The following is a 72089-nucleotide window of genomic DNA, read 5'->3' as shown; positions in this document are numbered from 1 at the left end:
AAAATCTTAAAAAAACTAAATTGTAGTGATGCACAACTTTGTAAATTTACTAAAACGCATTGAATTGTATAAACTAGGTGAATTTTATGATATGTAAACTATACTTCAATAAAGCTGCTTTTGAAGATCAAAAAAAAAAAAAAGAAGCAACAGGGCTGGTACTGAAGTTCTTAGGGGAAAAGACACCTATTGAGAAGATCAAGTGATATGATGCCTAAAGGATTATTAAATAACAGTAACTTATAATCAATTTTTAGTCTTTTTTTTTTTTTTCTTTTTTGTGGTATGTGGGCCTCTCACTGTTGTGGCCTCTCCCGTTGCGGAGCACAGGCTCCAGACGCGCAGGCTCAGCGGCCATGGCTCACGGGCCCACTCGCTCCGCGGCATGTGGGATCTTCCCAGACCGGGGCACGAACCCGTGTCCCCTGCATCGATAGGCGGACTCTCAACCACTGCGCCACCAGGGAAGCCCTTGAATCATTTTTATTGTCTTAGTTTAAATATTTTCCATTACCCTAGACTAAGATAAGGTCTGGCATACACACAAATGCTTGTGTTTTAGGAAACTCAAATAAAGTGACTTTTTTTTTTTTTTTCCTACATATTTACTGGTATGGAGCAAAGAGAAGACAGCAGTCCCAGGAAGTAAGACATGAGTGAAACTGAACATTCAATAGAACTAGACATCGGGATCCAGAGAAACCATAAAAAAAAAAGCCCTAGGAATGCACAGCAATCTAAGGAAAACACTAAAATACTGCACCCCTCCCCCACTTTACACATACAGAAACAGAATATAGATATGGGGGCTTGAGCCAAGTTTATTCAAATATCATGTAGATTTAAATGGTTGACTTCATTTAATATGGGTTTTTTATTCCAATGGGAAAGACTTCCTAAACCAATAAGCAGAAGTGCAGAGGTAAAAAGCATGATGCAAATTGTGGAGATCTACAGATACCTTGACGTAGTTAGACCATAAATTCCAACCCCAGAGTAGTAAATGATGAGGCTAATTGGAGAGGAGAACCCATTTCATGGAGATGGAAAACTTTATATGGATTGAGAAGGAGCATGGATCACCCCATAGCAATAGAGAGCCTTAGAGCTGTAAGCAGGGAAGTGATGTATCAGATTTATAACTTAGCAAACCATGAGACACTGAGGATAACACGGCTACGAAGGGGACAGGTATATAATTTAAAAAGACCACTCAAGAATCAGTTTAGTAACAGGATTAGCAGCCCTCTGGTTACCTAATACCTGAGCAGTTTCATTCAAAATTTTCTTTAGAGGCCTAGCATCCTGGCCAGTGTAAAGTACCAAGGAGCGAGGAACTGCTGCCTGGAAAAGTGGAAACCCAGATTCAAATCAGAAAAGACAGAACCACAGAAGGATGACTTTGGTATTTTCTTTTAACTAATGAAAACATCAGAAATTGCTAATACCCCCAGTTTTCCAGGAAGAAAGAATTGGGGCTTTCCTGCCAGTTTTCTTCTCCCTTACTTTTTAAAAGAGAGTCTTTGGGCCACCATGTATGCTATAAATTCAGTATTTGAATAGTTATTTGTTTTAGTTTTATAAATTTTGTACAGAAATTGAATTTTCTTTGTAAAAATAATATGACTGTAAATTGACAATTCAGAGAGCCAAAAAATTAAGATAAATAAAAAAGTAGTTCAGTGTATTCAAAAGACAGAAAGGAAAATCTCTCAACTATGATAAACTGGGGGGAAAGTCATAAACACATAAGAATATTGTGAATAAACTTAAACACAGAAGCACCTAAGATTACTTTTTAAAATTTCCTACCCAAAAGAGAGCTTTTACATCATGTTTTAAGAAATAAAGCAAACAAGACGAGGAAATGTCCAATGGTTGAAAATCAAAAAGAAGGCAGATCTGTTTAAACACTTTTTTTTTCAATTTCTCGATCAGGGTAGCTAGAAAAAATTATTAAGAGGAAATTGCTTATTCTAATCCATGAACACAGGCTATCTTTCCATTTATTTGTGTCTTCTTCAATTTCTTTCAACAATGTTTTATAGTTTCCAGTGTACAGATCTTTTACTTCAATGGCTAAATCTACTCCTAAGTATTTTTTTTATGCTATTGCAAAGGGGATTGTTTTCTTAATTGCTTTTTCAGATAGTTCGTAGGTAGTGTATAGAAACATGAGTAATTTCTGTGTGATCTTGTATCCTGTAACTTTACTGAATTTGCATATTGGTTCTCACAGTTTTTCAGTGGAGTCTTTAGGGTGCTCTACATGTAAGATTATGTCAACTGTAAATAGAGACGATTTCACTTCTTCCTTTCTGATTTGAATGACTGTAATTTTGTTTCTTGCCTGATTGCTCCAGCCAGGACTTCTAGTACTATATTGAATAGAAGTGGTGAGAGGGGGCATCCTTGTCTTGTTCCTAATCTTAGAGAAAAAGCTTTCAGCTTTTCACCATTGAGTATGATATGTTAGCTATGGTTTTGTTATATATGGACTTTATTACATTGAGGTACATTCCTTCTATATACCTGATAGTTTTCAATTTATTGAGTTTTTATCATGAAAGAGTGTTGAGAATATTTATCATGAAAGGGTACTGAATTTTGTCAAATGTTTCTTCTGCATCTCTTGAGATGATCATATGATTTTTATCCTTCACTATAGCCAAAGCAATCCTGAGCAAAAAGAACAATGCTGGAGTCATTGCACTATCTGATTTCAAAAAACACTACAAAGCTATGGTAATCAACACAGCATGGTACTGGCATAAGAACAGACATATGGATCAATGGAAGTGAATAAAGATCCCAAAAATAAATCCACACATTTACAGTCAATTGATCTTTGACAATGGTGACAAGAACACAATGGGGAAAGGATAGTATCTTCAATAATAAATGGTGATGAGAAAACTGAATATCCATATTCAGAAAAATGAAATTGTATCCTTATCTCACACCATCTACAAAAATCAACTCAAAATGGATTAAAGACTTAAATATAAGACCTAAAACTGTAAAACTACTAGGAAAAAACATAGGAAAAACGCTTCTTGATACTGGCCTTGGCAATAATTTTTAGATATTACCCCAAAAGCACAGGCAACAAAAGTAAAATTAGACAAATTGTTTATACCAAACTTAAAAGCTCTTGCATATCAAAGGAAATAATCAAGAGAGTAAAGGAACAACCTATGGAATGGGAGAAAATATTTGCAAATCATATATGTAATAAGGGGTCAATATCCAAAATATATAAGGAACTCAAACAACTCAATAGCAATAATAATAATAACCTGATTAAAAAATGTGCCAAGACTGAATAAGCATTGTTCAAAAGAAAATGCTTTTGAATGCTTTTCATTGTTCAAAAGAAAAAGGTGTATCGAAAGATGCTCAATATTAATAATCTTCAGGGAAATGCAAATCAAAACCACAGTGAGACATTACCTCACACCAGCGAGAATGTCTATTATCAAAAAGACAAGATATAAGTGTTGGTGAGGATATGGAAAAAAAGGAATCCTTGTGCACTGTTGGTAGGAATGTAAATTCGTTCAGCCATTATGGAAAACAGTATGGAGATTCCTCAACAAACTAAAAACAGAACTACCATATGATCCAGCAATCCCATTTGTGGGTGTATGTCCAAAGGAAATGAAATCAGTATCAGGAAGAAATATTTGCACTCCCATGTTCATTGTATCATGATTCACAATAGTCAAGATATGGAGAAAAACCTAAGTGTCCAATGAGGAATGAATGAAGAAAGAAAATGTGACTATCTATCTATCTATCATACACACAATATTTTTCAGTCTTAAAAAAGAAGGAAATTCTATATTTGTGACAACATGGATGAACCTGGAAGACATAATGCTAAATGAAATAAGCCAGGCACTGAAGGACAAATACTGCATGATCCCACTTGTATGTGGAATCGTAAAAACTTGAACTCAGAGAAACAGAGATTAGAATGGTAGTTGTCAAGGACTGGGGGTATGGTGGGGTTTTAGTCCCCATTTAAAATGAGGAGATTTTAGTCAAGTGGTACAAAATTTCAGTAGTATAGGATGAATAATTTCTGGAGATCTAATGTACAGCATATTGACTATAGTTAATACTACTATACAGTATACTTGAAATTTGCTAAGAGCGTAGTTCTTACATGTTCTCACCACACACAAAAAAATTGATAACTGCATGAGGAGGTGAGTATGTTAATTAGCTTAACTGTGGTAATCATTTCACAATGTATGTATACACATATGTACATACATCTATACATACATATATATACATACGTATCACATTGTACACTGAAAATATATACAACTTCTATTTGTCAATATCACCTCAATAAAGCCGGGAAAAAAAACTGAAGCTCAAGAATAGAAAAAATATTCTAATAGAAGACCTAATAGTTTTACATTAGTTCAAGTGGGCCCAGAAAATTTGATTTTAAGGAAATAAAAGAATATTTAGAGGTGATCATGAAACAATCATGAGTAATGTTTATGTAACTGTGCCAGCTGCAAGTGTATATATTTTTTTCATTTATTTAATTTTTTGGCTGCGTTGGATCTTCATTGTGGCGCGTTAGCTTTCTCTAGTTGCAGCGAGTGGGGGCCACTCCCTGTTGCGGCACGCGGGCTTCTCATTGCAGTGGCTCCTCTTGTTGCAGAGCACGGGCTCTAGGTGCGCAGGCTTCAGTAGTTGTGGCACACGGGCTTAGTTGCTCCGCAGCACGTGAGATCTTCCCAGACCAGGGATTAAACCAGTGTCCCCTGCACTGGCAGGCGGATTCTTAACCACTGCACCACCAGGGAAGTCCCTGAAAATGGTTTTGACTGCAAGAAATACAATGCTCAAAGAAGGTGATTTATGAAATAAAGATGTTTAACAACTTTGCAGATAGGAAGTTTTAGGCCTGATGTCATAACTCAACAAAATTATTAATGTCCTAGGTTCTCACTGTTTTTCTATTTTGCCATCCTCAGCATATTAGCTTTTATTAAAATAAATGCTTGTCACTTCTTAGCTACATAATGAAAAGCACAACTCCAAGCTGTCATATCACCACAGGGCTTTGTTCAAGGTAGGAGTGTGTTTATCTTGCTCTCTTTATAACCATGGAGCAAAATCCTTACTAGAGCCACCTTGACCCCAAGCAGATGTCTCCTTAAATATCTTCTTCTGTAACTCAATCACCTCATCATCTCTATAAAAATCTGTGACAGAGTAAATGTGGTGACCAAGCTTCGTTTAGATATTCATGCTTTATCCCCTGGGGAGTAGGGAAGGATACACTTTCCTTGAGCATTTTAGCTCCTGAGAATATTGGGGTTCTATAAACAAATGAGGAAAGAGTATTAGGTAGTCCCAACAGTATCATTTTCCAGAGTATTCATGAAAGATTTGTCAGAACACAAAGATAAACAGTGTGTGTTTTTTTTCTTAATTCTTTTTGTAAAGTTTCATTAGGGAAAATTCAAACATATTAAAGCAAAGTGAATAAATAAACGAAACCACCCCCTGTACCAATCTAACAGCTTTGATAATTTTCTATATTCTGCCAGTTTTTTTTCACCTATACACTTATCTATTTTGTGGAAGTATTTAAAGGAAATCCAAAAACTGAAATGTTCCATCCTTAAATACTTGTTTTTTTAATGACTATCAGATGAGGATGTTCAAGAAGTCTAACAAGACTTTTATCACACTAAAAACACATACTAAAGTATATAATTAAGGTTGTACAAAACTTCCTAATGGTCACAAAAATGCCTTTAACTTTTTATTTCAAAATAATTTTAGACCTACAGAAAAGTTGCAAAGATAGGACAGAAAAGTTCCTGTCTTTTATTCAGCTTCCCTTAATGTTAACATCTTACATAACCATCATGCAATTATCAAAATTGAGAAATTAACATTAGTAAAATACTATGAACTCAACTTCAGACTTCATTCGGAATTCCTCAATTTTTCTACCTATTTCCATTTTCTGTTCCAGGATACCACATGCATTTATTTGTTACATCTCATTAGTCTCCTCCAATCTATGACATTTTATACAAGTTAGTATCTTCTTTTAGAACAAAAAAAGAGATTTTCTATAAAAGGCAGTATAATTTGAAAGATAGTTTGAAAAACCCTATAATAAGATCATTATTTAAACTTGTTGCAATCATTTACTTCTTATAATTTTATTCATTCCACAAATATTTATTGAACTATAATATAGTATCTTTCACATATTGGGGATACGGCAACAGACAGACAAAACTCCCTGCCCTCATGGAGCTTACATTCTAAGATCACTAGTAATAAAACCCTAAACTAAAATAAATGTGCGCATATTTGGGGACAGCAAGGAACCAAAGAACCAAGAAAAGTCATTCTATACCATAGAGATTTTCAGATGAGAAGAATCCTTGCATAACTGGAAAGGTGGAAGTAACTCAAGTGAGTATAAAGCTGATGGATATCTGGTGATCCACAGGAAAAATGAAGGAACTCCTTGAAAACAGCCCCAATTTATGAAATGACCTCTGCATCTTTATTAAGATAAGAATTTTATATGACTGTACTACATTTAACGTTAACCTAGAGGTGTCTCCCAAAATGAAAACACGGTTTACTAGTTTCCATTGCCAAAACTCCAAACCTTAAATCCCAGAGCAATTTCCCCTTTTTAATCAATAACTTGGATGGTAAGATAGACTGTATTATTGTTCAACAATATCTGGTGCCCCTTCCTGGGGAAAGATTATATTTCCTTGCATCCTTTAAAATAAACTTGGCCAGTGGCTTTGGCTAATAAAATGTGAGCAGAAGTAACATGAGCCACTTTGTAGGTAGAAACATTAAGGAAGATTTTAAAAGTTAAGAGCATCTCACTTTTTTTTTTCTTTTAAACTTGCAACGTTTGTTTTTATTTTGTTCTTTATATTTTGAAAGTGAAAAGAAATACTATTAAGTCAATTTCTTTTTGTTTTTTAAAATATTTGTTCTATGTATTTACAAGCCTTAAAGTTGCTCTAAAGTCTTCTTCTTTCTTTTTAACAGAGTCAGCAGGTATGTTCTAGATACTGCTCTGGCACCCTGGGTCCCAGAGTATGGACCACAAAGATGTAGGAGAACGGGTTCATCTCTCCATTTACTTAGGTCTTTGATACACCTCAGCAATATTGGGGGGAGTTTTTAGTGTGCATGTGATTAATAAGCTTATCCACTATATTTGCTTTTTTGCTTTTTTGTAGAGTCCTTATGATATATTTTTTAACACAGAAGATCATGACTCCTGTTAAAAGAGATGGCTTTACTTCTTCCTTTCCAAATAGGATGACTTCTATATCTTTTCCCTGCCCTATTTTATTCTAAGATGGCATGCATAAGAATGAAATCGAACATTTCACACCACATATAAAAATCAACACAAAATGGATAAAAGACTTAAACCTAAGATCTGAAATTGTAAAACTGCTAGAAGAAAACATAGGGGAAAATCTTCTTTACATTGGTCTGGGCCAATATGGATATGGCCCTTTTTGGATATGAACCCAACAGCATTAACCAATACAATGTTTAATGGAAGTGGTGAGAGCAGATATAATCACCTTGCTTCTGATTATAAGGAGAAAGGGTACATTTTTTAACCAAATATAATTTAAAATTTCTGTATTTTTCTTTGAATTTAGATCAGTTTTGGTTTCACGTATTTTGAAGCTGTGTTATTAGGTGAATACATATTTAGGAGTTCTATATCCTTTTCATTAATTGACCCTTTTATCAGTATGAAATGTCTATTCCTTGTTATAAAGCTTACTTTATCTGACACTAATATAGCCATTCTGGCTACCTTTTGATTAGTCTTACATGACATATCATTTTCCATTATTTTTCCTTTAATATATTAGTGTATTTACATTTAGAGTGGTTTTCTTGTAGCTGGTTGGAACTTGCTTTTATATCGAATCTGACAATGAATAACGGAGGGCATTTCAGACTACTAGTTGCCCCACATCTACAATGTTTTTCCCTTTTCCACAGTGAACTAATAAAGGTTACCAAAAAATGGGTTTGCTGAGTAGCTAGCCAGTCTCTGCCATGCTTAATAACAGAGATCTAGGCAGGTTATGGCCATGCAGATAAGAATTACATTTCCCAGTTTCCATGAAACTAGGGGTGACCATATGAGAACGTTCAGACTAATGTGAACAAAAGTAATGGGAAAAATGTCCTGTTATCATCATTTGAAAGATAGAGAGCTTATCCTCATCTTTGCTCCTTCTCCTTCAGATAAGCTGAAACGTGTTCATAGCAGTGGCACAGGTTTAACCATACAGATGGGGGAAACATCCAAGAAGAGAGCAACAGGAACACAAACAGGAACCCCGGTCCTTAAATGACGTAGGGGGAGCAGAGCTACTTTCCTGCCCTAGACTGCCACCCACCTCTACACTATTAGTGAAAGGGGACTAATACTCAACATCAGTATTGCCTGAGGCACTGCATTTTTCTCTCATTTAAAAACCATATGATTTCTAGTTATAGTGACTATCAATGAGATGATGCAAGAATCTAAAAACTTAATCTACCCTGTTCCTTTAGACTCACTTGTCGAAACAAAATACACAACCTCTACAGTTTTAGTGCCCCGACCTCCAGACAGGGATAGCAAATAGTTCCAAACCTTATCACTGAATCAAAAGAAAAACTGAGATCTTTGTGGACTCTCTCATTTTGGAAATAGTTTCCATATCATTTAAATTACCTTTACAACAACTTTTGTTCATCTGAAACCAAGTAACAAGGTTATGTTACCACTGACCAGGTTTTTTCTATACCACACACTTAATATTCTTCTAACAAATATTTAAAATTAATTTTCCATTAAAGCAAAATAAATGAATGTAGCAGTTGTATGTCTTATTGAGGTGAGGCACAGTGGAAAAAGAAGCAGGAAAAAAAACAGAAAAAAGGAGGTGACTGAACTCACAACGATAACGATAAACATGCAACTTCATTCATAAGTTGTACCAAATTAGGACAACCAACATTCCAACTATAAATGGGCAAGTAAATCTGTCAGGGAGGATGTATAGGTAGGGTATATGTATACAGACTTTGACTAAGTACTGCCAGATTGCTCTAAGAATGGTTGCAATAGTCAGACTTTGCACCAGCAGAGGTCCTATATCCCCCCACTCCTGCCCACACCCGCCATTCTCCAGTTTTCTACTTTTTTTCCAGTCCAATAGGTGTAAAGTGATACCTCAGTATTGTTGTAACATGTATTTCCCACTTATGAGTTAGAGTGTGTCTTCATATTTTTGTGAGCTTTTTGGATTTCTTCTTTGACAAATAAATTTGTCTGTTTTTTCCACTGGGGTCATATTTTATATAATTTTTAAGAGATTTTTGTATATTTTAGATCTTAATCCCTTATTGATTCTAGACATTAAAAATATTTTCTCTCATTCTGATAGTTATCAATTTCTTTACTATGGTATTCTTTGTTAAATAGAAATTTTAGTTTTGGTATGATTAAAAGAATCAATTTGGTTTGTGATCTTGAAGAAGTTGTTTTTCCCTTCTAGGTCACAGAGATATGCGCCCTCCCTTAGTTTTATTATGTTTAGTATTTTACCTTTCCTAATTAAGACATCTGACATTAATTCATTGGACATTCACCTGTGAGTACTGGGTTAGGTTGGAATCCATTTTTAATCTTCTTCATATCATAAACCAGTTCTCCCAAAACTTTCTACTAAACAATATATTTTTTTTCTCATTGATTTGTTAGCACTGAATGATATTGCATTGTCTGGATGTATCACAGTTTATCTGTCCAATCATCTGCTTAAAAACATCTTGGTTGTTTCCAAGTTTTGGCAATTATAAACAAATCTGCTATAAACATCCATGTGAAGGTTTTATGTGGAGATAAGATTTGATCTCATTTGTTTAAATACCAAGGAGTGCAACTGCTGGATCGTATGGCAAGAGTATGCTTAGTTTTGTAGGAAAAAAAAGAAGGAAAAAAGAAATTGTCTTCCAAAGTGGCTGTACTGTTCTGCATTCCAACCAGCAGTGAATAAGAGTTCCTGTTGCTCCACGTCCTCCCTAGGATTTGATGATCTCAGCATTTTGGATTTTCTCCAGTTCTAATAGTTGTGTAGTAATATCTCATGGCCATTTTAATTTGCAATTTCTTAACGATATATGATATTGAGCATCTTTTCATAATTTGCCATTTGTGTATCCGCTTTGGTCTATTCAGATCTTTTGCCCATTTTTATTTTTATTTTATTTTTATTTATTATTATTTTTTTTTGCGGTACGCGGGCCTCTCACTGTTGTGGCCTCTCCCATCATGGAGCACAGGCTCCGGACGCGCAGGCTCAGCGGCCATGGCTCACGGGCCCAGGCGCTCCGCGGCATGTGGGATCTTCCCGGACCGGGGCACAAACCCGTGTCCCCTGCATCAGCAGGCGGACTCTCAACCACTGTGCCACCAGGGAAGCCCTTTTGCCCATTTTTAAATTGGATTTCTTATTGTTGAGTTTTAAGAGTTGTTTATTTTGGATAATTTTCCTTTATCAAAATGTGTTTTGCAAATATTTTCTCCTAGGCTGTAACTTGTCTTCTTGTTCTGACAGTGTCTTTTGCAGAGGAGAGTCATTATTTTTAGTCTTACTCTTTTTCTCCTTTCATTCTGGGACTCCAATGATATGAATGGTAGCTATTTAGTTTTTGTCCCACAGTCCCAGACTCCACTAACTTTCTTTATTCCATTTTCTCTGTTACTTAAATCAGGTAAATCTTATCGAATATGTCCGTAAGTTCACTTATTTTATCCTCTGACATCTCCACTCCACTACTGAACCCATCCAGAGAATTACGTATTAAGTTATTGTATTATTCAGTTCAATAATTTCCATTTAGTTCCTTTTTGATATTTTCTTTGCTGAGATTTTGTTTTTTTTTTTCATTCATTACAAGAGAACTCTTAATTGCTTGTTTAAGTGCTTTTATCACGGCTACTTTAAGATCTTTGTCAGGTAATTCCAACGTTTGATTTGTTTCTTTTTTGACATCTGTTGACTGTCTTTTCTCATCCATAGTATGATATTCCCCTGGCTCTTGATATGGTTTTTATTGCATTCTAGACTTTCAGACATTATAAGACACTGGAATAAATAAGTATATGTGTATATATTGTACTCATATTTATAGCAGACCTTTTCCATGTTGAAACATACACAAGGACCAAGCAGGCATTTGGGATCAGCTTCTTGCTTGGCCTCACCATCTTACCTCACACAAGTAGGGTGTCTACTAGTGCAGCATTACCATCTCCAACCAGGGGTACAAACTCAACTCCCCGCTGGGCTCCCTGCCACTAGGGGAAGAGAGAGGGAGAGGCTGAATACAGACTAGCCTTACTTCTTACCATTTCTTTTTGCCTCATTGATCCTGGGTGAAGGTAGATACTCACCCTCCCCACTGAGACCTACTGATCTGGAGGAGAGGAGTGAGTAGCCGGCTTTGCACCACCTTGTTCGGGGTCTTTGATGCCAGGTTGCAGTAGAGGCTTACTTCACCACTGGATCACACTGACACTACCTGGCTGGAGTGCTGGAGGGATTGCTGCCTGCTTCTGCTGGGTGTGGAATAGACATCAGTGCTCTGCTCAGCCCCACTGCCATCACCCCAGCGAAGGAATGGAAACACCTCCTGCTTCAGCTGGTTGAGGAGGGAAGATCAGCTGCCTACTTGATCCTGTCAGCACTCGGTGGGGTGGGGTGGGGGCATTCAGAGCATCACTGGATTCTGTGAGGCAGGTGTGGGTTGAAAGATCAAGCTCACCTTCCACTTATCTGGAACCATGGGGGCAGGGGCAGTTGTTCTGTTGATGTTTGAGTAGATATTGCCAAAAACGTTTTCTTTTTTAGGCTACCCTTTTCTTGGAAATTTTTTAAAATATCTGTATCCTTAGATGGCTCCAGGTTGGAGGTTTCTGCAACACCCTAACCAGATGTCAGGATGAAGCAATAAAGAAACCCAGGGAATTCACCCCCAAGGAGTCTCTCAAGTCCTGAGTTTCCTAAGCAACCTGTTTGAATAGAAAATTCTAAGTTCTTTATTTTGAAAACTTAAGAAATATTACCCCTTTGAAATTTTGTACCCAGTGGTGTTAATGAAATGCTTGATGTTCATCTGAAACTTATTCCTTTGTAGGTCTTTTCATTCTCCCTGAAAATATTTAGAATTTTCCCTTTGACTTTGATATTCTTAAAATTCACTATACTAGGTGTGAATTTTCCTTTCTCCTGTTTTGTACTCTCTGAATACTTGCAATCACAAGTCTTTCACATGTATTTTTCAATCCTGGGAAATTTTATGTAAATTGTTTCTTCAAAATTCTTTTTTTACTTTTCTCTTTTTCTGAAGCTTCTGTGTGGATTTATGTATTTCTATTTCTGGCCTCACTCTCTCTTAGCAATTGTTGTATGTTTTCTATAATTTTATACGATCATGCTGCTTTTTGGGAGAGTTTCTTAATTTGATCTCTCAACTCATTCATTCACCAGCTACATCTATCTTACTATTAGTGTTCAGGGATACCTTTATTTTCCAGCTACCCTATCTCAGACCATGATCTTTAACCCCCTGATACCCGCTCCATTATTCTCATTTGCTTTCTATGTCTGTCCTGGCTTCAACGTAACTCACCCACATCATGTGCATCCTTTTATTTTATGCCTTATTATTCTATTAGTCCTAATTTCTTTATGTAATATTTTGTTGTTTTAATCCTTTATATGACACATCCAGCTCTTCCAAGATATCTAAACCTCTCCTTGAACAATTGATGCTTATGAAAATTTACATATCTATCTTCTCCTGTCTAGTATCTTTATAGACAAATCTGATGGAAGGGTTGCTATTAGCCAGTTTTTCATACATTTTCCATTCATGGATGTTTAGGCACCACTGATACTGTAAGACAGTGGTTTGTTGTTCTATTCCTCACACAAATTCAATCACCTGTATACATTTTACTTATGGAAATGGTTTGCTTAAAAATGGCTGTAGAAAAAAAAGAATGGCTGTAGGATAGGAAGCATGGGGCATTAAGACTCCTAAATATTTTAATCTATACTTGTAGTTATTTTCAATAATGCTCTTGAAAAGATATTTGTCTTTCAAAGACTTATTTGTGCTTGATCCTCACTGTCATCTTTCCAAAAATGAAACCTTTTAAGTTTTATCCACTTCATTATATAAGGTGTAGGATAAATTATATGCATCCAAAACATAACAGACACTCAATAAATATTATTACAATGTTTATGTTAGTTATGGTTATATTATTCTCAGGAATTCAATTATGCTTTACTTAGGTTATTACCCTACAATTAAATATTTTCAATATTTAAATTATCTAAATAATAATATATATGCTAAATTTTTGCTCATAAATAATTAGAACAAAGACAGTACTTCCTTGTTTATTATGGAGGCATGTTTCCCTGGAAGTAAACCTTCATCCTACTCTTGCTAGAACTGTGTTTCGTCTAAGTGTAAATAACCTGTAAAAAAGTCAATACTGTTGATACTTCTATCTAAAGACTGTTTTCATTGTATTGCTTTGCTTTTAAAATCCATGGAAGCAATCGTTATGTGGCTATGAATTACACAAGAACATTTCTCGCTTTGATTCATTATTCTAAAATTTTTTAACTTTTTTATTTTTATGGAAAATAATTCTCAAATCCTTTCCCCTTGTTTTTTCCTGAACTTTTCCATTTCTCCTCTTTCACCCTGCCCAAGTTTTCACATCTATATCTGTTTCTCCTTTCCAGTCAAGTGCTCCAACCAGCGGGCAAGGCTGCCAGTAAGCAAAGATTTACTCAGCGTGCGACGACGTGGAAGAATATTTGGCTGCTGCACGCCCAGGCTAGCTTTCTCTGGCAGTGCTACACTGAAGGCTACTGTCAAACAGAATGTCCTATTAACCAAAAGAGCTGGGTAAGAGCCATTAGAACCAGCAGAAATTATCTGTGGGTTGGTCTAATTTTTTTTTTTTTCACTGTGGAGGAACATTCCTTCTTTCCTTTCGGAATTGTTATATTTCTTCAATTGCCAAAAGGAAAAATGTTTAAATGGTTTAAACAAGATGACTCGTATAAAGCAGAAAAGACAATTTAACACATGCAATAAAGTTTATATTTAGTAATACCTGTTAATAAAGAGGACATGAATGATTTCCTAATTTATATTCTTATTTTCAAATGTTTGCAAAGTTTCACATTTACTGTATTACATGTGAGATGCTATAATTTCAACACTTTTCATCTGTGGTATTGTAAGGAAATAGAGTGTGTGCAGATAAAAAGAAAAAATGCATACATAAAAAATAAATTATTGGTCTTGTGATCAGACATAAATTGTTCTTAATATGCATATACTATGTGTGTGTATTCTTGTACATAAATCAAAATGTACAAGTATTTATAAACTCTATCCTATGAATAAAAAAATTAATGATTAAAATATGGCAGTATTCAATGAAATCCTGATTTATAATGTAACAAGTCTCTTAAAGGCAGTAAAATCAATACATCAAAGTAGAACTTACATTGTAATGGACTAATATCCTCTTAAATAATCTTAGTTGGGTTCACACCAGATCACATGCATCACTACTTCTTTTTTACACAAAGCAGTTAGAAGGTCAAGCATTTTGGTTAATAACACTATTTCAACAAGGAAAGGTATAGTGATAAATTCTCCTAGAGTAATGTACACAAGACACACATGACACACTTACCTTTGTTGCATCTATCCTACACAAGCCTTCAGGGCAGCTGAACCATACATTTCTCTTTGACATCACAGACAAATAAACCTGTCCAGACTATTATTCTCTTCTGTATTCTCACTGTTTTTATTTTTCTATTGTTTATTCTACATTATCAACTTCAGGTATTCCAGACTCTGGCCTAATTTATCAACCACCTAGTTTCCCACCATTTTTTGATCTTCCAGATCTTGGGTTCCCCCAATGACCTGACACTATCAAAGCTCTCAACTCTTAACTTCTTGTCAGCAAAATGACTCATTGACTTTTGATCCTAAGTGTCTGCCCTACTTATGTGACTGCACTAGCCCTGTATTTCAATATAGCATCAACCAAATGAATGAAGGATTATCTCCAAGCACTGAGGATATTTAAAACAGTCTCTAATCTGTACCTGTTAACTCTGTGAAAAAACCCAAATATACCAAGGGTCATTTGTCTTCCAATCATTTATATAAGTAGCCTCTTCTAATTCTCTGCCCTTCTAATTCTTTTCTCCAAACTTACCTTCTGCTCAATTTTTATCTACACTATTTCATTTAACCATTTCTGGGTGAAATATTTCTAATGATTTTAGACTATATGATAAGCATAAAATAAAATCTGAACTAAGATCCAATATAAATCCTTAAACTACATAATGCTTTTTTTGGTACATGAGTCAAGACCAGAAATCTTCTCAAAGACTCAACATCAGTTTCAAAAATTATGTGGTAGAAACGTCTCCTTATTAAGTTGATAGATATTTCAAATAAAGTAGTAAATGACAGAAATATTTAGTTTCCCCTTTTGGAATGTATGATTGTAACACTTTTCTATGTCTTTGTGATTATCGATGGTTTGGTTTTTTTGATGTAAAAAATTTCACAGGCTCTAGATTGAGAAAAAAGTGATATTTTTGAACCTTCTGTGACAATATAATATTCTGATATAAGTAACAGTTAAAATGTGTATGCCACTCTACTATTTCAATAATTTCACTATTTCAGTAAATGCATGGAAAATTTCAGAATCACCTCCATAGGTTAATAATTATTTTAATAAACAAAATTAATAGCAACCATATTTAAAGCAGAAGTGTCTTATTTTATTTTCAAATCATTTTGGAGTTCACTAAAATTATTTAACATCTCTGCTTTTGCTTTCCCCATTTGTAAAATGGAAAAATAAACATCTATTTCATGGACTTTTTGTCAAACTCAAATTAAATATTATATGTGAAAAAAGCTTGTAAATTTTAAGACACTACTGGAATTTGAGGAATTATTATTTGACATGTTCATCAGACTAACACAAATCAAATTAAGATCATTTTCCTCTACTAAAGGATGTAAAAGAAAAATGTTAATATTAAATGAGTTTTATGGTATTTATTGCTTTCATAAAATGTAGGTTGGAATCATAACTTAAAAGGTACAAGCTGCAATGTTTTAGAATTTGTGTATATTCCAGTGCAATGCATATTTATAGCAGATAGAATGAGAACCAGGAACTAAGTGAAAATATTCTCTAAATTCAGCGCACAGCTCAATGTTGAAAAGTACTGGTTATGTTATTCTTTTTTGGTGGAGACTACAACTTGCTGCCTATTTATATCAAATATTTCTTTGTGATATGTTTTATACATTTATGTCTACTAAATCCTACTTAGAAGGATTAGAGTTATTTTGTAACAAGACAGAAAGAGAAAAGGATGATCTCTCCCAGAAGCATTCTGCTGGGCAGTGAGGATGTGTACAGTGGGAGCAGGAATGTCACCACATCACGAAGTGCGTATGACATATGACCTCACATTATAGGCTCTGGGGATATCATTGATCCGGTTTAATAAAAAGAAGAAAAATTATGGTAGCAGGAACTGTAATTATAACCAAAAGCATAAGGCATCCAATATTATACCTGTGTCTCAAACTGGACTATTAACTGACAAAAAAAAACTTTTACACTTCCTATGAAAATATAAACATGTGAGACTAGCTGGCAATTTTTAAAAAACACAAGTAGTAAGCCATAAGCCATACCAAACATTAAAATATGTTACAAAGCAAATTAACAAGACATGTTAGTATTGGCTGATAGATAGCTAGATCAATAGATCAGAAGATACAGCCAATAATTATAGCAATATTTATGGAAGTTTAGTTCAAATGAGACAGCATTTTCAAATTTATGTGGGAAAGATGAATTATTCAAACAACAGTGCTAGGAAAAATGGATAGCCATTTGGAAAAATATACTTGGATTTCTCCTTCCTCAGTCCTTATACCAAAATAAATGTTAGATTTATCCAATATTTAAACATAATAAATAAAAACTTTAAAGTACTTGAAGAAAACACTGAAGTTTTTTTTTTTAATGTATGCTTGAAGTAAGAATGGCTCCTCTAAGCAGAATGACATCTGAAATCATTAAGGAAAAGATTTTAAAAATTTAACAACAGGGGCTTCCCTGGTGGCGCAGTGGTTGAGAATCTGCCTGCTAATGCAGGGGACATGGGTTTGAGACCTGGTCTGGGAAGATCCCACATGCTGCGGAGCAACTAGGCCCGTGAGCCACAACTACTGAGCCTGCGCGTCTGGAGCCTGTGCTCCGCAACGAGAGAGGCCGCAATAGTGAGAGGCCCGCGCACTGCGATGAAGAGTGGCCCCTGCTTGCCACAACTAGAGAAAGCCCTCGCACAGAAACGAAGACCCAACACAGCCAAAAATAAATTAATTAATTTTTTTAAAAATTTAACAACATACACATACAAGTTTAAAAATGAAAAGAAAAATTACTGGTCAAAATATTTTAAATTAATAAGGAGGTGTTAATTTCTTAATTAGACAGAATAGCATAATGGTTAAGAGTTCACATGCATGTATGCACAAATCCATAAATACAAAGACGTGCAGATCTGTGACTATAAATCCATATGAGGCTTGGTTGAATTTATAAAGGGAAACTTTATAAATTTAAAGTAATATACTTTTCATGATATATCTTTAGAATATCTGAATTTTTTTATTGTTGCCATGGGCTTCATTACCTCTTCCAAATAAAATACAGCTTATAAAAACAAACATTTGTAGCTTTTTGGTTCCAGCCAGTGTAGAATAGCCTGTTTTGGACTAGCCTTCCAGCACAGAACAACTATAAAAGCTGAAAAAAATCTATAAAACATGGATTTGGAAAGCATCAAATATAGGCAGGGCTTGAAGGGGTAAAACCCTTGTGAGAAGGGAATTGTATAATGAAATATCAGACAAGGGAGATGATAGAGCAGAAGCAGAAAGTGTAAGTCTTACTGTGTTGAAAAGACTGAGGCCAGATGTTGGTGCTGCCATACTGGCTGGGATTTAATAGGCAAACACCAGTGGAGAAGGAAACCTCAGAGAGAGGGCTTAAAAATTAGTATACACATCTCCCCTAAATCATTGTCTGACCTGCTGTGCGCTCACAGGGTAACACTCAAAAATGTTTTTAAAACTTACTAGAAGTAGCATCTGGGAGGTTAAAATGCTAAAGCAGACATGGCAGTAGCCACATGATTTAGGGAGAAAAGCTGGAGTTCAAACCCAGTCAAAGTTAGGGGTGGCTTTCGTTACTACCCAGTGCTTTAATCTGAGACCCCAGAAAGGCTATGCTCTAATAGTGAGGGCTTTGGGAATGAAGACAAAAATAAAATAACTAGCCCTAACAAAGACGAAAACCAAGCCTTAATAGGACCAAGGTGATCCAATAGTGCTGTGGTTGTTTTGCAAAAGAAAATTTAGCCCGCCTGGAGGAAGATAACATCATTTAGAATTTCTACAATTTTCCTCCAATTCAAACATATGAAGCATGCAAAAAGAAAAGAAACAAATGACCCTAAATCAAAGAAAAATAAAAAAGGAAAGAGAAATCTAGAGGTGATTTAGGTATTTTAGTTACCAATTGGTTATCAGTCTGATTGCCAAAATATAAAGATAAAATTTTAAGAGTAGCCAAAGAAAATCACACTTTGCATTCAAAAGGACAAAAATTAAACTTAAAGCTTAATGGTCATCATTACTATAGAAGGCAGAAGACCATGGAATATCTTTAAAGTGATCAAAAGGAAAAAGACAAGTTACTCAGAAATCTCTCTCTAGCAAAAATGTCCTCCAAAACTGAAGATGGAGTAAAGATGTATCAGATAAATAAAAGCTGAGCAAATACATGAGCAGTTGGCCTACACTACAGTATATTATGTTTTCTCATATTAAATAAAATATGACAATATATGGAAACACAGAACTTCTGAAGTAAACAAACCCTGGAAAAAGTAAATGTAAACAAATACTGACTACTTCAATGAACAACAACATCTTATAAGGCAGATCACAAATGTAGAAGTAAAAATTATGATAACACGAGCACAAAAGGCAGGAGTGGTGGTAAATGAATTAAACTGTTTGAAGGCACTTGCATTTAGAAGTGACAAATGTGCTAATTTAAGATAGACAGTAATATAATAAAAAATGCATATTACAGTCCCTATAAATTACTACTATGAGAAAAATAAATGAATATAGAGCTAAAAAGGTTAATGGAAGAGTAAAAAAAAAAATGGAATAATTAAATATACCTGACTCATCCAAAAGAAGACAGGAAAGGAGGAACAAAGGAATAAAAAACAGATGACCAAAATGGAAAATATATATCAAGTGTAGGGGATTTCAGAGCTGACCAAGGAACAATATACAACCACAAGGTGGCAGGAGCACACACAAACTTTACTGGTCAAAGCTCTGACAGGTTTTCACGGGGTTGGGGAGTCCCTCACAACACGAGGCCAATTAGAGGCTAAAACGTGGGGCAGAAAAACAGGAAACTTACTTGTCTAGGTGATGTCGCTTACCCCAGTGGGGAGCTTGTTGGCCTGGTTATTGAAGCCTTCTCTGCAGTAGATGACTTTATAGGGCATTTGCTTATGACAAAAGTATCTTCATACCTTGTACCCATTCTGAAAAGTATATTTGCATAAAGAGATTAGGCTACGTATACAGCTAATAAAAGATGCTGGCTGTGGGAGAGAAATAACTAATAAGAGGCCCAGAATCTAGAGCCATATTTTAGGAGTTCAAATCCTGGCTCCAATATTTACTTTATGGGTGATTTTGAGGAAGTTATTGAACTCTTATCATCTATAAATGAACATGATAATAATGGCCCTCTCCTCACTGGACTGTAGTGTGGACTGTGTGAGTTTCCATATAAACTGTTTAGGACAATGCCTGGCACGTAATAAGCACTCTATGAAAATGGTTACTAGTACTATTTATAAAAGCATTTGATAGGCCTCTTAGTATTTCACACAGCAATACCAGTTGTCTGGTAGTTTTTTAATGTCTTACAGACTTAGTGTATATGTTGTGAATTTTTTTTTTTTTTTTTACTTTTTAAAAAAGAGATTCTGATGCAACAAACAAATATGCTTCTAAATTGATACATTAAATTACCGAATTAGGTTTATTCTTTATTAGTGTGGTACTCACCCTTACTGGTAGAGTGTTTGTAGTATAATCACTGACTGTTGATACTTTCTGAAGTGTACAAGGATGTATTCAAAGCATTTAGGCATCGGGACTTTAACATTGGGTTGGTGTGCTTGTTCCTGGCTTTATCTCAGGGAAATATAGAAAATATGACTGGAAGTCTGAAGAACTTACTTAAAATTATTCACAGCTCTATAAGACTTAGGCCAAGTCAGTGCATATTCAGTTTTTCCACCTGCAAACTGAGATGATGAATGGTAGTTAGATGAACACTAAGACATTTATCTAACACACCATCATTCTATAAATAATGTAAATTTACACACACATAAATTCATATACAACATAGAGGTTGTCCACCTATAGTTCTCAAAGGAAGCTAAGATTTTTTTTTTGTCGATTAAAACTGTATCAAAGTTATAGAACAATTTCCAGCACATCTGCTCTGGATACATTATCATAATTATTTCCTTACATTGCACATCTCAGCAGTGCCAGAGCAATGAGCCAAGTAGGAGCAAAAATCTTATTATTAAGCAGTGACAACAGTTCCCAATTCTTTTCTTCTCTGATGTTTGATAACTGAAGTCAATTAAAGACTTCCAGTGTAATTCTTTAAGTTAAAATAAAAGGGGATTCCCTGGTGGCGCAGTGGTTGGGAGTCCGCCTGCCGATGCGGGGGACGTGGGTTCGTGCCCCAGTCCGGGAGGGTCCCGCATGCAGTGGAGCGGCTGGGCCCGTGAGCCATGGCCGCTGGGCCTGCGCGTCCGGAGCCTGTGCTCCGCGGCGGGAGAGGCCGCAGCGGTGAGAGGCCCGCGTACCAAAAAAAAAAAAAAAAAAAGGTTATTTGTATTTAACAGCTATAAATGAACACTCACCTCCCAGCTAAGTGCAAATACAGGATTTGTCTTATTTTTATGACTGCAAGGTCGGGCCAAGGTCCAGCCCGCTGCGCAGCCGGGTCTGGGCAGTGGCGGGAGAGGCTAGGCCGCAGGCTGGGAGTTCCGGAGCAGCAAGGCGCTGCCAAGGTCCAGCCCGCCCCAAAACAGAGACGCCTGTTCCCCTGAAGCCGATCTAAGGAACTCCTCAGTCTTATTGTGCAGGGCCCCGTGGGAAACTCTGCTGCTGCTGAGAGATGCCTCGGAGGCCTGACTCCCACAGCGGCAGCCCTGTGTACCTTTCCGGCACAGGGCCACCGAACGTCTAGCTCCAAGGACCTTACCTGCTCCACGTCAGGAGTGCAGTGGGGGAAACAGCTGACCCCAGGAAGATGGGCTGCGAGGCTGGACCGGCCCTGTTCACACAGACCTTCAGCTCCTGGACGCTTGAGAGCAGGAACTCCGTGAGGATGTGGGAGGGGGGGCGGGGCGAGCGAACTGCCAAACTGCGCATGCGCATCCTGCGACTCGGCATCCGGGCTCTTTCGGATTGGTCCCAGGTCGACGCCTTGCAGGGATGGGCCAGGCCCATCTGGCCGGGGACTCCGGGCAAGATCTCAGGGGAACTCCTTAGTCTTGCCATCCCAGGCAGTACCGGGAAGTCGGCTGGTGAGAGACACGTGGGAGGCCTGACTCTGGGTCTGTGTACCTTCACGGCGCAGAGCCTTGAGTCTGGCTGCAAGGAAGTTCCTCCCTCCTCTTCTAGAGTGCAGTTGGGGGAGCCGCTAGCCCTAGGAAGATGGCCGCTGGGCAAGGTCGGCCCAGGTTCACAAATGTTCATAGGATCCCCTGGAATGTTTGCTTAATACCAGCCTGACTCAAAAAAGAGCAATGAGAGAAGAATAAATGGAACCTTTTCCAGAGCTCACCAGGACCCAGGAAACAAGTTCTGAGCATCCGGAGTGGCTATTCCTTGCGTAACAGTGGGAGCACTTCATAGAGACCCCAAAAAGATTAGACCTCAGTATGAGACTAAACAATCTCGACATAGTGATAAAGAGAAAATCTTGAAAGCTGCCAGAGGAAAAAGAACCATTATGTAGAGACGGATACAAATAGAATGATTGCAAAGCTCTCTTCAGAAAATACATAAGCCAGAAGGCAATGACGTGACATCTTTAAGATGCTAAAAGCAAACAACTGTCAACACAGAATCTTATATCCAGTGAAAATAGTTTTTAAAAATTAAAGCAAAATTAGGACTTTTGAAGAACACTTGTAATAAAACACAAAACAGAACAAAAATTAATCTGCACTCCATCAAATTTAAATTTTCTGCTCTCCAAAAAACATCATTAAAGTAGCAAATACATATTTACATATATACTGCTTAAAATACATATCATTATATGTATATGGATGTATATGACAAAAGCCTTATATCCAGGATATATAAAAAACTTACTATTATAATTCAATAATAAAAAGACAACCAATCATTTAAAAATGGGCAAAGGGTTTGAATAGACACTTCACAGAGTAGATATATAAATGGCACATGAAAAAATGCTCAACATTATTATTCATGAGGTAAATGCAAAGTAAAACCACCATAAATGAGAGAGGATTACACATGTATTGAACAGCTAAAATTAGAAAGATTAAATGTAATCAAGTTTGCCAAACATGTAGCGCAACCAAGAGCTCTCCTACATTACTTGCGGGACTATAAGATGGTACAACCACTTTGAAAAAAAGGTGAGCAAAAATATTTTAAACACATATTTGCTATATAACCCAGCAATTCTTCTACCTATGTATCTAAAAGAAATGAAAATATGTGTATAGGCAAAGCCTTGTACATGAATATTCATAGCAGCTTTATTCAATATTACCTAAAACATGGAACATTCATCTGCAATAGATGAATGGATGAGTAAATTGATGGAAATTCATAAAACAGAATACTATTCAATGTTTAAAAAAGAAAAATTACTAATAAATATAACAACATGAGTAAATCGTAAAAACATTAAACATTATGCAGAGCAAAAGAAGCAAGGCACAAAGCAGTACATACTATACAGATAATTATATTTATATGAACCCCTAGAGGTGTTCAATCTAATACTGATAAAAAGCACAACAGTGATAGCCAAATCTGAGGGCATTTGGAGGATTGACTGGAAATAAGCAACACAAAATTGGGGGGGAAAAAAAATTGGGGGGGTTTATGGAAATGTTTTATATCTCCTTATAATGGTAGTAAATACAAATGTATAAATTTGTCAACACTAATGTAGTTGAATTGTGTTCTCCAAAATTCACATGTTTAAATCCCAATCCCCAGTACCTCAGAATGTGACCTTATTTGGAAATAGAGTCATTGCTGATGTAATCAGTTAAGATGAGGTCATATTGGATGACTTGTGTACTTATACAAAAGGAAAATTTGGACTCAGGCACACACATAAAGAGGATAACATGTGTATATTGGGTTTATGCCACATGCCAAGGGAATACATAAAAATGTCAGCAAACCAACAGAAGATAGAAGAGGCATGGAACACATCATTCCCTAGAGCATTCAGAGGGAGCCTGGCTGTGCCAACACCTTGATCTGGGACTTCTAGCCTCCAGAACTGTGAGACAATAAATTCCTGTTGTTTAAACCACTCATTTTGTGCTACTTCATTAGAGCAGGACTAGGAAACTAATACAACTCATCGAAGTATATAATAAATGCATACATATTCTTGAATGTAAATTATACCTTAATAAATTTGATTTAAAGTGATTGAATCTAGTTCATTAATATCTGAAATAAAGTCTGTAACTTTATTTAAATAACTTCTGAGAGTTCACATGGAGATAAGTTACTTAATCTTTTAGAATCTACACTCTAATACATAAATTTGGGAAAATAATCTTGCCTCACAAGTTGTGAGAAATCAAATAATATACATGAAATCTAAAGCAGTGTTTCTAACACATTGTTGGTGCTCAATACATGTCATCCTTTCTCCTAGAATAAATGAAAGCAGAAAGCTTCAGGAGGGGCTATTATCTGCTCATTTATTCATGTTTTTCATTGTATTGTTCCTAACCAAGTTGTTCCCATACGGCTTTAAAAAAAAAAAATCTTGGTTTTAGCATAAGTTAAGAGCTCAGTCAGGCTGGGATTTTAACACTCCTAATGTTATTTTAAATCAATCCATACACTTTTAAATATTTATTCCTGATTTCTATTTCATCTTACATACACATCCCTTTTTAAAAGTGAGCTTATCAGATACAGCCCTGTGTAGGCCCTCTGTTTTCATCTTCATCAGCATAGTCATAAATATAGTCGACAATTAGAGTTTTAATTAGAAGATATTTTTTAGTAGTCGCTGAAAAATTAGTTTTCACAATTTAATGATCTAGTACAAAGATATTTGCTTATCAGCATTGTTTTACACTCATTATTTTGCAGAACATGACAGGGATCGGACAACGAGAATATCTAACTGGTAGGCATAATAGTAGAGTTCTAAAAAGTTTGTCTTTTAAAAATCTCAAAAGTATAATTTAGCCTTTAATTCCAGCAGATTAGTGAAAGAGGTTCAGGTAATTTGACTAAACTATTTCTTCAACTCCTAAATATTATGGTGCCAGGGTTGAAATACCACATCACATAAGTGTTTTAAATCCACCTAAACAATGTAATTCTTTGTGCAATAAATTAGCTTAAACCCTAAATCTTGAAGTTTGGTATGTTTGCAAAAATCATTGCTTTGTTTCTTTGCTTAGCTCACCATGTTCTTCAAGTGAGTTTATATTTAAGGACATAGTAGAAATGCTAGAGAAAAGTCAAGACTTCAAGTTACAATATTGAATAGAAAAATAGACACTATAGCATGTAAATTATCAACAGATTTAGGAAAGAAAAAAATTTTGATTACTCTGCTTTACTTGAAATGCCCACATTATTTTTATTAGATGCATAACATTAAAATAATAGTTAACATGTGGTCCGTTAACCTTTGAAAGCTAAAATAATGATGTTAATATTGATACTATTATATAAGCATTGAACTCTGTTTTAAGTCCACAGTTAGAATGTTTATCAATAAACTATTTTAACTAGCTATAATATTTTATTTCTGCTGTGACAACATGCACAATGTTTACTTATGTCATCAAGAATAAAATTAGGAATTGTTGGACTATTCATTCAACAATACTGACCCACTATTTATAGAGGATAAAAATTACTGTGTCTCTGGGGTACAGAGATAGATAAGAGTATTACCATTATCCAGGAGCTTATCCTTAAATTTAAAGAACTAAATATAAGGCAAAATTTAAAAATTAATATGGTTAAGTTAAAAAGGCATATTAGAGAGCATTATTTTATTCTTACCAGGAGAGTTGCAGAAAAATTCCTGGAGGATTTCACATTTAGTTAAATGCTGAAGGATCAGTAGTGTATTATGACAGATGCATAGTTTCCCCATGGTAAATAACAACAAAAATGATTATAAAGATATTAGTAATAAAAACTAACGTATATTGACCATATATTGTGTGTTTAATGTTCTTTTAAGTAGGTTATACATAATATCTCAATTAATTCTTAGAGCAATCCCTATGAGGTATTATTTGTCCCATTTTTCAGGTGAGGTAATTGAAGCATAGAAAGTTATGTAACTTACTCCAGGCCACACCCTGTAGAACAGCAGAGATAAGTAATATGGAGCAAGACTATGCAGGGTCTTAAATGCTTTTATAAGATGATTTGGTTTTCTTAAATAACGGACTTATGGAAGAGAGTAATTCCAGTAAAAATTAATGATGCACTGAAAAAGAATGGAGAGGAACAAAATGAAAAGGCTCCACTTGGAGACATGGCAATAGTACAGAAAACTGATGATGAATAGCTAAACGAGAGACAAATATAACAATTCTTATACTGACAGAATTAATGGGGCGTCCCTACTCGGGGTGGGGGGGAGGAGTGAGGAACAGAAGATGAATCTCACTATATGTGTTTACATTTCAATCACAGTATTTAAGAAGGTGTCTGTGTCTTTTGGAAAAAACTATGATCCCACAAAATTTGCTTTAAGTTTTGACATTTTTAATATATAAATGGTTACTTTTTGATTACCTACATTTTGAACCAATTCCCAGCCAATACTTGATAACTGATCATGATGTTAGTTTCTTCACCAATTGCCTCTCCAGCAGCTGTTTATGTGAGCCCCTCTTTTCTTTCCTTTTTTGGTATGATCCAGATCTCTTGCTTTCTCTGATCCCTCCTGTAATTTATCTCTCTTTTATCTGTTCCTAAACACCTACTCATTTCGTTTCTAAAAATATTTGAAGTATTTGTTGCCAATTTTTCATAATCACTCTGTATCTTTCAGATTCCTTCCTTCTAGTTTATAAATAAATCTTTTTCGAAATTTCCCTTAATATAATGTTTCTAAATATATATTGTCTGTCTCGTCTTTCACAAACAAATAACTAAATAATCAGGGTGACTCTGAAACATCTGATATAAGGGGTGTTGTTTAGATTAATGTCAAAACCCAAATTCAAAAGGCTTACAATAATTTTGTTAACTGAAAATGATTTCTAAATCAAAATAAGGATACAAAGGGGACTAAAAAAAATACTTTGAAACATGATTAATTTTAATATGTTTACAAGGAAAGAGTAAATTCACCAGCAGAAAAAAAATTACCAAAATTAACATTTTACAGTTTTTTAGTCTTAAAAGCACAATACGTTTTTCATACAAACAAATATATCACCATTATAGATACCATAATATGGCAACATTTATACACAAGGCCATTTACCATTAAGAAAATCAGTGGCAATGGTGATGCAATATATCAGTTCATGTTTGTTAAACTTTTTGCTATTATACTTCCTGGCCCGCAGGAGTATTTGCCAGGATACAATATAAATGTGTGACCCCAGTTTGAACAATACATAGAAAGCTCTGGTTGCCCATGCTTAATCCTACATTTATTATATGATCACTACAAATGTTTTCGTACCACTACTCTGACGTAATTCCATTTACTGTTAAGACCGTTCCCAAGAAATCAAACATTTTAACAGATTCACTTGGATATTAAGGAATTATTTTATACAAAATAAGTGCAATATCAGGACTTAATATTCTATATGCCTAAACTTAATAAAAGAGAAAAACTATACAGGTATTATGTGGAAAATAATTTGATATTATATGGAGTAGGTAATCATAGCATTGAACTTGGGAAAATGCAGTATGTGTTTTTTTCATTTTTAGAGTTACTATTTTTATTATTGTTTTTAAATGCACCAGATGATTTTCTGAGGAACATTCACATTCAATGTTTAGTTTCATTTTACTAGTGGCATATACAAAGCACCATATAATATAACATATGAAATGTAGAACAATTATGACTATGTAATACTGTAGAAATAACTGCTAAGAAAATATAGCAATATTTAACACAGGATTTCTAAAACCATTACATATTCATTACTTTTCCCTAAACTAATAATGTCCCATGTTTTATTTTATAGACGTAGTCTATCACAATTTATATGCATTTGACACTCATGGGGGGTTGAAAATAGTTGATATCTTCTGTACAGTAATGTTACAGTTTTATACAAACTTCAGAAATATGGCATTTGGAATAGTGTTCCTCCTCCAAGTGTTCCATTTCACACAACAGCAAATACTCTGAATGCCTTTCCTCCTGGAGGATTCTGTAAACTGCAAAAAATACACAGAGTGTATTGATGTCATCTCCATATATAATCCTTCAAACAAATCATGCTTTCTTATGACAGTCAAGAAAGCAGCTCTATGAATCCAGATGGTCAACTTTCTTAGACTACTATAATTTATAGTTATTGGAAAGCTTGAGTGAGAATGACATAATTCTTAAAATCTTGGCTGTACACAAGTTTGCTAAAAAAATGTAAGGTGCATAGTGGTAATAATAGTACTTTATATAGAACGTTATAGATTCCAGGTCATGTTTTCATATATTACCACCTTTAGTTCCAATAAAGTACAGTTAAGTGGCTCTTATGCCATTTTACTGGGGAAATTCTAAGATACAGGTTTACAACTGACCGGCATGGTTAAAAGCTAACTGCAAGTTAAAGAGACGGAGATACTTAAGAGATACTCTGGAATACTAACTTATTATTCCCTAAGTCTGACAAAATTTAAATTATATAGCTAGCATACTTATTAATATTTTAACATCTGTGGTTTCAAAAAAATCTTAGTGAGGAAATTTAATGGTCAAATCTGGAAGGTCCTAAGTATTTCTTCACTGAAATGGAAACATACACACACACAGAGCACTCAATCTCATTTCAGAAGTATTTTAAAACAGGACTTTAAAGCAATGCAAAACCATTCCTTTTACTCTTAATTAAATTATTTATATTTTATTTGACAATATTAATCAAGGTATGTTTTGCTTAAATGCCTCAAGTTAAAACTGGTTGATAATGGCATTAATCATTATTTATTCTAATCAAATGTAAGCTTTTGAAGTCCATATTTTTTCCATAAAGTATTATTCTCTTAATAATACAAAAAAGCTTTTAGAGATACACACAAATGCTAAGAGAGAGACAAAGTGCAATTTCTTTTACATATTTATTCATGTGTAAGGAAAGGGGAGAATTTTAGAAGAAGAGATGAGAATGTCACAAGTGTGCACACACAACATTACACAATAAACACACACACATACACAAGCCAGGTTTTTCATACAAGTAGACGGCTAATTGAAAGCCATTTTTATTTGTAGGAAACAAACTGACAAAGTGCCCTGGAAAGTGTCTTTTTACACAGTGATACACCGGAAAAATACACATATTTGAACTTAACAGAACTAGTTCTGAATCTGAGCTCTGAGACTGACTAGTTATATGACGTTGGGCGTATCATTTAACCTTTCTGAGCCTCAGTTAACATGTCTGTAAATTAGGGTTTAGAGAACCGACTTTGTAAGGCTACTGGTAGAGCTGAGTCAATATACTTAAAGGGCCCTCAAGCATCTGGAAAATTCATAGTAGATGTTCATAAATAATTATTATTCTCAGTTTTCTTAGGATATCATCTACCTTATAGGTTTACAATAAATTTAAGAAATATGACAGGTAAATGAAGCCACATTACTCAGTTTAGCTTATAAAACTGCATATCATACTCTATAACTCCATCTACTTTATATATTGTGTCTTTCATATATATAGACAGAGAGAGAGAAGGAGAGAGATGGGGGAAGGGTGTGGGGAGTGAGCTCTGTGTGTTTGTTTACATTTCAGTGAAGAAATTCTTAGGATCTTACAGGTTTGACCATTAAATTTCCTCACTAAATTTTTTTTAGATGTTAAAAATATGACTAAGTATGATGGCAATACAATTTAAATTTTTTCAGACTTAAGAAACGGTAAGTTAGTACTCTAGGGCATTGATATGAGCCAGCTAAGTCAGGTTGTGGAGAAGCCACCTCCTTAACAATGGCCTCCTGATACAGTCTCATCTGAAAATAGATGCTAAATACAAAGCTGTCATTTTATGAGGATGACACCCAGATGCTTATGTGGAAGGCAATCTAGGTATCCTGCATGGCACATCCTTTTGTGTCCTTTACAGAAACTTTACCATATGTGCAAACCCTCCACTGGCAATTTTGAAGAACCTAGTAAATGTTTAAAAGTTAGGGATTTAGCTGTATCTATACAAAATACATGGGACTTAATATTACTTCCCCAAGTACGAATGATTTAAAAAAAATCACTACAGGGTTTTTTTCTCTTAACTTTTATTATTACTCAATAAAGTAAGTCACATGAATTTTCTCAAACCACTGAAATATATAATACTAATGAGCCAAATACCAGATGACCTGAAAGAGTTCATTTACATCATACTAGGCATCGAACTTCCAATCAAAAAGAGAATTTGGTTCCGGGGAAAATCAGACTCATTGTTTTGGTCAAATACTTTGTCAGATAACTGGAGTAGAGAAATATTCAGTGCCTCGCTCACCTAGAAAGAGTTACATGTAAAAACTAACCTAGAAAATCCAAAAGAGGATGGAAGAAATTTCCTTATTATAAGATCAATTAACAAAAGAGTGGTTCTGACTCATAATCCGATTTTCATGTTGATTTTTATAAGCCTGCAGGAGACAGGCATCTCTGGTACTGCAGCTTCTCCCATCCCCGGAAGATCTACTATTACACAGCGTGCAAAGGAAGCACCCTGGCTCAGTCACGAAACCTCAAAGCCATGCTAAGGAGAGTTGGTTGTAAAGCCAGCATAATGGGAAAGATGATATATCTAAATACATATATGTTTATAAACATATATATCAATTTATTTACCTTTCTGAGAAGATTCCATTTTGAAAAGAAGCAGTGTAAGTCTTTCTTTTGTCCACAGGCATCACGTCAACATAACCCCCGTGATTTTGAACCACGCCAGCATGTACAGCTGCTCTGCAGATACTGGACAGCTGAAGAAGAAAGGAAAAAACCACCATCATTAGAAAACGTCTGCTGAACTTGTCCAGCCTACTCTCCTATTGGACACAAGGTCGCTGACATCTGTCTCTGTGTGGATACCCAGTGAGCAGTTACAGGATGATGTTTTGTGCATAAAGGAATGTTTTAAAAGACAAAGTTAGACGGAAGCAAGTCGCACCTGAAGGTAGATCTTAAGGGTGGCTGCAAGGATAAGATCTTTCACCAGCTAATCTGTCCAAACAGCAAGCTTTTACTACTGTCCAAGCAATAAAATGCAAATTAGCTCCTTTTATCTCTTCAAGGGCCTACTTATCACTCTTAAATTTCAGGCTTTGCTAGTTCCTACTCAGGTCACTCTGACCAAACATTCACAGGGGGGATTATCTGGACCTCATTTATATTCAGTTTTGACTTTGAGCAACTCAAACAGTTCTGTACATCTCTACAGTCCCTTTTCCAAAATACAGGCATACATTAAATGAGGAGGTTTTTCCTATTAGATAATATAACCTATGTAGAGAAAACTTGCCCAAAAGAATAAGCCGATGAAGAATAACCATCGCTTCTACCTAGATTTGCAATGTACATCACTCTGGTTTGAATGATCTGACATGAGGTACTAAGGAAGTTCTATTTTTGCATTGTACCAGTTATATAATCTGAATTGAATGGAATTTCTATAAAGGAGAAAATTGTTTCAGGTCCAACAAACGCTTTCCATTTTTTTAACACGACTGAGTTCTAGAAGTCAACGCTTTTCTTGTGGCCAATTAAAGTCTTCTGTAGATTTTGACAATTGCTTTCATCCAAATGTTCTACCAAAATTTGTCAATAGCTGAGCATAGCCTGACAAAATCCTACAAAATGAAACGCTTGAACTGTTTCAGTATAAAGCAATCTACCCCATATCCCGATGGGTCTTTTCTGAACCCACTGGTGTATTCTTTTCTTATCTCTGTGCACACGTGAGTGACCTAATGTGCTTTTCTAAGTTCACATAAGCATGTGCATCTTACGTGACCTTGCTTTATTACTGTGCTCTGAACTCTGTGGCATCAGTCAGTATTTATTAGATCAGAGAGACCGAATGCCAAGCTGTCTAATACTTTTCATGTTTTTGCTATATCACAAAATACCACACATCCAAAACCCCATATCCTTACTCTGAGGACACATTTTATTCACCATTTAAAGTCCCTCACTGAATTAATATTTGTGTCCGATATGGTTCATAACAGATGGAATTAAAAATAACTGTACACTTTTCAGTATTTATCCTGTTCTGTTAAAAGGTTATCATCAGCACTTTTCCCAAGGCAATAAAAGTGCTTAGATATAACATTCACTAAATCCAAGCACTTAATATGGTTTGAAACTATTGTTTTGCCCATAACTATGCAGTCAGCAGGCATTACGATTTGAGTTCAAAGGTCAGAAGAGATTTTCTTTTCCTACGCACACATTATAAGAACTAATATACCACGAAAAGAAAAAACTATATCTGTGAAAACAGTGGAACATTTTTAATGAATGCAGAAATTAATTTCATCTGTCATCAATGAGAAATAAACGCTCAAAGCAATAGAATGTACAAGTTGTAACTCTATAAATGGAAAGAGAGAAAGAGAGAAAGGTGGGGGAGAGAGGGAGATTGATAGATTGTTTCTCATTTTTCCATATCTTGTATTTAAATGGATAATGTATTTTGTAAGGGATGGGAAGATTGCTTAATTAATGGCTGAATCTCTGATTCTGTACTTAGCACATAAAAAATATACATTTCCAACTTGTTCTGCATAGTAATACAAAATTTCTTACCCCATTTCACTGAGATAGAAAGATAAAATGATCTCAGGATATAAGTTCAAATAAAAACCTGAACTCTAGCAAAGAGATGGCTTATAGGTACAGAAGTGTATAGGGTATTTTGAAAGATTTTCACCAGACATGAGTAAAATTAAAGGTTTTTTTACTTAAGGGGACAACCTGGGAAGAATGATTTCTTTGGAAATCTCTGATGATTCTAGATTTCCTCATTCATATATATTTATTAATTTTTTAAAAACAAATATTTATGTTTCAAGGTGTTTGCCAAATGTCTGATATCACTGCGTACTCTAAGTTCTGTTAAAGCAGGAACTAGGCCTGTCTTGTTCACAGCTTGGCACATGTAAAATTGTTGATGAAAAAATAATGCATAATTTGCCCAGCTGCTGCCTTCAAGAAACTTAAAAATTAATAAAAGAGGTGGGGAAACAATCATAATGCCTAACAGAATCAGTTAAGGGCTAAATAAAAGGAAAAAACAAAGTAATAGGGTTAAAGAAAAGCAACACCGGGCTTCCCTGGTGGTCCAGTGGTATAAGAATCCACCTGCCAATGCAGGGGACGCGGGTTTGAGCCCTGGTCCGGGAAGATCCCACATGCCACGGAGCAACTAAGCCCGCGCGCCACAACTACTGAGCCTGAGCTCTAGAGCCCGTGAGCCACAATTACTGACCCCACGTGCCACAACCACTGAAGCCCGCGTGCCTACAGCCCGCGCTCCGCAACAAGAGGAGCCACGACAGTGAGAAGCCCGCGCACCGCAACAAAGAGTAGCCCCCGCTCGCCACAACAAGAGAAAGCCCGCGCACAGCAACAAAGACCCAACACAGCCAAAAACTTTAAAAAGTAAATAAATATATATATAAAAAAAAAAAGAAAAGCAACACCATACTTGGGTTAGGAGAACCAGCAATACACTTCACAGAGCAAGTGGCAATAACTCAGAAGGTAAAGAATGACCATGATGTTCACAGAAAAATTAGAAAAAGCATGTTTTCAGAGACAAGAAGATAAGCACAAATTGTGAGGACTACCAAATTAAGATACCAACAGGACATTGAAATTGCAGATAAGAATACTGCAAACCTGGAGCTGGGAGAGAGACTTAGATTCGGAGAATAATTTTAACGGTAAAGCTGAACTGAAAAACAAAAAAACCTGAACCCGAAATGAATTCACCAAGTGGTGGTAATACTCACATTTCGGGACTCTTCACAATTGTATTTCCATAGTATTCTACTGAATAAGTACATCAAGAATATATTTCTTTTGGAACTCTTTGGATTAGATATTGGTAGTGGTTTCCAAATGTCTGCCACATAAAATCTAAACTTATCAGCATGTATTTAGACTCTCCAATTACATGTTTCAAGAGCTGGATCCCTCCCTCCATCCCTCACACTAAGTTGGCTGCAGCCCCTTTTAGCTTCAAATCTCACCAGCTCAGATACAAGCAAACCTACAAGTCATGCCCACTTTCAGCTCACTTGCTCTCACCTCATCTCCATGTCTTTGTAAGTGCCATTCACCCCACCTAAAATGTGCGCTAATCCTCTTTACCAACCCACACTTGAAACCTGGATCAGAAAGCACTTATCGGCCCTGAAGCCATCACAGCTAATCTTCCTCGTCCAACCCCAGTCCTGGCATCCATAACAATACACCCTCAACTGGTTTCCTTTTGTATGTATTTTAATGATTACCTGGTTTTGATTCTATGCTACTTGCTAAATGCCCATTTGGCAGTGGAGATATTGTTCATACATTTGACAAACTCTTAATTATCCAGTCTATACTTCAAGTACTGAAGAACCAAAAGGAAGGTTAAAGAAAAGTAAAATGCTTTTTCCTTCCCAAGGATGCATCCAAGCTATTTCATTTAGTATCTGATATAAGAGATATAGATAGGATATGAAGAAAAATTTAGTTAAGATAAATGATTATGCATGCATATTTGCATATAGATATTTAGTTTTTAGTGTGACTGATGATTGACCTTTCCGAGAATATGTATATCAACACAGAATCTGTTCCTTTTTCTGTATATAAATGTACATATATACATTTAAACACGTGTGCATGCATATAGATAGATACTGAGAGCTGCATAAATTAGGGTACTTACATCAGAATAAATTCGAGTTCCAATTACACGAGCATAATGTGGATTTGCCTGCATACAGTTCCGAGGACAATATACTCTAAAAAATAAATATATACTTACAAATATTAAGTAGCTGGTTATTTCAGTCTTTCTTATTAGTAAGATCATAGACATGCATACACAAAAGTAAACTCAGCATTCTAAATCTCACTCATTATTTTTTATTGAAGTATAGCTGATGTACAATATTATATGTTACAGGTATACAATATGGTGATTCAGTTTTTAAAAGGTTATACTCCATTTATAGTTAGTATAAAATATTGGCTATATTCTGTGTTTTACAATCTATCCTTGCAGCTTATTTTATACCTAATAGTTTGTACCTCTTAATCCTCTACCCCTACACTGTACCTCCCCACTGGTAACCACCAGTTTGTTCTCTGTACCTGTGAGCCTGTTTCTTTCTTGTTATATTCACTAGTTTGTTGTATTTTTTTTTTTAGATTTCATATATAAGCGATACCATAAAGTATTTGTGTTACTCTATCTTATTTCACTTAGCATAATGCCCTCCAAGTCCATCCATGTTGTTGCAAATGGCAAAATTGCATTCATTTTTATGATTGAGTAGCATATATATATATGTATATCTACACATGTTTTCCTTCTGAAATAGGTCAGTTGTACAATCCCGGCAGTAAGCACAATTGCTTCTGCTTACTTTACCTACTTCCAGCTTTTGGCACAGATGTGTTTCTTTTCTCTTGCTTTTTCTTTAAAAAAAAAAAAAAAGCTTAGCCAGGAAGCTTTCTAATTTGGGGATCCAAAGCAGAAAGAAACATCAGGAAGTATCTCTCTCTCAGTATCTGGGAATTTGGTACCCAATATGACTGCAGAATTTAGTAAACATATAACTTGGAAAAACTGAATCATTGTCTGCCACAGACATCTCATAGTTTCTTTTCTCTATGTTCACATCTTTGGTATCTCATCCAATTTCATGGCTTTGATTATCATCTATAAACTATTGATTTCCAAATTTGTATCTCTAGTTGGGACCTCTTCTCTTAATTCTAAATTTGTATGTCCTATTGCTTACTGAATATCTCCACGTAGACCTAATAAATATCTCAAATTTAGCATATTTGAAACCAAATTCCTAATCTTCTCATCCAGTCCGCAAATATCTTCTTTCTGTAGGCTTCCGACAATAAATGTCAACTCTGTTATTCAGGTGCTCAGGCCAAAAAAAACCTTTATTCTATCCTTAACTCCCTTCCTTACCTCAACCTTATATTCAACCCAATTTCTATTCGTTGTACACTGAAATAAAATCAGAGCATCCTTAAGCACCTCAATCACTGTAACTCTGGGCTCTATCTTCCAATATCTAGCTCACTGCAATAGGCTCCACTATGGTCTCCCTGCTTCCGATTTTGTCCCCTCCAATCTATTTTGCCACACACTTACACTGAAGAATACAAGTCTAATCATATCATTCTTCTGCTCCAAATATTCTAGTGGCTTTCCATCTAATTCAGAACAAGTGACAGGATCCTTATAATAGCCAATAAGCCCTGAGTATTCTGTCTTCCCATTTCCTCTCTGACATTATATCCTACCCCTCTTTCACTTTCTCACCCAGCTCCTGTCACACTGGCCTAATAGTTATTCTTCAAACATACAGAATAATCTCATCCTCAGGGCCTTTGAGTTTATCTTTCCCTCTGAATGGAATGTTCTTTCTCCAGATATCCTACTCCCTTCCTGATACTTTAGCTCCTTTTTTCAAAGTTTCCAAAAGTTCTTTTATTTAAACATAGGGTCCAATTATCAGTGTTCAGTCAGTCACATGATATTTTTAAAAATTTACTCCCAGAGTTTAAGAAACTGCCAAGTGGCACTTATTTAAATTGATTGGCTCTTCTGGATTCACATACACACACACAAGTACACACACTAAACGGAAATCAAAGCTAAGACTGGAAAAAACATAATTCATTCTACATAGTAAATCAGAGTCTCAACAAAATGACTATATGAAAATCATTGTTTGATAAAAGTATCAATTAGTTTCCTAAAAGTATTCTTAAAAAAAAAAAACAGGGCTTCCCTGGTGGCGCAGTGGTTGAGAGTCCGCCTGCCGATGCAGGGGACACGGGTTCGTGCCCCGGTCCGGGAAGATCCCACATGCCGCAGAGCGGCTGGGCCCGTGAGCCATGGCCGCTGAGCCTGCGCGTCCGGAGCCTGTGCTCCGCAACGGGAGAGGCCACAACAGTGAGAGGCCCGCGTACCGCCAAAAAAAAAAAAACTTCATTGCAACTACCTTTACCAATTGAAGCCGATCTTCCTCAATACAGTTTTTAAGAAATGGCTACATTTCTTATTTAAATTTCATGTTCCTAAAATTTGTATAACACAGTACACTTTAGCATCTAAACCAGAACCACTTAAATATAAGTAATAAATGAATGAGTTTTTATAACTTTGAATTAAAGGTTGATTTTTATAAAAAATGTCTTCTGTAGGAGGAAGGGTGTCCCCATTGACTATAAAAATTTATTTTTGCATTTGAGAACTGCTGCGCATTCATTGCCCACCCTATGGCGATAAAACCAGCTGTTCTGCCCTTAGGATCATGCTGTGCACGCTCTACCTCAACCATATTTAGCACTTGGTCTGTGGAAGGCCAAGATCAATAGATTCAAACTGAGTTCATTTCTTCGTAGGTAAGTTCAGGTCAAAGAAAGACTGCAGGAGCATTTTGCTTGCCTAAGTTCTAGTCTCTGGTTTTAACACCTTGTTATATATTTGTGAGAATGTAGATAGTGATCTAGTAAACATTCCTTCGTCTACAACTTCCGTTATGCTTTGAATAAAAATGCTGACACATTTTAACAGTACCTGCCTTTACATCTAATCATAGGGAAGGGGGCTGCTTGGCCCTGATGTGATCCATTAAAGAGTCATGCAATGACCAGACAAGTGCCTGACGTGCGTAACTTGTAACTTACTGGGTGGCCAAGCCTCATAAAGCTGTAGGGGAATGAACATGTGATTCTTTCTTTTAAATGCTAAAATAAAGATTTTTGTGGAGACAAAAAAAAACAACAACACACACACACATATTTTTTGGAGAAACTACACTAGGAGTGCCTAGAGTGCATGCAGTTTGTGGTGTCCATTGCTCCCTGCTGCTAGCAGTTCAAGATGATACATCTTCTGAGTCCTAGAGACACCAGAATCTCAGGCAAAAGCAGTTATCCAGGGTAAAAGGCCCCCTGTTTACAGGTTAAAAACGGAGAAAATCTAGAAAACAGTACCTGGGGCAATGTGAAGCAGGCTTATGAAAAGGACAGAGCTGTTCCACAGTTGTTTCACAAGTGACAGCCTGAACTGAAGAATTCAAACACAGAACAATAAGCAAATCCTTTAGAAAGAATAATGTGCAACAGAGTGGTAAGAAAATAAGACGAAAAAAGTGCTAACCTGTTACTTTAGAGACTGTGAAGGAATTAGCAGACTGATACTTGCTGAAGATAAAAACATAAAAATTTCAATCATCAACATCTTACATGCATCAACATAAATTCTTATATTTTTTAAGTCTATGAATGTTTGATTTTTTCTTAAATGTTCTTATTTAATGTATTGCTGCACAATGGGAAAAACTATAAATTTGTACATTCTTAATGAAACTAGAAAATTTAGAGTGTTAGCATGATCTTTATAAGCAAAAGGGTTCAACTTTGAATTCTATATCTAGACATGTAGCAGTATAAGAATTAATCATCTGTTTTATGCTAAATTCATATTACGTTCAAGTATGAGCCAAATAAATACCATTCTTGATATCAAAGAAAGATCTCTTTTCATTATCAATCTCAAAAACTTATACATAATAGCATAAAATAATACACATTTGTATCTATATATTTTTTCCTATTAAAATTAAAACTCTCAATACACTCATTCCCTGTTACCACGGAAACAAACAATTTAATCTTTCAAAATAGTCAATACAAGGGCTACTAAATAATAAGTACCTTAAAGGAATATGCATCATTCATTTTTTTGTTCCCTCTAGTATCTAGTAAAATGTCTACAATAAATGAATGAATTCCTCCTTACATGTTTTATTAAAAAGCAAGAATATAAGAATAGGTATTTTAATTGGTTTATCTATACCCAGGCTTTCATAAAAAACATCTATTGCAAAAGGTAATGCTTATTTGTGATGGTACTTTAATATGACACACACACATTTCAAGAGAGTTTATATAATAAACAATTAAAAATACAAGTTAAAAGAAAAAGGTAAATAATAGGAAGTAAATGTTCTTTAATGCAACACCCAATGTTTGGCTTACCAAAGCTAAAAACTAATATTTATTATTTATTTAAGATAAGTATCTGCTGAGTGAATAAATTAATCAATAAGTGTTTCTGTAAAGCTTTTACTTAAGAGATTAATCACTAATGGCTAAAAACCACACATCAGGCCTTTGAATAAAATTGTATACAGAGGGCATCATTCCACCAATTTACAAGGATTCTTAAGAAATTCTTTCTTATCATTATGAATTCTATACTGTGGAGTTTCATGCAACTGTTCAGTTACAAAGGAAGGGAGACTATCGTATTTCCTAAGAAAAGGCATTCCATTATGAGGTTCAATAATGTCTATTATTTTACATACGAGAAAGAGAAACTACAAAGATATTTCAAAAGCCTAGATTTTTCTACTTTCTATAGATTATATATGAAAATATGTTGTTTTATAATAATACATTTAGTATATTTAATATGACAAACATTTCAAAAGTTAATCAATGCTTTTATACTGGGTCAAATTACATTTTAACAGACAAAAGAAAGGTGACATAGTGTATTACATATTTAGAGACTTTGCAAAATGCTCTGTTACCTAGTAATCTATCTTATTAACAAAGTTACTGTTGCATGAAATAAATAATTCTCCCAAACAGGGCAGGAAGAATATGCAAATCAATTAGCCTTCTCAGGCACTTTTTATCATAGCTGAAAAATGTATTGCTTCACAATGGGAAAAACTAAATTTGTACATTCTTAATGAAACTAGAAAATTTAGAGTGTTAGCATGATCTTTATAAGCAAAAGGGTTCAACTTTGAATTCAGGTACTTTTCCTTACTTTTGCCCATGGAAACTGTGTAGTTGAAATGAACTTTGAAAATTACCTTCTCTCTTTATAAACTAAATTCTTCTATGCTTTGCTCTGAATGAATGTAACTTATTGTTACAACTTAAAATCTCTGGTCCAAAAGATTATTTAGGTACTTACCCAACTGTTTGAACACCATTTCTATTGGATTTGATGAAATAATGTTTTCTTCCTTGTCTAGTGATATCCACCCAACCACCATCATTGTCTATTATACCATAATGAATTGCAGCTCTACAGATGCTGGATTGCTGGGAGAAAAGGAAGGGATAAAAGGATGTTAAAATGATAAGAATTCTACATAGGATACAACTTGTTACTATGTATGACTTTAAACAATTCTGAGCAAAATAGCTATACATATATAAATTGTTATTTTTCCCATTAAAAAACCAAAATATTATATGAAAGGATCCTATCCTCAAATAATGACATTTATAATACCTACCATTTCATAATGTACACTGCCAATAACTTTAGCTTTACTATCCAAACAGCCAGCAGGGCATTCATATCTAAATAAAAGAAATGGGGAACAAAATTTAGCTTCTCTGAATGTCCATATAAAATGAAAATATTTTTTATATCTTGCCAGTTAATTTTGAGAGTAATAATAAATATTACCTATTGCAGGTTGTGCCTTTGCACTGGTCTCTTAATCTTACTTCGCAAGAAACAATTTGAGCTAAAATTTAGAGAATAATAATAATTTAGATGATGCAACAGCTGCTCTAATTCATCCCATACAGTCTAATGCCAAGTTTTTGCCATTCTAAAAATGTTCAGATTAATAAAATATAGTTGAATATGCCAGCAATGTAAACTTTAAAATGTAAATAATGCGGAGATCTTACACATTTGCTGTGTGCTTATGACTTCGTTTCTGTTACTATCATCTGCTATTGTCCGGATGTGGGTGTCATGGACTTGTGATTGCTGCCGTTCAATTTCATTTGTTTCTTCTTCTTGAGGAGGGTAATAGCTATCTGATCCTTCTGTTAGAGAGAATGGATTTAGGAAATACGAATCCATCTTAAATGTGCACAAATTACCCATGATACACCTTTATATGCCTGTTTAACACTGAAAGCTACTAGAAAAATCAGTACTGTATATTGGCACAAGTTTTGGCTTAAGGTGGTGATCTTACATACTGCATTGGAATAAATAAAACAGACGCATAAACCTTTGAGCCCTTGACTCATTTATGCTAACATTAAATGGAATCATTTCTAAACTTTGCTTATATTTTAAAGTGGTATCAGTGATTACCTTTCATGATGACATCATGAGGTCTACACAGTGATCTAATGAAGTCGGGCTTAGTGAATTTGAATTTGTTTTCTCAAATGAAATCATATTTTCAGGAGGATAACACTTAAAATTTTCCAAAGGATCACATTTAAAATTCTCCTGAAAGGAAATTCAGCCTAAGAAGGATTGACATGCCCTTGCTATTTACCACAATATCAGTTTCCATGGAAAGGTTTCTACTGCAGAAGGAAATTCAATGTGCAGAAATTTAAACTTAACAATGGAAAATATGCAAACTTTGAATTTAATATTTTTTCCAAGTTGGCTTGTATTAAGGGCTTGACAGGGGCACATTTTGGAAATGTGGTTATTTGCATGTATGTCTAAGAATTCAGAATCTAGAAAAAGGAAGTATGAATTCAGAGGAAAGTCAGCTTTAGTAAGACACTGTGGTCATTGACAATGGAGCAAGCAGGTTGGAGGTTTGGGGGATGGAAAACAGACTCAGGCATAATGAAAAAAGCTTTCAGGAATTAAAAATGGCTCATATTACACAGTGAACTATATCCTTACTTCTTGTCTACTTATTATAGCTAGTGAGCACTCAATCATTAAGGAAAAAAGATATCTCTCTATAAGTACTGAAAAGTGGCTGCATTTACACATATTTTCAAATACACCTGGTCTACATTATTCTTCATTTAGTCATCATTAAGAACAAAGTAGTACAAGAGTGTAAAAATGTTCACTTGGATGCCCAATAAAAAGCATGACTTTCACAAAGCTTTGTCAGGTAAGTTTTATCTTCATGTGTTACAAAAAGGACATCATATTTATATTTATTTTTGAGGACATCCAGTACATTTGAGACAGTATTTTTTACAACAGTTTTATAATACTATTATATATATATATTTTTGTTGTTGTGGTTATTTTGGCATGACAAATTGTATACTCTGCAGTAAGAAGCAGAGAATTAGTATAATTCATTGGGCATGGTTCAGTAAGATTCATGGATAGGTATTTAGGCAAAAACTCTTAAAGTGCTTAAAATAGTGTTAAACTGCTAAATTCTTCAGAAATCATGACATTTATGGAAATAATTCTAGTCAACACTATATCAAGATGGCTTTTAAGAATGAAAATATACTTGTCACTCTGGGATAATTTCAAAGTAGAATTAAGTGGTTATCTGGAATAATCATGAAACTTTCCTTTAAATACATGTTGGTATAATAGACTTATTAATATTATAAATTTTAAAAAAATATTTTAAATGACTTCTAAATATTTGAAATAGAGTTCTAGAAACTTTTCATGTAATAATTAAATGTGCTTTGGGCTTTCAAACACAAATTAATGCAGAAGTTGGATGAAAATATAAATCAAACTGAATATTACAACACAGTATCACATACCTTTGTAGCACAGATTTTCTCTACAGCCTCCTCCAAAACTAGGTGGGCAAGCAGAACAGGGCCGGCCATGTTTGTAGGGGGCGTGGCCCCACCAGTTTCCCCTTCAAAAGATAATCCACTCCATTAAAAGGTGGTCTATTTTTAGTTTTTTGAGAAACCTCCACACCGTTTTTCTACAGTGGCTGCACTAATTTACATTCCCACCAACAGTGGACAAGGGTTCCCTTTTCTCTACATCGTCACTAACACTTGTTATTTGTGTTCTTTTCAATGATAGCCATTCTGACAGATGGGAAGTGATGTCTCATTGTTACTAAGTTTAAACATACACTGCTACCTCGTTCTTTTGAAAATATTCTAAATAATGCGTTATGTATATTGCTAAAAACTGAAAAACCAAACTTCTGCAAAACACTAGCCTCTGCTATGGAATATTCATCTATATCCCATTTGTTTTAATAAAAACAGATTTTAGACGTAGATTTGACCCTAAGTTCAGTTGTACAATATTTTCAATGTAATTATTTGAAGGGTCTTTACATAGGTGAAAATACATTTCTCAGTCTATAGTTTCTCATCTCTAATAAACCAAAATTATTAAACATTTACACAATATAGTAGTGCAATAAATAAAACTGAAGCCCTAAAATATGACTCCTATCTTTACAAAGATTATATTTTCAATTTTCATATTCCTTTTAAGCACCAATTTTACACATCAGGCAACCATAATTGTTGCCATATGACATAAACTCAGTTAAAACAATGCAGTTTACTCAATAATACACACTGAAAATAAGGGAAAAAATCAAGAATATAAAGTTATTTTTATGTTGTTAAGAAATACTTACATATGAAAGTAGTGTTTTGTTTACTTACTTTGGGGAATAATTGCACACCAAGTAGACAGCTTTGGGCCATATCTGCCCCCAGATGTTCATGTTATGGCACAAATTAATGGCACAGCCTATTCTGCTACTTGTTGCCCACACCACCTACATTAGAGAAAAGAAAGGCTTAGAAAAAGTAGGCTGAGATGAAGTAAGACAGCAACATATCTGAGAGAAAATGCATAAAAGTGAACTGGAGAACCCACAGTTACTATTCAAAAGGAAATGAGGCAATGTCAGAAACAATATTTTTCCTGACACTTGGGGAAATACTTAATTTAACTTAAAAAAAAAAAGAGATACACAGGTATATAACTCTATCCAGATATAAGACATAAACATCTTAGTTATTACTAAATAATTCAAATGTTACATCCTCACAATCCTAGATGCCGTATTAATTTTCCTGTGAAGAAACTTACCTACCAAATGAACAGAATTTCTCATCTTAAAGCAGAAAGTACTGGAGCAAAAGTTTAGGTGTTCAAATTTCTTATACAATGTGACATTTTCACTGTGCCACTGGCTATCAGGGAGTCCAATACTGATCTTAATCTTGTCCCATGCAAAGGCATACAGAACCATTTGCTTTATAGTCACTAATAATCAGTCATAGAAATTCTAGAAACTCAGATCTGTAGTGAGCTTTATCTAGTCAAATCTGCCATTTGTTGTTTGATTTAGAAGTTTTAGAACATGTCCAGTACCCAATCCAAACACTGAAAATTTAAAAACATGATAAATGCTGCACACATGTGAATATTGAATGCCGTGGTAAATAAAACCATATTTTTATTTTTTGAAAATAAAAAAATTGACATCTGAATTTGAAGATGGTAAATTTCTTCCCTTTTGCATTTACTGGGGTCATATTAAAGTATTTTATATGTAAAATCATTGAAATAATATTTTTAAGGAAATGTCTGTACTTTTTTCGATAATTATTCTTGTTTACAAAAATTTATAAGCTTGTTCTACATAAATCAATATTAATATATTTTTAATAACCATATAAACGACATAAGGAAGGCAAATGTTCAGTATCCTAAGTTCTCCCACACACACACACACACAAAAACTTTGTTAGTTTACACGAACTCAAATTAAACGAATAAAGTGTAATATACCCAAAACATACCTGTGTATAATGAGTACATACAGGACCAGAACATCTGAATGGACAATACGGGTTGCACTCATGTTCATATGGGTAGCTAAAGTCTTTGACTTCATCATACCATGCTTGTACATGAAATGTTGGGGGTCTATATCTATTTGAAAGAAAATAACCACAAAAATCAAGTAAGGCTGGAGAAAATATAAAACCAAATATTGCCAAAAAGATTGATGAAGTTGGGTAGAGAGGCAGTTTTGGGTAACTTATTAATATTAAATACTTTTGCACTTTACATTACTAATATATCAATTACTTGAAACAAAAATAAGTTTAAAATACTACTGATCATTCTGGCAGGATATTTATTTTTTATTTGTCTTGGTGTGACTGCTTGTTTTCCTTTTAGGCACTAAGCCTTTGAAAACTTACAATGATGAATTAGTAAGTATTTCATTTCAAGCTCTTATGTTTTCAGAAACAAGAAGTTGTATTTTAAGCTACCTTCCCCAATGTGCTCCCAAATTCTGTCCAATTGATGGAAGCATGCTTGCAGGTCCATGTTCCCACAAACAAGTTTCAGCCCAGGATTCTGCAGATCTTTCCAGTTCTACATCCCATGTCTACAATTCAAAACAAAAACAAAATACAGACACGAACAGATAATGTATATATACAGTTTGGATATTTCTTTAGAATATAGTGTTACTCGGTTCTTATGTTTTCTCCCTTCTTCTTAGCAAAGTCAGCATCTTAGTCTGGGTTCTCTCCATCTCTCATATAGATTTTTGCACTAGCCTCCTAATTAATCTCCTTTCATCCACCTCTCATCCCTCCAATCTGCTCTACAAGTGATTAGAATTACCTAAGTGGACACAAATACGCTTAAGTGATTCCTCTAACCGCATCCAACAAATCTCTGTATACTGTTCCCTGTCATAAAACATGTTATTCCTTGCTTTTGCTGGCATCGTTTCCTCTGCCTAAGACTTCCTTCTCCCAATTATTTGTCAAACAGCCTCTAACTCTTACTTCACAATACAGCTTTATGTAATACATTCTTGACACATTTTCAGTTCTCTTAGAAGTAAGCTATTCCCTACTTTGGGCTCTTAAAGCTTTGTTATGCTCCTTTGTTTAGCAGCTATTACACAGCAGTGTTAGTATTCGTCTATATGTCTCTTTCATGGGACTGTGAGTTGCTTGGGGGCAGTTATTTAACTCACGCTGGTACCTTCGGCCTATTATCTGTGTCTGCCATATGGCAAGGTGATTAATAAACATTTGCTCAATACATGAATGGTTAATGAATCTGTATCCTATAAAATATAAATGCATTTTTGTGTACAAAATTCAATAATATTAATTCATATCTTAAAAATAATTTATAAAGTGATATTTAAAATTATATTACTGAAATAATTTCATACATCCTGGGTTTAATATTCAATTTGTTAATTTGAAAATCAGGCAGTATAGTGAGTGTGGTGGTAAAAACAAAGAGCTGGATAGAACTGGACTCAATATTGGCACAATTACAGGATTCTGGGCATGTTAAGAGGGTAGAAAAATAGTCCTGGAACTAGAAAATGAGGACACAACCTAAGGTGATAGCAGTGAGACTGGAGAAAAGCAGACAGTCTGAAATAATGTTTAGGAATTTAAATTCGTAGAAGTTGATGGATGACTGAAGGAAGGTGGTGAGGGGGAAAAAAAAAAAGGGTGAAGACTGATGAGGTTACCAAACTGTGAGAAAGAAAAACAGAAAGAGAAATAGATTGTTGTAATAGAAGTGTATGTCTATTCACTTCAATGCATATTTCAAGGATGATGTGTGAGGTGTCTGTGATACATGCAGTATATATGTCAAGTAGAAAGTGGAATTAGATGACTGGGGTTCTGGGGAAAGAAATACACTCTGAAGATACGGATTTTGAAGTTATTCACTCAGAGATGAATTTCTTCAGGAAGATGATACAGAATGAGAAAAGAAATGAAAAGAAAATTCTGGGGTTATCAAAATTGAAGGGGAGAAAAAAACAATGAGTTAGTAAGATGAACTAGGGAAAATGGAATCAGAAAGGTTAAGGGAAAACTGAAAGAGAATTAAATTATAAAAGTGACAGGACAAGAGATTCCAGGAGAAGAGAGTGGGCAATTAAGGTCAAATGTTACAGAGAAGTCAAGGAAGATGAGGTCTGCTAGGTGCTAATGCATTGTTAAGAGCAATTTCAGATCTGTCCTAGGAAGAAAATCACAGCACAGAAGGCTAATAAGTGACTGGAAAGAGAAAGTGGAGAAGGCAAGCGGGAGTTACTTTGTTAATACTTTAGAGAGGAAGAAGAAAGATGGGCAGAAGCCAAAAAAGATTTGATGCCAGGCTCTAGAGAGAATTTTACTTTCTTTGATTTTTAAAGGATGGAAGAAACCTAATCAAGACTATAGGCCAAATGGACAAGACACTAGAAAGAAGCACCAAAAAAAAAGTATGTGTGGGGAAGGGACGTTTCTTCACTCTTCATATAATCTTTTTATATTAAACATTCCTCCTCATTCACTTGTGGATCTGAAATACATAAAATCATGCTTTCAAAGCCAAAAAGTAAAATGTATACAAAATTAGGGTAAGTATATTTTCGTTATAGTGCATCTTTATTATCTAGCAAAAACACACACACAAAAAAGTGTATTTACATGCCACTAAAAAATTAACAGCAGCAGAAGTATCCGGTTTTCATAAAAACTTGAATTTCACTTTGAATTAATATCAAATGTTCAAGATGACTGATTTTGTGATACAGACATCAGTAAGTATTTATCAGGCAAGCACTTTATTCGCCAAATACAAGCATACTATTAATTAAATTCATTATTTAAGTTAGACCTAATTTTTATAATTACATATTATGTAATACGCAAAGGCATAATTCAACTTGCTGTCATTATATCCCCAGACAAATTAGGTAAGAAACAAAGAATTTGGCTGAAGTCCCAGAAAATGAGTAAGATGCTGATTTCCTTTTGTTTTCAGAAGGTTGGAGAGATGGTCATCTCTCAAAAGCAAACATGTTCCAAAGTAGAGTTCCCTGGAAAGTAAGTTGTCCTTAAGAGACAATCAAATTTTTGTTTTCAATCTTGGAAATCAGGTTCTCATATAATACTTTAGTCCTAAGCATAGTGAAACTATACTTATCCACAGGTTTCTAATCTAGCAACACAGCAATCTCATAGTCAAAGAGCAGCCGGGAACCAGAACGTAAACGTTCCTAGATGGAAAAAAAAAAAAAAAAGCCTTGAAACAACTGGGATGGTTTTAAAACACTCTTCCCACAAAGGGTGGAGTTGAATTCCCTCCCCTTCACTTCAATTTAAGCTAGATAGTGATTCCCTTGCAACAAACAGAATGGCGCTGTGAGACTTCCCAAGCTAGGTTAGGAAATACAGACTCTATCTGATTCTTTCTCTTTTAAAGACACACATCTTAAAAGACCTGAGTCCACAAATTAGGAGTTCAGCTACCCTAAATAGGTAGCTGAAAAAAATAAGATGGAGAGACCACACAGAGACAGACAGAGATGCAAGAGGAGTTCCCACTGTCTGAGTTTTCCTAGCCCAGTCAAGAGATCTGTGAGTTTGCACGTCCAGGTCACTGCAAACAAGTGAGAGACCCAGAGCAAGAAACTCCACCAAGGGAGTCCTTAAGACCCTTATTCAAGGTCAATTTAGTCTTGTTTTACACACAATTCTACAACTTTAGGTGTCAGTTTTTCATACGAAATTGAAGATGGATCGTTTTTAGAGAAGATATACAACCATTTCCAAATTCACAAATATGCTGTATTTCCAAAGTTTGTTTATATATCTGTCGTGCAGAAACTGGAAAAAAAAATCTAAGACATATCATTAAAATGCTTTAAGCTATGTTTTCTTATTTGTAAAATGTGTCAGTTGAGATAGACGATAACTCAGGTCCCTCTGAGTTATCAGTTGTTGAGTATATATTATGGATAAGTTGTTTTATAGCATAACTTGTCTTCTATTTAATCCATTAAAAATGGGGGGTGGAGCATATAAAATTAACTATTATAATATTAAAATAGGGACATACATTATTTTAATATAAGAACTGAGGCAGAGGGCATGCAACTAAAATTTGCTATCAATATTTAATAAATATTAGTTAGTGACAATTTTAAAAGTAATTACTTGAAAAAATCTAATCAAGCATTGGTGTTTAGGGCAAGTTCAATAATACAAATCAAGGACATTCTTTTTAAACGATTTGTTTAAACGATTTGTCATGTTCATTTAACATGACAACAGCATGGAATGTATATTTTTATGCTACAACATAATGTTTTAAGACTGGCAATAATTCATACCCATCCCATTTAAATGCAGGTTACTCTCTATACATTTCTATTTAAATTCTAGATTGCAAATTAAGTCAAGATGGCCGAACCGGCTTCATTTTTTCTCTCTGAACTATTCACCCAGGACTAATTTAAAGCCAAGCCACACTTAAAATTACCATTTCTTTATAGAATGGGTACTTGAGGTGTGCAGAAATAAAAACCACTCTATTTTCCATCTACATAAGTAAGCTGTTCCTTCCAAGAACATAGTAAAGTCTTCAACTGAAGTTTTATTACTAAAAGAAACATTTAGAATACTATTAACATACTTTGTCTCCAGTGACATTTTTCAACCAGTTCACCATAGTGGCCCTATCGTTTCCTGTGTGTGTGTACATAAGAAACCTTAAACCTTGAAAAAGGACTTTCAAAAGTAAACCTAGAAACATATAGTCATTTCAGCACTAAAATACTGTTTGTAAAAATCAAAAATTATGCAGCTAGACGTGTACAGAAAATTCCATTGACTGCTATCGTTTGTGAAATATGGTGGGCATAAACAATTCATATTTCTATCAGAATACTTGTTATCCTATTATAATAACAATGGCAGTTGCAAATCACTCAGGATTGTAGTTTTTAATAGGGTTAATATTGCTAGCTTACCAGAAGTTGTATCCCTATACATTAGGCAAAAACAGTCATTAGTAATATGACTCTTTCTTTCTCTTTGATATTGAGAATAGCTTCTCTCTTACAAAGGATTAAGTATTTTCAAATATATTCTTTGATTATTGTAAATGTATAGCTCTTTCCAGATTTACATAATTCTAAAATTCATGTCCTGGAAATCACTGACTCTTTATAGCGTCAAAATTATTATTGTAGTACATTAAACAAGAGTTGAAAGCCAATGTTAATTAGTCACTATGAATTTGTCTGAAGACCATTTTCTTAAAACTGAGGCTTCAAAAATATTAGTATACAAAACTAAAGTGAACAGTAGACTCTTTTTCAAATATGTCAAACATTAATCTGAACTTTTTAATTAATTATTATTATTTTAGATTGCATTAAAGCATATGAAGTAAAGTTTTGTGATATTATCTGCTTGATGCAAATTTGTGTAATTAGACTCTTCATACATAAATCCTCAAAGATCAGAGGTAGGGATGGAGATAATGGAAATCCCTTTATCCACAAAGGTATTGATAAGCACTTCTTGGGGAAGGTATCATGATAGCCTACCAAAGGAAATACGCTAGGTGACACTGAAGCTGTGAAGTAGTTTATTTTATATAGTTAAGTTCAGCAATGAAAAAATATATGAGTAAACAAAGAAATTTTAACAGGAAATTGACCAGCATGATCTGATACCTTTAAATGCACAGAGAAATAATCTCCTGCCTGGAAACTCTCACATAATTTAATAACTGTTCAGTGTCATTCTAAGCAGGGAGAAATAGGATTGCAAGATTTTCTACCATTCTCTAGAAATAATGTTTTAATTCGTTATAACTTTTTGCAGAATTGGTACAGCTTTACTGGATTTCCAAGATAAATGCAAAAAAAAAAAAAGGTCTTTGACTATCTTACTATTAGGTATCTTAATTAAATGGCAATTAACACCAGTCCATGACACAATTTGCAATTTAATATGGACTTTTAAAATATGCATTGCTCTCTGGCAAAGTAATAACATCAAAGCACAGCGGTGTTGAAAATGCAGTTACACTGGAAATCCAGATCTAGGCTGAAAGCTCTGGTCTTACCTTCCTACTAAAAACGATAAATAACAATGAAATTATTTTTTAAAAACTATATAAGCATTTGCAATAAAATCTGAAAATGAATCCCACAAAGATTTGTCTTTTTAGACATATACATATGCATACAGAAAACCACCCTCATGTCTCTAAACCTACCTCAGTTCCGAGCAGTCACTGGCTGTCAGAAGTAATGATACCATTCCAGCTTTCCATATATTGAAAATACCTTTGAGTATTGAAAATACTCTTTCCTTAGGGCCATGTCTTCTAGACATACGCAAGCAAGGTCATTAATAATAAGTGTTTCTTTCCTTTTTTTATATAGACAGATAAAACTAAGCTTGCACTTGTTCCAATTATTCAAACTAAGGTTAATTAAAATACATGATACACCCTGGAAGAGTCTTCTTTCCCATTTAAATTGTGTACTTTCAAATTTATCTCTTTGATTATGTCAAGTTTGGCTTCTGTTTCCTTGTCTCTGATATTAGTAAGCTGGAGTAAGTCTCTTCAATTCCTTTTAGCTTTAAAATTCTATTATTTTGTACTTATAGTCTCTTCTAGAGTGCCCCATATTGCTTGTAGAGTCCCATGAAAACTTTCAAACATAAAATAATATTTCTGATGACAATAGAGGCTATTTCTTAGCTAAGAAGAAAAAGTTGATTTGTGATTTTCAAGACTGCAAAGCCAAGAAGGTTTCAAATCTTCTAATTATGAGTCTAGAGGAGAACTGTTTCCGAATCACCTCTACTGGAGAAAGTTTTAATATTGTCCAAAACAGAGAAATACAACTGAAAACCTTCCATAAAACTTCCCAGTAAAACTTCAACATAATTGAATACGACAAGAAGACATTCTCAGTAAAATGTTCAAAATGGGTCTCTCTTCAGCTTAGTCCTGAAAACCAAATGGTAAAATCTTTGAAATAAGGCACAGACTTCCACACGTAATTTTTCTACACAGCTAAAAGGAACACCAGGATTTTTCAACCAGCTCATGAATATAGAAGCAGTTGAAGAAAATCAAAGACATATAGAGCTATCTCTTTCTAAACACAACCTTTAAAAGATAATTCTTAGAGTCCGCCTGCCGATGCAGGGGACATGGGTTCGTACCCTGGTCCGGGAAGGTCCCACATGCCGCGGAGCGGCTGGGCCCGTGAGCCATGGCCGCTGAGCCTGCGCGTCCGGAGCCTGTGCTCCGCAACGGGAGAGGCCACAACAGCTAGAGGCCCGCGTACCGCAAAAAAAAAAAAAAAAAAAAAGATAATTCTTGTCCCGTCATATCTTCTGGAAAAACAGGTTTGTAAATATCCATCATATGTCACAACATAAATCCCTCCCAAACCACTGTTGTTTTCCTACTTAAACCAGAAAGTGCAATCCCAAAATCTTATGGAATAAGCTGTCAGTGTTATCCTCTCAATAGCAATAACTTGATCTCCAGGAAAGAATTTGTTTTTCTATGGAAGTAACACATTTGACGGTTCACAAAACTTCAAATTCCAAAAATAATGCCTCATTATAAAATCTTAGCCACCTTCTTTTCTCCCCGATGGTGGAATTATCAGAACTATAACAAAGAAATAGACGTCAATGAAATCAATTAATCAATCATTCAATCTACGCTGAAAGAGTGTATGAGGTTTCTGTGACAAAGTCATCTGGTATAAAAAGCACTACGGAAAACAGTAGTAGTACATTCCTTACAACTCAGATATTACCTCAGGTGTTTAACTTCTGTGCTTCACCTGCTTTGAAAAGACTGTAGTTACAGGGAAAATGCACGAGGCTCAGATTTCAAAGGGAACACCTGTGTTTCAGGACATAGAGGCTTTGCCAGGTACTGAGAAAGTAGCAGCGTTACCTCAGGGCAATGCACATATTAGGGTCTCCTGTAAATTACAGAGATGTGAGGCAGATGCGGCAGAGTTTTACTTAAAATCTACTTCAAAACAAAGCCTTAAAAGTCTTTAAAAAGATAATTTAGGGAATTGCCACTTCCTTTTACTAAAATTAAAATAATTTTTGGAATGAAAATTTAATGTGTGGATAAACTGACAAGATCATTTTAATTAAACCCATTGTTTCAATATTATACAGATAGACCGAATGCATGGTGTAGGGCGGATTGTCTTTGTGAGGCAGCCTAGACATTAATTCAACAAAATCCTTACATTTCTACAGAATATCTGCTGATTCATCTCTCATCTCCCTGCCAAGGCTCTCTCAAGTCTGGCGATAACTTACCTACCTCACTTATAACCCACTCCTCAACATGGGTCCTCTACTGCTGGCTCTCTGGAACGTTAAAGTGCTGGTAAATCATCAGGAGATCTGATTTTGACTTGGTAGGTCAGGAGAGAAATCAAAAAGTTATGACATTTCTAACACTGGTGCCAGAACCATACACTGAATACTTCAAGAAGCAAGGTTCTAGTACCTGTCTGTTCATATTTCTCGGCCATTGAATCCATCAGAAATTTTCCCCTACAGGACTGTTCTTTCTTTCCCCCCCCTCCTTAGTTACTTAAACTTTATCCTTTCACCAAAGTCCTGTTCACAATCACTCTCCTCTTGGAAGTCATTCCAACCACAATATATACTCCATTTACCTCACCCTTCTCTGAACCTTCTTAAACATATAATTTACCAATTACTGTATGTTCTCCTAGATCTGTTTCTACTACTTTCGGTCTTAATTCTCAAACTAGAATTTTAAATCAAAAACTGTCCCATACTTTATCTGTGTTTTCTTAATGTCACCTAATATACTTGGCATATAATATGTTGCCAATATGTACTCATCGATTATCTCTAGCCTCAGCTGGCCTGTCCTGGGCAATAACTTGGATCAGAGATACAGGAACCTAAATTCCCTGCGTCAAACATACATGTGTGATATAAACTCGGGTGAAAGGGTGTTCATGATGTACCTAGGCTAAACAAAAGGTAATTCTTGAAAAGCTGAACTTGGATTATTCTTGTAAAGGTCATATATATCTATCTTTGTATTGACTTTGTGATAAATTCAACACTATAATGCTTTCATTATTTTTGTTGTCATTTAGGAGAGAAGCAGTTAATCTTCAAGACTATATTTTGAATGTTTAAGGAGACCTCAAAGGAGACTTGAGAAAGTACAGTACCACCTATGTTATTTAAGTCTTCATCTACAAACATTGAGCCAATTTATAAAAATGAGGACCTATGTTTTAGTTTATTTATAGCTCATAAATTTAGATAGATATATGATTAATCTAAAACTCAAGCTTAAAATATGCATGCTAGGAAAGATAAACTTTCATAATAAATCACTCTGCATGCATCAGTTCATATATTTAAATAGCAAACTGAAAGTAACAAGTTTTGCAAGTAAATAAAATATTAATTGCTTTTATTTATTGTACTTGGGGATGTCTTTTTAATTTTCAAAAAGAAAAAACAGATGGGTTAACAAATGAAAACTTCTTTTTGAAAAAATCAGTAAAAGATAAAGTTTATGGACAAATAGAAACCGAAACCTAAAATTTAACACCATTACTTCAACTTAAACCAAAGGCTAATATAAGAAACATTTAAATGCATATGTTTACATACTTTTAATGAAACTGCTATAGTAAGTTGCTCATTGTTCCTATATTGGGAATTCTGTGTTAAGTTTTCACTAATTCCTGCTTCAAGAACGATAAATTATTATGCTTCCAAACAGTCATTGAGAGCTATGTAAACCATATGGTCTCCTGTTTTCCTTGGCTGCTAGGAAACTCAAAGCTGGTTTAGTAACCATAGCATGGTCAATCAGATGTTTAGGTGTCCCTTAGGAACTTGCCTATACATTTTTCTTCAACAACTAAACAATGACTAAGAAGATGATGTAAAAAAAATACAGTTTACCAAAGTCTTTATTTGAAAATTTGAGAAAGAATATTGTGTTAAATATTCTTCATTTTTTCCCACATAGTCACTCTCACCCACTTGCTGCCATACTCTATGTTCCAAAACGCTCAACTCTACATCCTGAGTTACTTCATGCTCTCTTGGCTCCTGGGTTCTAGTTGAATTTGGCCAGTAGAAGACATGGACAGGAAGTAAGAGGGTGAGAGGTGAATTTAAGTATGTATTACCCCCTCTTCAACCCCACTCATCCCCTGAGTACTCTGCCTCACAGTGATGGCGCCTGTGTCCTTTCATACAGCCCTACTACCAGGCTCTGGTCCTCGCCAGGCTGTGGTACCACGATTCATGCCTGGGTGTCCCCCATCCTTGTGGCTCGCCTAAGCTCTGCCCACAACTCTGCATACAGAGCCTTCATTAATTTTTTCCTGTTAAATCCTTGTTATTGTGGCATTTGTTTTCCTAATGAGAAATAATATCTGAGAATAAAAACATCTCACAGAATGTGTATTAGTAAGCTGTCTAACATATTACCCGATACCTAATATATCTTAATAAATGTTCTCTTATTCCTCTATTCCTCTAAGAATCTGCTTCATTTGCTGTGATTCACATAATCTTTTTATGGCACATTGTTAATATTCACGAGACTAAGGAAGAAATTTAAACCCCAAATTTTGAATGATTAAAAAAAGATAATCACTGCCACCTAAATTTCCAGTGAAAAAGTAAATTTCTTAGAATTCAAATTTAACACACTGTTAGTTATAAAACGAAGTTTACAGTAAGTTGTGCCTAGCTTTGCTTTGAATCTATTGACAATCAACTCTATAAGTCAGGACCTTTGTTCATATTAAATTTCCAGGATGATATTTCCACTGAAGCCTCCAAGTAAGTACCTGTGTAGTTTAGGTTTAGTTTAGTGTACATACACACACACACACACACACACACACACACAGAGGAATAGTTTAAAAAGTGTTAATAAAATCAAAGTTTGGAAATCCTTTGTAATAACTGTATAACTTACAAAAGTCAAACTAATACCAAATTATGTCAAATAAAATGCTTCTTCATAGGTATGCAGAGAAGGAAAATGTATAGGGCTATGTTGCTCAAGTCTGCCATGAGTCGCGCTTGATAGAGCAAGATTATTTTCATCTTTTCAGCTGTTCTCACAGATCATGACTGCCATGCCCTCTTCTTTGAATCAACTGTACACATATTCTCATATCAACATCTTATCAGTTAAGGTTCTCATCATCCAATGCCCTCAACCACGGTCCCTACCACACGTTGACTATAACGTCTTCCAAACACTATTTCAAAATGTACCTCTTCTGAGAAGACTTTCTTGGTTACTGCTTTATTCTGAAATACTTTTAGATTTATATACAGTTTAAAATATATTCATTTGTACTTCTTATCACACTCTGATTTACATTTTGAAAACAGTTCTCCAGCAAAAGCCATGGCATTCTGATCATTGTATCTCCTGGAAGACTCTATCCCTACTTGCTGAAGGGTCTGGCCATCCCCACTTCATGAGACAGAGGTGTCCATAACCCAGTATAACTCTGAAAAGTCACTAAAATCCAATGCTAATTTAGCCACTTGTCATACTTATTAGAATGATTTTACCCTAACCAAAAAGCTAATGTACTTAAAAATAAAACATAAACACTTTGAAATGAATGCTTTTGCAAATTTCTAATAGTATTTTCTTGTCGAAACAAATCAAATCCTCTTTCATTCTGCCCATTTTAGAATCACTGTTGAAAATCCAATCATCTTTTTATTTTTTCATTCATTCATTCCATTGTTTCCCTTTCAACTAGCATAAACTGAGCTTAGAGCATGTGTCAGCCTCTCAGCTAGGGAAATGCAAAAGTTACGAAAGCACAGTTCCTTCCCACAAAGGAAAGTAAGGCTAGAGAAAGAGACAAGGATGTAAATAACAGAGGCAAAGGCAGGTAGGAAACACTGTGGAAGCCAGGGAACTGGGGTGAAGTGCACCTAACTCCGTACAGGAGGGTTTAGACAAGAGAAGATTCGTCATTAGAGGTGAGTCTTGAAGGAAGAGCAGACATTCACTAGAGAGAAAACAAGATGCACATAAGTCATTCTAACATCTGCAAAAGCAACAGGGCTTGGCAAGATCCCTACAGCATAAAAAAATCCAAGGTATATGGAATAACGGTACAGATGTTCCTGTGAAATAGCACTGCTTTTTATTTGTTTAGATGTACGCGCTATGTTCACGGAATTCAGTTCACAAAGCTCTTCTCTCAGCCCTTTCTTTCTAGACTGGAGTTCTGATGCTCTTTATTCCACCTTCATTCAAAAGCCTCCCTCACGCCCCCCCCCCCTTTTTAATCTCTTCGGTTTCCTGCCTCTGGACAACATCTGATCTCACTGTAGCTTCTTTTGAGCATATCAGTCAATCTTTCAGTATTTCAGAGTTGGATTTGCCATGTCTTCAGCAAACATAAGATATAGTTTTATATTTTATTCCCCTGTTTAGATGGTTACTTTGTACTGTTTGCTTACTTTGTACTGTTTGAGTTGCAACAATAACACAAAGGGGAGAGTTATAAAGAGTAACTCCCATGCTCATTCTTGGGTCTTATCTAATAGCTCATTATCTGATCTAGCCGACCCTTCCCAGCCCCACACTGCCACCTCCTTTCTTGCTCGCTTTGGAATTCTACTTCCTTCTCACTCATATGGCCTTTAGAGTCTCTCCTGTCACTGACTGCACTTCACTTTCCACCATCCTGCAGAACTGTGCCATCAACTAAATTTGACATTTCATTTTCTACCCCTCCTCCAAGCTGATTTAAACACTGAGTGTTGGGGACTCTTACTGTTCAAGCTTCTTTATCTTTTTGGTTTCTAAGCACTTCATGAAAGGGAATGAAAAGGAGTTTCTATTTTCCTGCACTAATAGCTAGAGTTGCTACCTTATAAAAAGGAGAAGGTGAATGTGAGAGTTGAGATGAAAAAGAAAGTATCTGGATCCTCGCGTCAACTTTTAATGTCTTAATTTAGACCTCGCTTTCTCCAGAGAGCCTAAAGCTTTCTACTCAAAGTTCCATTCCCAGACAGCAGCTGCCTCTTCACCTGGGAGCTGGTTAGGAATGCAGAATACTGGGGCCCACCCAGACCTACTGAATCAAAATCTGTATGTTAACAAGGTTCCAGGGAATTCGTATGCACAGTAAAGTTTGAGTGGCACTAGACTAAAGCACCCCTCATTTCTATTCCCCAAATCATACCTAGCTGCTTTCCCATGAAAAACACTTGCTACTCAATTTCCTGACGTTTGACTTCAAATTTTTCTTTGATTAAAAACAAAATATAAAGCATTTAATATAGACTATTAAGTAGATTGTATCCATATTCATATATTGCCTTTAGGTTAATGAGTTTCTAATAGAGAAAATCTGTTCCCTTTTTCCCAATAAGTTATATCTAGGCAGTTGACTTAATTGTACCTCATTGATTCTGTTAACTAGTTAAAAGAAAAAAAAAAAAAGTAAGCTTCACTGGATCATAGTTCCAGGTTCCTACATTTGGTGAGTTTAATAACCCACTAATCCAAGTCACATATTTGGGTCATTCCCATAATTTAATTTTTAGAGTTCCCATCCAACTATGTGTATTTAACCTCACTCTGCAATGTGAACCTCAAAAACATTACTTTGTCTATATCTGTATCTGTACTTGATCTGTATTACGTACTAGCTGAATACTTAAAAAATCCACCGCCCTCCCCCTACCCGGGCTAACATGCCTTTAATGTCTTTTACATCTCCAGGAGCTGCCTAGTCAAATGTCTTCAGAGGTCAAGCAAGTGACACCACATGATGTGGCTGGAAAGAGTGGGGTGACCTACGGCAAACCAGAGAAATCATTACTTTGAATCTTCCTGCTTTTTGGAAATAGTTTACTATTACATACTCTAGTAACACATAACCTAGTAAACCTCTTCCCTATCTATTAGATTTTGTAACCTAAAGCATGGTGAACCAAATGAACTTAAAGTACTTCCAAACATCTCATACATTTGACTCCACAGAGATCTTTAGATAGTAACTCCAAAATTACCATTTCATAATATCCTATCCTCACACCCCTCCATTCCTGCTTTCTCAATCTCAGCTGACGATCTTGCTACATACTTCACTGGGAAAAACAGAAGCACCCACGTGAAAATTCTTTTTCCATTAAATACACCAACCGACCTGCTTGTGTACCTACAACCTCAGCCTTTCCTGTCAAAATAAATGAACTGACTTTGGAGTTATATTTTCTCCCTTCCATGTCAAGTGCTTTCTCAACTTGTGCATTTCCATTAACTTACAAGCATGCTCTTTAAAGAACAAAACCAAGAGCATTGCCATATACCCGTGTAGTGCTAGCTAGTTTCAGATCTTCACAGCAACGGTATCTTGAGGAGTTACTTAGTTCCTTCTCAACCTCCTCACCTTTCGTTCTCTTCCTCCCACTTCAGTAAGACTTCGGGTCATACTCCACCCCTGAAATGACTCATCAAAGTCACTGGCAGCCTCCGTGTCCACAAAACCATTGTTGGCTTTTCTTCCTCTTACTTCACTCCTCAGCAGTATGGAAGCTGTTGAACTCTCTTCTCCTGGCTTCTGGGACACCAGGGTAGCCCATCTTTTCCCCCAACCTCACTGACCACTTGTTCTCAGCTTCCTTTGCTAGCTTCTCCTTTCTGCTCAACCTCCATATGTTGCCGGGCCAGGGCTCAATTCAAGGCATTCAACCTCCGTCCATAAAAATCTTCTCAGATGGTTTTGTTCAGTCAGTTAAGATGGTCCCTAATAGCATCTACATGATTTCCACATTTTTATCTCAAGTCCCACCTCTCCACTGACCATTAAACTCAACTGAGGATGACATGGCATCGCAAGATAAGCTTGGCCAAAAAGAAACGCCTGATTTCATGGCCACCTTCTCCTTTCTGTTTCTCCTCCTGTTTCAACGAATGCTTCAACTATCCACCAACGTGCTTGAGTAAAAATCGAAGATCCTTATCCTTCACCCTTCACATTAAAGCTATCAGAAAACTATCAGCAATACCGTCTAAACAAACCCTGAAACTACCCACTTCTCTCCATCTTTACCACTGTCACCCTGGTCTCAGTCACTATCATCTCTCACTCAGAAGATACCAGTGGCTTCCTAACTATCTCTCTGCTTTCAGCTGTGACCCTCCTGTAGCTCACTCTCCACAACATAGAGTAATTTTATGAAACAGGAAATATGACCGGGTCAATCCCTTGCCAAGAATTTTCCAATGACCTTCCGTTTCACTCGAAATAAAATCCAAATTTCTCTTCACCAATGACCCAAAAGGAATTCTCGCCCCTGCTTATATGTCTACTTAATTTTCTAACACTTTCCTCATTTCTAAATAAAATTCAGCCACCCTAGCCTTCTTTGTGGTCCCTGAAGACTCCTACCTCATTCCTGACTTAAAGACCTTTTGTCCGGTATTCCTTCTGCTTAGATCTCTGGAGCTTTGTTCAGCTGACTCCTTCTTGTAATTCAGCTCTCAGCTCAAAAGCCCCTGACTCAGAGAGGTCTTCCGCAACTGTTTAACATGTTAGCTCCACCTTTATCATTCTCTATCATCTCACTTTGCTTATTTTCATTAGCTTGTTGAACCTTTTACACACTGATGTATGCTTCAGCACCAAAAAACAGTGCCTGGCACAAAAATGCTCAATCAGTAGTTGTTGAATTAAATGTTTTTCTAATCACAAATTTATCAATGAGAATAACAAATTGTTTTAATCAATTATAAATGCCTTTCTGTAACTTCTTGAAATTATGAAGACAACAAATACTTAGAAAAATAAGGAAAGGGTTATTAAACATACTTACTGTAATACCTTCACCAGACAAGTCATTACCACTTGAATTTTCACATTTTCTTCCAATGAACTAAATGTTTTATGTTATATATATATAATATATATATAAAAGACATAATAACATATAAAACGAGCATAGATTTACGCTAGTTTCATAAGCTTTAATTCAATTAGTCAAAATCATCAAAAATACGAGAATTTACATTTTAAATCATGTACAGTTACGTGGTTGTATAAATTCCTAAAAGAAGTATGTGAAAGAACAAAGCTGAACAAGAGCAAAGAATGTTCTTGAACTAAACGTCACTCTTAATTGTGATGATTATAAATGACCACGTTTGCTTTTAATGAAGGCATTCAGTAAAGGTAACTACAAAAACAATTAAGCTAAGAAATTGCATTTTCCTACTGACCGTAATTATAAGTTTGGGATGTGTTCCCTAACTAAACTACCTCTTCTAAAACTAAGTTAAAACTTTTGGTTAGAAGAGAGTTAAGGCTGCAGAGCCCACCTGGCCCATAGGATGTCATTCATGTTTGATGAATGAGTGGGTGAACAAGCTTGCTCATTTTTCCCATCCATTCTTCCTTGAACCATCCTAGGACCACTATGATGCCACCCAAACTGTGTTATCAGACCTCCAGTGTGGCCTCCATATCTCAAAATTCAAGGGTCCTCATTTTACTTGATCTTTGTAAGCAACATTTAACAGAGTTGATAATCCTTTCTGCCTTTCTTCGCTTGGCTTTCAGGACATGTTGCTTCCCTGGTTTTCTTCCTGGTCCTCCATTCCCTTTGCTGCGGCTCCTCTCCTTCCCTACGTCTACACTGTAAAGTATGTCGAGAGCTCACTTCTTGAACATTTCTTCTTTCTGTACTCATTCCCTTGATGATCTCGTCTCTTCTACTGCCTTTAAATACCACCTAAATTCTGATGAATCCTAACTGCAAGGCCCAGATTAGACTATACATATCTAATTGCATACATGACAAATTCACTTGGATATTTAAGGGAAATCTTCAATTTAATCTATCCAAAATTGAGCTCCAGCTTTCTCTACCAAAAGCTGGTCTATCCACATCCTTTCCTGTCTTAAAAAATGGTAACTCCAATATTTCCAGTTCCTCGGGCAAAATCTGTACAGCCACACCCCACATCCAAAATCTGTCTGTGTTACCTCCAAGACGGAATAAAATCCCAACAACACACTCCATGATGGTGCAACTAGTACTTAATGAACAGGAACTGGGCCACTGACCTGTTCTGCTAAAGTTCTCACCTTCTCTTGTTTTTAGGGGGGGTGGGAGAATAGACTGGAGGTGAGGGCAGACCACGCGGGGAAACAGCAAGCACCTTTATCCTGGGAAGCAAGGAGGCAGAGTTTGCTTCCACCTCCTCTGATCTCTTGGAATTGGGTTGGCAAAATGGGTATCAGTAACCTGCTGATTTCTAGAATCTCTGTAACCACTCTGAAGTCAGTACAAGTTGAAAGTTCCCCATCGATATTTAAACCAGAATGGAAACTGCCACCAGTTTTCAAAAACCGCAGCCAGGGCTTGGGTGGGTTTAGACCTTGCACCAGATGCAGTAACTCCCAGCCTATTGGCTGCCTGGCTGGCCAAGTCAATTGCACTAGTCTTGCAACAAGACTTCCTTGAATTTATCAATATTGATGTCATGACTACAAAGGAGTTTCAGTGTGGAGTCACACCATGCCACTTCTCTTCACCTTCAAGGCTACCATCCCACTCCTAGCGACCATCAGTTGCTGGAATGATTGTTGCAATAGCCTTGAATCCCTGCTCACACCATTGCCCCACCTCCCACCACTTTAAAGTCTGTTCTCAACAAACCAAATCGATTCTGAGTAAGTATAAGTAAGACCATGATATTACTCTGTTCAAATGGCTCAAATGGCTTGTCACTCAGACTCAGAGTGAGTCTTTAAAATGACTACAGTGATGTGTATCTGTTCTCCTCAGATAAAGCTCTGACCTCATTTTCTGCATTACTTCCACACTCACTCTGTGTCAGCCACGTGGGCCCCCTTGCTGAGTTGGGATATGAGGATCTTTACACCTATTCCAGGAAAGGAAGAATGTTTGTTATGTTTACTGCTGGGTCCTAGACAGTGCCTGGCATTTAATAAATTCCTAATACCTGCTGAATGAAGGAATAAACAACAATAACAATTTTAAAATTTTGTGATGCTTTTCTGGCTCTGGGTGTTCCACTCTCCTAATGAAACTGCTTGTCGTCTCTTGCCTTTCTAAGATCCTAGGTTTGCTGCTTACATTTAATGAGGAATCTTAATCTCCCAGAACTCCAGGGTAGTAGAACTGAGCTACAATGTCACTCTCTTCCTATAGGTACTGCCATCTACAGTGGAACTTCCAAACAGGAAACTACATTAAAGTGTCAATGTCTTTAAAAAAACAAACAAACAAACAAAAAACACACAACTATGTATCAAATTAAGGTTTTGAAAACTTTTAAATTCAGTAGAGGAATAAACAAAACATAGCTTTATTGTATCTAAACAACATTAGTGAAGTAAACAACATTAGTGAAGTAAAATAAAAACACTTTAAGAAAATTAAATGTTATTTTAAATATAGAATAAACTTTAAAAACTTTAAATAACATTCTTTGAAGCAAGAAAGATATTTCAGGTACCTCTAAGTGCATATGGATTATACTGTACATCACTAAGAGATGCAAATATTTAACTTTTGAAAGCTACCAGGCAAGTGCCAGTATACAGAGAGAAAAATCATTGTTTTAGGAATCAAGAGTTGCAATAAAACCTTCCTGATAGTGAATTCCTGCCACTTTTAGCAAGATAAGAAATGTGTAGACACTGAGCTTTGGTAAGTAAGTTATGATGCCATCATTTCATTCTTTGCATTTATTCTGGATATATGTCATTGGTGGCAAATAATGTCAGAAAATGTGAAGTTATGAGAGTTGTTTTGTGAGAGCAACTCACAAGCTAAAAATCACTTTTTCAGGCTTGGATTCATGCTACAGAGTGTCAGAAACAGGGCAGAACTCAGACTAGCACCACCCTGTTCAGCAAACTAGGTTATCCCCTGTCAAGTTTCTGGAATTATCTGCTGCATTGAAGCACAGAAGAGAAATATCTGGATTTCCAGAGTTAAGCATGACCATATAAAGAATATATGTGACAACTGGAACTAAGCCATTGTTTGCATCAATATGTACCATGGACAGCAAGTACCACTGGCTATTTGGCTTGGAGCCTCTGGCTGCCCAGCAAAAGGATAAATATCCAGATATATTTTGTTCTACATTTGGAAACTCTGCTGTGCAGAGTTTCTGCCCCTAGTCTCACCATATGTGAAGTGAGAGCAAGCAGGCACAGCCATCAACCCTCCCAGCAGAGTATCTGTCAACGGGGGGATGGTGGCGGTGGGATGAACTGGGAGATTGAGATTGACATATATACACTAATATGTATAAAATAGACAACTAATAAGAACCTGCTGTATAAAAAATAAATAAAATTAAAATTAAAAAACAGTTCTCTAAAAGACATGGAAATAGTTATAATAGTGGAAAATGGCTTATATAATTAGCATGATATAATGACACATGTCATTTTTAGGTGACGTGTCCTTATGTTGCTAAAATACATTCTAGACTTAGGTACGCTTTCTATCACAGTGAGCTATTTTGGATTTTAGCCAATCAATAAGTTTTAGAGGCTCTATTAAAAATTTGTTAGAAGGGGTAAATACTCATTAATTTAATTATGTAATTAAATGATTATTTAAATTAATTTATTATTTAAATTCCAGAGCATTTGAGTATTATCTCAGCAGCTCTATATTACAGGACAATTTTTAGTATAGCACGAATATTTTAAAAAAAAATCCTGGGTTATTTATTCCTTCATCTCTGGTATTTCCAGTTTCCATGTCACTATCTCTGGTGTTGGTGATATCCTACCTTCCAGAACTTTTATTGTTTTAATTCCCCTTTCTCACCTGTCTTTCATATTTATCTCATATATAATCTTACCTATTCTTCCATCCCTCCCTTTATTCAACACATATTTACTATCACTCAGCAATGTTCAGTCAACAAATATTTACTGAGTACTTCTTTGCATCAGGCACAGGGTTATAAATATAAGCAGGGTACATCCTTACCCTTCTAGGAATTCAGTCTTGGAAAGGGAAATAGACACGTATATATACAATTGCATCAGAGGAAGCTTTACAGAAAGACAGAGTCTGCGCACTCTTGAATTTGTCAGGAGGAGACAGGATGCACAGGCATTCCGGGCACAGAGGAAACTGAACTAGCAAAGAGGCACAGAGGCATGAGGAACACCACCATCTCTAAGAACAGTGTATATTTTAAGTGTGAACACAGATTCAGAGATACGCAAGGGAGTTGAGGCTATGGGGCATACTGGGCTAGACCTTTTGTAAGTTATTCAAGGTGGGCTTTAGCTTGCGAGCAGCCAGAAGTTCACAGAAGCTTTGGGCAGCTGAGTGACCACCAGAGATTTGTCTGAGGGAAAAGACAGACTGAGTAACAGAGAGGAAGGCGGACTAAAGTAGAAATAAAGTAGGACTAGACGGTACAGTCCATTGCAGGGGAAGCTGCGGTACCCATCACGGGGGTGGTGGAGGAGGGCGAGACCACGAGCATCCGTTAGGATGAAACAGAAGACATGGATTCAAAGGACATTTCTGAGACAGAATCTAGACAATCTGACAAGTAACTGTGTATTTATGTTTGTGCGTGAATTTTACGTGGAAGTGGGTAGGGGGAATGAGAGCAAGGCAGCAGCTGAGGATGTGCCCAGTTTTCTTTTTGTTTGTTTGTCTTCTGTTTAGAGAGGACTAAGCCGATGTCCATGACATTCAGGAAGAAAAGTAGGACCCTGGGCAAGGATGGAACAAAAGCAGCTCATTTGCTTTTTAGAAATCTTAAACTTGAAGTAACTGGGGAGTCAAATTGCATGGAGAGGACCCAGTGGGCAGTCGGAAATAGGAAGACAATGCTCAAAGAGGACTGTTGGATGGAGTGTCAACTACAGAGCCATCAATATACGGATGGTATTTAAAGTCAAAGGAGTAGATAAAGTCCTGTAGGAAGGGAGAAGGCCGAAAGTAAAACCGTTGGGGCCAAAAGTAAAGTTTTAAGAGATGAACAGCAAACAAGAATATGCTGAAGAAATAACCAGAAAAATAAAAGAACCAAGTGATGGGGTCAAAACCCATGGAAAGCAAAGGCTTGAAGAAAACTAAGAGTGTGCTCAACAGGGTCAAATCTCTTACCTCATTGCAGCCTGTGGGTTTTATATTCCTACATCGATTTTACCGATGAGAAAAGCAATGCCCAAAATGATTGCTGATCGTCAGACTTCGCATACCAGTAAGCAGCAGAGACAACGCGAGAACCTAGGTCCAGCGCCAGTGTTTTTTCCTCAAAAATCCATTGCCTCTTCAGTAACAGCTTCATTTGATGACCTAAAAGCCCCAATTTTTCAATGTATCCTAAGTTAAATGCTGGTAATCTCTCTCCTTAAGTTCACTGGTTTCTATCATTAACAACTCGTTTCTCCCCTTCCTGATTCTGCCACAGGGCTTTGCTTTCATCAACCTATTCTGCTTCTAGTTTCCTACAACCAGCCTGCCACTTACTCCATGTGTGTTGGTTCCTCTTCTTCTAACTGAGAAATGGCCTCCACTCTTGGCCACAATTTGTGGTCCTGATCACCTTCCAGGAACAACATAAACCTCATCTTCCCCACTGATTAACTCTCTCGCTTAGGAATATTCCTAAATTATTCTCGATTATTCTGTGCTCCCCTGGCATTATTCATACATGTGAACAAAGAACTCTGTGTCCTTGCTCACTTGAAAATTTTCAAATATGTCTATTCTTTCTTCTCAATCAGGCTATAAGCTCTTCAAGGGAAGAGGTGGCCTTGCAGAAGCCATTTTTAACCCTATTAAATGAGCATTAGAGTACGGGTAACGTTGTGATGTCAATAAACGTGGATGTGACTTGGCTGCCGGAGTTCAAGCACAAAGAGTACACTAAAGTAAGCACCAAATGTAAATAAGGTAACTGGCTATGCAAATTTTTAACGTAATATGACACATAGAGTGTAAGTGGCCAAAAGTGGTGGCACTTATCATAGAGCATTGCAGATTTTATAGGAAGTGGCTCTTTAGTTAGTTTTTAATTTTGTTTTATCAAAATAAATACACTTTAAACAACTATTTGAACAAATTTTGTTTTCACGGGTTGATCTACATCTGTACTTCCATTATTAATATGTAAGATATAAACCAACAGTATTTCAAATAAAACAGTATTGTTCATTTAGACTTTCCCATAAATTTGTTTTCTAGCAAATGTGTTCCAGTACTACCACTGGGAAATAAACTCCTCTGCAGCCCAGTTATTGGCCAGGACATAGTTCCAGTACTAACAGTATCTAAGGGCAACACAACATAAACCCTGGCTGGTTTCTGAATCTACATTTCAAGGACAGAATGAAACCAGTGAAAGTAAAAAGAAACTCATATAAACATCCTAGACCAGACATCATACAACAGGCAGTTATTTTCTTTGGAAGTCAGACATGAAAACAAATCACAGAATGTTCTTTCATTATTCCCATATTACTTAAAACACACACAAATATTCTCAGATTTCTTTTTGTGGGTTTAAACTCTCAAGTTCTTCCTTATTTTAAATAAAAAGCAACTGAATACCTATCCACATGGAATAAGCATACAGTGGCCTACTTGGAAAAGCTCCATAATTGGCTCTTTCTGTTTGAAAGCTCACAGATGAAGAAGTCATAGAATTTTGTACTTTGAACAAACACTTTAAAATACACAAAAATCAGAAATGTGAGACATTACAGATGTCATATCGTGCACAGAATTTTGAAAAGAGTGAACAATTTCGTCAGATATTCTATTTAAACAGTATAAGGAGACATAAAATTGGTTAAATGTCTTAGTAACATTTACTGGGACCTTGTAATTGCAATACGCCTGATAATGAGCTAAACTTTACACAGGTCATCTCATTCCTCACATAATCCTCACAGCAACCCTCTGAGGTGAGTGCATGTGCTAGACATGAAGAAACTGAAGTAGAGGGAAATTTATAAGCTGCCTACAGTCACCTAGCTAGTATCAGTGGCAGAATTTAAACCCTGATGGCCTGATGTTTGGGTCCCGACTCTTAATCTCTGATGAGTTCTCTTGAGTGCTACCTACTTTCTTTAGGGTAAAATATTTTTCTAGAAAAAGTTAAAATAATATAATGAAATATTTTGTAATGGGTAATGTTACCTTAGAATTTCCATGCTTCATGAAAGTTACCTAAATAGAGAATACCTATCAAAACTAATGTAAGTGCAAAAATAAAAGTAAAAACCAGAATGTGTTCAAATTAACTGTACCCCGCAATGTGTCCAAAGGAAAAATGTTGGCACCACTGTTCCTTAAGTTTGCGGTCACCAATGATTATTATCAGCCTTTGCTAGTGCATTCCTAATTCATGCAAGTAGTATAGATTTTTGGATTTTTTTCTGAATATTTAGGGTATGAAGTATGCTATTAATGAGTTATAGTCTTACAAGAGTAATAACTGATAGTCTTTAAAAAGTAATTTTGTTTCCCCAACTTGCTAATTTACTCTCAGAGTGAATGTAAGGTTATTAAGGATAAGTCACATATTTTTATTTAATCCTTCACCCAGGCTTATTTTCACACATCAAAGTTCACAAACAAATCCAGAAGAAGAAAAAAAAAGCCATTGCCAAAGTATTCCTTAACGAAAAGCAACCACAGAAATGTACACTTTACAATATGTCATTTACATACTTCTAAGAAACAATGGCCCATTAGAAATGATATAGTTTGCAAGGCAGAAATAGAGACACAGATGTAGAGAACAAATGTATGGACACCAAAGGGGGTAAATTGGGGGGTGGTGTGGTGGTGGTGTGATGAACTGGGAGATTGGGATTGATATATATACACTTATATAAAATGGATAATTAATAACAACCTGCTGTATAAAAAAATAATAAAATAAAATTCAAAAAAATGTAGGGAAAAAAGGTAATATGGGGGCATTAGGCAGTTAATAAAAATACTCTTTTCTAGAAAAAAAAAGAAATGACATATATCTATATCTATCTACCTATCTATCCATATATGTATATCAGCCATCTGGAAAGCATCTTCAAATTATTGATCCTTGATTTTTTTCAGATCCACCATTCATAAGAAGATTCCATCGGTTAGGAATTAGGAAACAATTATTCTACTAAGTCACTTAAAAGCAAATACACCAACCATCAGCACTTTCAGGACAGGAATCTTTCTCCTAAGAGTAGAATTTAAAGTACTTAGTAGGAACATTAGACCTAAAGGTATTTACTTCTACTCTGAAATTCGAAGAGCTCTTAGAACGAAAGGAGCACTAATAAAAGAGTATGCGGAAGAAGATACTCTTGACGAAAATCTTTTTTTTTTTTGAAGTTTTATAGAGGACGAATAGTAAAAGGTTAAATACTAGCATGGTGGAATTTAACCATGGAAGCTAAAAGCATTATTAAACATTTCTATGTACATACCATTTGAAAATTTTTCTTACCATATACTCCATATTAGAGGCTGCTGGATACACCTGACTTCGTAACTTATTATGAAGGTCCAGGATACTCTGCATGTCATTGTCCGTGATGGCCCTTTTCCCTCTTTGCTTTGCCATCCACCACTCACCATCCTCATCCATGTACTTTTCCAAAAGTTTGTCCAATAAAGTGGCATTAGGAACCACCATGGCTGGAACTGCTCTGGCCATGAATAGCACTGTGGTTACTCGGAGCCACTCCCGCGCAGTACACTTCATAATGAATGATCTCAGGATGTCCCCGGGAAAAGCTCCAAGAAAGGTTCTTCCACTCCGTCTGGCTATAAGGACATGCAGTGTAATTAGGGTGAAAATCCCGGCAGATATTAATTTTCTAATAACAAAACTAATCCAACAGTTACAAAGGGATGGAGCCAGTTTGATTTGTTTATATAATGCCAGCAAATGGACATGCACTTTTTGAAATAAATTTTCTCCCATCCATTTTTCCTCCAGAGGACTTTTCACAATTGTTTCCACAAAATAGACAGCAACATTTTCCAAGATAATGTGCATGACGCCAAAAATAAATGGCAAAAGTAACCGAGAGGAGCCAAAGCTTGAAAATAATTTCTGAATTACAAAGCTTTAAATGGCTAGATATATACAGCCTGCAAAGGGTATGATGTCCCTAGAATGTTTTATCAATCAATCCAGAGCTTCACGTGTCTCTCTCTGTTTTAAGGTATTATCTCAAGTGTCCCATCTCTGGTTCAGAATGTCAACGAAATTATGAAATTGAGGGTGAATGTTGTAAAGAGGTACAAACTGTTATTCACACATATATCCATGGGTACTTCTAGAGGGACCCCTGAATTAATGCGAGTGAATAGTTACGGTCGCTGGGGGAAGTCTCTTCTTATACAGCCACAGGTCAAGAAGAAAATCTTTATTTCCTAGAAAGTGTGTGCCTAACCTGTGGCCCGCACCCGATAAAGCCAACAGTACGCGGGCAGCTTCACAGCCTCTCCTCCCACCCGCCGCAGGCGCGCACTGTTCACTTAACCTAAACCAAAGGGCGCGACGGGAGGAGGTGAAACTCACAAACTCAGAAGGAGCTCCCACAAATCTCCATCGTGGCTGCTTTCCGAGCAGCCCACCCACCCTCAGTGACCGACCATTCTCTGCACGTTGATTTTTTTTTTTTTTTTAAGTAGAGTTTAAGAAGCCAAAAGAAGATTGGAGAAGGCGGTGCGGTTTTAGAAATGCCCTTACCTCTCCAGCGTGAAGTTCCCTACGAGAGCTGAGCCGAACAAGACGGCCGGCTTCCCGCAGCCCGCACGCACGACTGCACATAGACAGCCCGGTTCGGGCAGGACCCGGGCACGGCGCGTCCTCGGGCGACGGGGGCGCTGCCTGCAGGGGGACGTGGGCCCCGGCCTCCGCGGCTCCTCCCTGGACCTGGAAGGAGGAGCAGGCAAAAAGTGCTCCAAAGTTAAGAGCCCGAGGCTGAGGCGGAACAGCGGCTGCCCGGTTAGCTCGCCAGGGTGGGCGCCCGAGCTTCTCGGAGCCTTATCAGTCGGCGCGAGGGGCGGGGACCCGGGCCGGGCTGGGCGGCGAAGGCTGGAGGCGACCTCGCTCCCCCGCTCGGTGCAGCCGCCCCGCGCAGCCCCAGGCGCCGAGCGCTTCCGCCGCTTACTCGAGCTCCCGGGCATTTATTGCGGTCCTAGCGCGCGCGCACGTGACGTGAGCTCCCCCTCCTCGCCCACCCCACCTCTGCCCGGCCCTGGACGGGGGCCCGCGGCGGGAGCGACGAGAGGCCGCCCTGCTTCTCCCCACGCCCCTCACCCCCCGGCCCAGCGAAGCCGGGACACTTGGCCTTTGTGCGTGTGCTTTGGGCTTCAGGGACCCGGGCGTGGAAGCTCTGGACCCTGTGGGAGGCGTATGCAAGGAGGTCCCCAAGTCCTCCCACCCCTCACAGCTCCCCTGCTTTCAGAGGTCCTTTTCCTAATTTCTTCCTGACTCGATGCTAAAATGGCTCTAACAACCCTTACAGAAAAGGAGCTGCCCCCTAGAGGGCCTGCGGAGAGGGTGGAGGTGGGGTTAACACGTTGGGTTTTGGAGATTTAGAAGGAGAACTGGGGCGGGAAGAGGGGACTGTGGAGAAGGTAGGCTGGGAAGCAGAAGTCTTTTCCTTTTATTTTCTCCAGGGCATCACTTCCATTATCAAGACCCATTGTCTAGAATTGGGAAGTTGTTCTTTTTGGCTCTGTTAAAACCTTGATGATGATGACCAAATGAGGAAGAGGTTTCATAGAATGGTGGGTGATCTGTGACTCAGGATTACCTGACAGTTGAGAGCTCCACTTCATGCATAAAATGCGTTGCATTCGGGTCCTAAGGTGACCACAGAACTTTTTTTTTTTTCTAATGATGTAATCATTTATGGAGTTGATATGAAGGGTAGCCTCAGTTAATTTATCAGCGCTACCTTGACAGGAATTCAAAATCCAAACCTAGAACTGATAGTGAACTGAGTCAGTTTCGCTGTTGTTCAGGCTATACTTGGAAGTAGGAAAATTACTAATTTTAAATTCACAAAGGCTCACCCTAATTAATGTGGTGCTCTTCTACAGGTATGTTTTTTATTAAGCATTTATTAAATTTACTTACCTTTGCTTCCCTTCTGTATTGAGCCATGAACTCAATTTTTTTTCTCTAAATGCTAGCGTCTATGGCCTATGGTCAAATAAAGTAAAACATTCTGATAGTAATTCCCAAATCATCCCAAGTTGCTACCTGTCTCTTTCCACACCACCCGATTACACTTTATCAGATCAAAAAATTCAAATCTAAGCCCCTGGTGAAGGTGAGACCTTCCTTCCTCTCACAATACA

General features: G+C 36.1%; 1 protein-coding gene across 2 annotated transcripts; it reads right to left on the bottom strand.

The window, feature by feature from the left end:
* Positions 1-26911: 26911 nt before the first annotated feature.
* On the bottom strand, positions 26912-70862 carry CRISPLD1 (cysteine rich secretory protein LCCL domain containing 1). 2 transcript variants are annotated; one of them, XM_065895031.1, is made up of 15 exons: positions 70468-70862; positions 69214-69533; positions 45120-45238; positions 44640-44772; positions 43491-43606; positions 42612-42712; positions 40794-40934; positions 40564-40624; positions 40388-40454; positions 40060-40190; positions 38227-38270; positions 38061-38133; positions 34756-34831; positions 30663-30793; positions 26912-28020 (listed from the first exon to the last, which is right to left on the bottom strand). In XM_065895031.1, exons 2-15 carry the CDS (start codon positions 69469-69471, stop codon positions 27969-27971), a joined length of 1503 nt encoding a protein of 500 aa, XP_065751103.1. In that variant the 5' UTR covers positions 69472-69533; positions 70468-70862; the 3' UTR covers positions 26912-27968. The 2 variants fall into 2 exon arrangements, with proteins under 2 accessions (XP_065751103.1, XP_065751104.1); XM_065895032.1 differs by lacking the exons at positions 43491-43606; positions 45120-45238; positions 69214-69533; positions 70468-70862 and having other exon boundaries at positions 27969-28020; positions 44640-44707.
* Between the last annotated feature and the right edge of the window lie 1227 nt (positions 70863-72089).

Source organism: Phocoena phocoena, chromosome 17 (assembly GCF_963924675.1).
Source record: "Phocoena phocoena chromosome 17, mPhoPho1.1, whole genome shotgun sequence".
NCBI lineage: Eukaryota > Metazoa > Chordata > Mammalia > Artiodactyla > Phocoenidae > Phocoena > Phocoena phocoena.
Note: the sequence above shows the minus strand (reverse complement) of the source record. Positions and strands in the feature narration are given on the sequence as shown.

Bases quoted from the DNA above. Each gene is read 5' to 3' on its own strand.
- CRISPLD1 (XM_065895031.1), bottom strand. From the start codon at position 69,471: ATGAAGTGTACTGCGCGGGAGTGGCTCCGAGTAACCACAGTGCTATTC. The intron at 40,191-40,387 runs GTAGGTATTATA...CTTTTCTCCCAG, and splicing joins GCAGTGTACATTATGAAATG to CAATCCAGCATCTGTAGAGC. The intron at 30,794-34,755 runs GTAAGTACCCTA...TTTCTTCTTCAG, and splicing joins GAACTCGAATTTATTCTGAT to CTGTCCAGTATCTGCAGAGC.